Source organism: Manis javanica, chromosome 10 (assembly GCF_040802235.1).
Source record: "Manis javanica isolate MJ-LG chromosome 10, MJ_LKY, whole genome shotgun sequence".
Taxonomy (NCBI): domain Eukaryota; kingdom Metazoa; phylum Chordata; class Mammalia; order Pholidota; family Manidae; genus Manis; species Manis javanica.
In genome coordinates, this window is record NC_133165.1 from 21,977,155 (window position 1) to 22,044,124 (window position 66,970).

At 37.2% G+C, this 66,970-nt stretch overlaps 1 long non-coding RNA gene across 1 annotated transcript; it reads left to right on the top strand.

Moving 5' to 3' along the window:
• Positions 1-34,609: 34,609 nt before the first annotated feature.
• On the top strand, positions 34,610-37,179 carry LOC140843997 (uncharacterized). Its single transcript, XR_012122009.1, has 3 exons — positions 34,610-34,850; positions 36,090-36,292; positions 36,383-37,179. It is a non-coding gene; the product is annotated as an uncharacterized lncRNA (long non-coding RNA).
• The last annotated feature ends 29,791 nt before the right edge of the window (positions 37,180-66,970 follow it).

The window sequence follows — 66,970 nt, forward strand, 5'->3', positions numbered from 1 at the left end:
TTCCTTTGATAAAATAGTACTTAGTCTGATTCTACAATTGGGTAGACAGGAAATGGCTCACCTTTTGGTAATGAATTAATGCTTTCACAGAGGGCTATAGTAATTCCAAAATATAAGCCACAAAAATGTCTAGGATGCCAGGAAATAAAACAGAGTTTTCAGCGGTGGCCAACAATTGCTCTTTTTCTATTACTGACTCACACACCTCCTACTTTTACTTCTTTCTTATCTGTAGATTTTCGTGGACTTATTGCTTGAGAAACTTCTTAGGAATTCTCTCTGCTGATTTGGCTGCATCAAAGTTGGTGAGTGACGGCATGACAGTATCCTTGGTGAAGTTTTCAGCTTGCAGAAGTTACACAAAGTATTTTTCAGTGCTTTGTAATAAGGGGGGACACAGGCAGAGCAAATTCCCACAATTTGTCAAACGTAGTTGTTAAAATTGTAAGAAAATCTTAAGATTTCCTGATTCCCGGAATGCCAAAAACTACTAAGCTGGGTCTCTGTCATCGTACCGTGTGCTTAAATGCTGCTTTTGGACACACATCTCCCCAGTCCACAGCATAATTCCCTATACGCAATGGAGCCAAGCCCAGGCTTCTCCTTCCCTCAGGCATAACTTAAATCCATCTAGAAAATGATGTGATCTGCAGAACGCAGATCACTTTAAGCTGGAAAGAAGAGCAAAGGCCTGGAGACTGCACAGAATGTGGTTATAGTAGTCCAAGTTAAACATGACCAGAGCCTCAACAAGGGATTTGGCTGCTAGACCAGTGCGGTTATTAATGGACAAATGCTCTTTGCCCAACGGGGGAGCTGCTTCGACTCCGTGTGGTTATGGGCATAGGAAATGGAAAGAGACAATACTTTACTGGCAGACACATTACTGACCCTGCAGAGGCAGCAAAAGTAACGAGCAGAGGAGGCTTTAGAGAAGAGTCCTGCCAAGCAGAAATAATTGCTGCAGGAAGCGCAAGATACTTTGGACATGATAGTGACGGGGTTGGATTCCCCTCTATCAGAGCAGGATGCATCAGCCAAATGGGTTTGTGAATCAAATCACCCTAGAATATTGAAATCACTGAGTAAGATGCAAAGGCACCCTGGTTCCTGTCCATTTGTGAGTCATAGATATTTCACTTACGCACATACGGACGGTGCCCTTATATCTGGGATGGTCCTAAGTTCAAATATTCATTCTGCAATCTGAATATGTCTTGGTTTCTTGCTTTAATAAATATGGTGGCCAAAATTATGTACAAAGCAGTTTTTAGGCTAACATAGCTCTCCAGATAAGGCTTAAAATGAATAAACCAAATAGCCAGGGTATTTTTTTAAATAGATTTTTTTTTCAAATATTTTTGGCTAGAAAGCAGCAAATATTAAACATATGCTTTCAGATTTGATATTTTGCTTATCTCACATTTCAAATTTTTGTTGCATATAACAGAAGCAAGTCCTTATGAAAAGTATATTTGGAACTAGAGCCGATATAATATAAAGCACAAAACAGATGAAGGAAGAATAAATAATACAAGGACATAAATAAATAAAATTTATTACCATATTACTGAAGGCTAAGTAATATCTAGACCTGGCGCCTCCTTAGAAGTGGATCTTCTGTTTAGTATTTTTTCTCCCCTCGTTCACTTTGACCTAGGGAGGCCAGAGAATAGCTGTGCCTGGGAACAGAAGCGCCCTTAAAAGGAGTCAGGCAGAGGGACAAACCCGTATTCACCTCTGCTGCTTACAACTCAAGGCGTAAGTGGGTAGGTAATTCCTGAAGCCAGACGGCTTTTACAGAACTATATTTTTGCAAATGCTTAGAATTCTTCCGCTAACAATGTATTCTTCCATTTGTGAGGGATTATTGAATTTTAGAGCAGGAATTTTCCAAAGGTCTTTGAGCCTCCAAAAAAACCCATTTGTTTAAATGAAACTGCCCCTAGAAAGGGTCAGAACATTATCAGCAGACACTGGGGCAATTTTCTTTATAATCATGTTAGAAAATCTTGCTTGCCGGAAAAGGACTGTAAGATGACCCTCTTAAGAGCTATGGGAAAAGGAAAATAGGTGTCTCGACTGGGAAAAAATGGAAGTAGAAAGGTATCAGAAATAAACTTGTGTGGATCTCTCTCTGCCTTTTCTGCAGTTTGCCTCGCTCTGCGTCCAAAGGGGTCCAGTGCTGGCGGCTCGTCCTGATGATATTACTGTCAGTCCGCTGAATAGTCTGCACGGAGCATGCCGCCGTCACGGAAGGATTGTTTCTGTATTGAAAAAGCAGAAACCAGCTTCTTGGCACTCCATCAGAGGGGACGTGATTTCCTAATGGAAGTGGAATGCTCAACCCGAAGAGTTTGGGGAACTTTCCCCTCTGCCATGAAACCTGGTGAATGGTTTGAGTTTTTCCAAAACTACTTAAAATTTAGCTGCTGGGAGGTTGTGCCGACCGTTCCAATTTTCCTTTCAGTTTTGCATTTTATTGGATGCTTCCCTGAAGTCATTCAGTGTAGTTCCGTCATTAGAGCTGGAAGGTTTATTATTTATTTTGACAGTCACCAGCCTGTTTTGTCAAACAGTACACATTACTGCTCCATTTGACAGGTGTTACTCTTAAAATCCTTTGCTTTCTTTTTTTCCCCCTTAGGGTGGCTTCTCTATCTGCTGTCTTGTTTGCCTTCCCAAAGGAAGCTCAGTACATTTTCTGGTGGATAAAAGCTTTGTTTTGTTGCTGCTTTTCACCGACAGATTAAGAAGCCATTGGTCAAAACTTTTTTCTTGACTTAATCTAAATTTTGGTGATGTGCTTAAGGGAGATCCAATGGGAGTTAAAATAGGAGAATAAAAGAATGGATAGTGGATACAGTGTATGGGGCAAGAACATACTGCCGTTTCACATAAATGTATGTATTGCAAGGTTAGGAAAGTCAAGACGAGCTTTAAGTTTAATCATGTGAGGCTTGAGTAAAAAAATAATATAAGCCGCGTGATGTATTCCATACTGTCACACAAGAAAATACAGGTGGTAATGATGACACAGAAGAGAACAATAGCTCAGATTAGAGAAACCAGGGAGGTCTTTCTGGAGAAAATGGCATCTGAACTGATTTTTAAAGATAAATAGTAATATAGACAAAAGAAGAGATGATGGGGAGGGCCTTCTCTATCGATACCAGTATGGGAAGGGTGTTGAATTTAATTTTGGATATGCTGCTTGCAACATATAAAACATTTGGGGGTTATTTTTTTACCTGATGTCCTTGGTCCATCACTATTACCCTTTCAGTTCTCCCACTTCCTTTTCTGCTCAAATGTCACCTCAGCTTGCCTTCTCTGACCACCCAGGGCAAATACTTCTCTACCACCTTCTCCGTAGTCCTCTATCCTGATAAGTCCCGTTATATATTTCTTAAAAGACTGTTTCATTATCTGTCAGGAAGAAAAAGCACATATCTGTGCAATGACTTATGTCAGTCTCTTTCTCTCTCTTAGGAGTGCTGTGCACAATAGTGCTGGAGCACTTTGCGGATAAACTGCAACGAGTTTATTGATCATCGTTCTGATGTTCAGGAATTTAAGAAGGGCTCCTCCAGGATGACTCACTTCTGCTATGTCGTGTCACCAGGACTCTCTCATTCAGGTGGTAGCTGGGCTGGAGGATCAGCAATGGCCTCACCTGCATGCCGAGTGCCTTAGTGCTAAGCTGTTGGCTGGGCCTCCTCCCTCTGCATGTCCTCTTTTTCCAGAAGGACAGCCTGGACTTCTTTACCAGGAACCTCATTGGTAAAATAAAGAAAGCAGCGGCTGCATATCTCATAAAGCCACGGCCTAGTACAGCTTCTACACTATTCTATTGGACAAATCAAGTCCAAAGTCAACCCAGAGTCCAGGGGAGAAGAAACATGAAGAATTGCACGTATGTCCAGGCACAGGAGGAACTGCTACAGCCTTTTTTGCTGACTATTCATCACACCTTCTAGAATTTGAACTTCCCAGTGGCCTCATTTGATTGTGTAGAATCAAAAATATATTCTACACAATTATTATTATTAGTTTTCATTATGCATCTAATGAAATGCGGTAGAGTGCCATACCTCCATCACCAATCCTGATTTCTTTTTTTTTTTTTAACCAGTATCTTTTATCTCCATCTGCTTATTGGACATTTCTTCTTATACAATCTAGCATCACTTCAGAAACATTGTATCACAAGTGAAATCTCTCCTCCCATCCCAGTTTTTTCTCATAATTCTTCTATTCTATAAATGCTATTATCTCAGACTTTTATTATCACCAAGCATTTAAAACATGGAGTTACCTTTCTCTGTTCCTTTTGCAGTCAGATAGAACCAGAACCACATTTGCAAATTGGCTTTACATTATGCTGGCACTATGGAATTGAGTAAATCCCTTAACCTTTCTGATCTCATTTATTCGTTATTTAAAACTGATATGGTACTCTTATCTCAGGGTCATTGTCGAGATTACTTTTGAATAAACCTTGTAGAGGGCCTGAACATGTGAAGTACTCTCTAAATGCAAACTTACAACTTCACAAAGCCTTTCTGTAGCATTATGTGCACCAGGTTTATTGTTAGCATTTTCTGAAATGTCCAACTCCTTGAAGGCAGTGATTCCCCAAATCCTTGGCATAGGGCCATACACATTTAGAATTTGTACTATGATAAAATATGCTGATTGACACATAACCTTTAATTAAAAAGTATAAACACCATTTGGGGGGAGTAAATGTGAACTCACTGGTTTTATTGAAAATAAGGCAATGCATATTAAATTGTTACTGTCATTTTGAATTCTGTGTTATGCTGTCTTCTCTATAAAGCAAATTTGATTGAAAAGAAAAATATATCAGAAAATTAGAGGGCTGGTGTGAGGGAGACTGCTGATTTTTGACAGCCAGAGGAGGGGTTTTAAAACCAATACCAGATGTTGGGCCAATCTTTGGATTCATATTTCTTTCAGTTTTACATTAAGATCTTTATATCTCCTTTCAAGAAGTCCAAAAATATTGCAGAAATTATATTTTCAGGCAAAAGCATTTTAAAGTCCAAATGTTTTTCCTCTCTCTCTCTCTCTGAAATATGATTATTACAATTACTAGAAGCAACAATTAATCACTAACTGCTTCATCAGCATGCAACTGGGATCTAAAGCTGACTTCCTTTATTCTTTTTTTATGTTTGACTGTACTCAGCAGGGATTGCATAATAGCAAACTAATAACCTTTGCCTACGTTTTTCTAATAGCAGCAAAGAAGAAAATTTTGAATATTTTTCCAAGAACATTCCCCCTCCCATCCACGTTTCTGAATGGAACTTTAGAATTACAAATGTTGACCCATTTTGCTGTAAAAATAAGGCATAGAAAGATGTTTCCTTAAGATTTGACCAACCACACTTTGCTATTTTTCATTAAATAACTCTCAAGCCTGAAGAATGGCTATATAACTCACTCCAAATGAATAACGATTTTCTATTTCTCTGCTACCTGATATTTTGAACTTCATGCAAAAGGACCTATGAAATTTTGTGTTAATGTCCATAGAAAAGAACAACTAGTAGCAAATCCGTTAGTCAGATATTGTATACACTTTTAAACTTTGGAATAAGCTTTTTTCGTTTCCTGTTTCTAATGTATGAAGCTAAAATTTATTTCAAAAGTTACCTGAGTCATATGACTCCATATATGTATATAACAGCTTATACCCATCTATTCAGCAGTAGTTCTTCTAGTCTTCTAGTGTTTTGACTATCATTATGTTGCATTGCTTAGACTTCAGGGAGAGGATATTTGGGTCATTCCTACAAGGTGACAGAAGGTTAGCCTGGGAGCAGAATATTCACCTACTCCACAGAAGGAGTACTTTTACTTACAGGAAGGGTTCTCAAACAATCCATAGACTTCAAACTACCTACAAATGTCAAGACACAATTTATGTCATTGGGCATTTTCTATACGTTTCATCAGTTTCTCTAAAATACTAAAATAAATCCCCTTAGTGAAAACCAGAAGTTGTTTTCAGGATAGCACTAAATTACTTTCTGTGTAATCACATTTATTCATTCCTTAGTTATTTTAAAGTCCAATATCCCTTGAAAATTTACCTATAAGATCTATAGACAAGTTTTCTTAAAATTCTCTTAAGGTTCTTTAAGTTTCCTCCTTAATATTAGTGACTTCATAATAAGTATACATTAGTAATGCATATGCCAAGAACTTACAAGGGTCTGAGCTTTTACTCTATAGTTAGTTTACCACAGTTTCATGGGTGCTGGCAGAAGACACAAGACTCCTGAGTCAGAAACAAAGGACTTTATTACTCACAGCAGTAGCAGTAGTCAGAGTATCAGTACTTATGCTGGTGGCCCACTGAGCAATGCTAAGTGGGACCAGTGCCTGCTCACACAGTGCTTTGTGTTACAGGAGTGGAATTCTAAACTTAGGTAAACTGAGCCTTTTACAATGGGCAGTAAACCTGACTGATCTTTGCTCTAAAGGGAAACATTATCTTTGTCATACTGGGCAATAAACATGCAAGACCCATGGAAAATTATTTTCTAATGATATTCATCCCTTGATTCAACACTGTCCTGGTGTCTGGAAAATTTTCTTGAGTACACCACTTTATACGACACACTGATTAATATGATCCCAAGATTAGGACAAAATCTGTTAAATTTGTCTCATACTACATTTAATTAAGGTTACTATCAATAGGACTTTGAGTAGCAGGATGAGGTAATATGCAGTATTAATATCAACTGTCCCAGAGCCAACCAGCTAAGTAAATCTAAAGCATCTGGATCTACCCTAGAAATCCAGGTGTCTTTCTCCTTAAGTTTCCACTAAGGCTGCTACCCAAAGGGTTTACAAATCTAGCTGGCTTGGAGTTGCTATTGGGGAAAAGTAACAAGTATCACACTCAATGATGGTCAGGGCAGAATCCCAAAATTTCAAAAGAGATCTATATGATCTTATCCTTTTTGAAGAAGCAACCAAAAAGAGAAGATCCATTTCTGGGGACTGTGTATTCAGTGGCCAAACTGCCTTATAAGGTGTATAGATGAGGAAGAGTTGAGGGAGGAACAGACACAAATCTTTCTGAGTCAAGTTTTGAGGCTTTTCCAATGTTCCACAATACCAGGTGCCTGGGGATGTTATGTAACACAAGAAGTCCACTGAATAAACTAGCAAAGCCCATTCTTGTCTGAGTTTTTGAAAAAAGATGCACCAACGTTAGGTATGAACGTGTAGGCCATAAAGCTGAACACGTGACATAGACTACTTGAAGAGTGACAGTGGCCTCCCTACTAGGCTGATCAGACCATGGAACAGCAGTGCTATAATCTGAAAAATGCCACAGCTTGTAGGTACTGCCACTCCCCTAAGGGGGCCATAGTCTGATCCAGTCAATGTGCTATGAGAAGGGGAGTGAAACAGCCAGTGTAACTTCCCTTGCAAGAAAACACATTCACTTATGGTCTGATTCATACATCGGACATGCAGTGCGGCAGACTGTGCATCATAAACTTAGGGTCCTTTACTTTGTGTTCAATTTACCTTGATAGATGCATTGCCATGTCTAGTCTGAGGACGAATCTAGGCAGAAACAGTGGTAATCTGGGCAGGACAGTCTCAGTGAGCAGACTGATTCCATTTGGTGTCATTAAAGAGGCCCTCACTGTGGGCATCTCCATGATTAACCCAGATGGTTCAGTAGGCAGCATGATTTGTTTCCATAGTTTGTGGTTCCAGAGAGATGTCTCTAATCTGCCAGTCTGTGGTTTACCAGGTGGCAGAATAAAGATTAAAGTGCTGGCAACAGCTTGAGAGACAGTAAACATAAAACAATGTTCTTCAAGGGGAGTATTGGTCTACTGAGTTGAATAACCATGTCCATGTTCAGTTCTGCATGGTATTCAGCTGTGTTGTTGCATTGAACAGCTGCAGCAGTCCAGTGGACAACATGAGTTTTCGGTTTAGATGAACTATCAGTGAACCAAGTGCAGGCATTTAGGGCAACCTCTGTGACTCGAGCCCTATTACACCAGCAGTTTTGCCTCCGTTGGAAGAGTTGGGGGTAAAGATTTCCCCGAAGAGATGATTATCAACTTCCTTTTCATGTAAAGCAAGGATGCTACAGGGGCCAGGTATGCCGCATTCTTGAATAGAATTTCTTCTTGACAACTGAGGAATGTTTATCCCTGCCTTATTAGCTGCTGTTAGTCTCTGAATCCAAGTCAACCTGACACCAAGTGGTAAAATTAGGCTGGAAATTCAAAGTCTTCACGGGTCAGGGATTCAGTTTAGACTAGTGCCCCATAGCAATCTGATTGCTGTTTTTCAAAAGGGGGTGCCTGGTAAGTGTGTTATGGAGGTAACAAATCCAAGACCCCAAGGGTCATCTCTGAATATAGGGAGCTTTTCTTTGCCAGAGACAGAATCAGCACAATCGTGAGTCACAGAGGCTTGTAGCTCAAAGAGGTCAGAACTACAGAGAACATGCAAAGCTCACTGAATAGCTTTCAACACACACTTTTGGTCTGGGTCCCATTCAAATAATGTTTATTTGTGTAATAGACAATGTTATGTCCCAAGTAAAATGACCATTTGTCTCCAATACTCAAAGAATTCAGTAAATTGTTATATCTCCTTAGGGATGGCAAAGAGAAAATAGTTTTTCCTTGACAGATGGGTTGAAAGTTTTGATGTACACCTGCACAGACTAGCAGGCTTCTAAACTCTGTTGGAGGTTATCAGCCACTTTCACCAGTAGAAAGCACTACAGTCAAGGCCATTGATACTGAGGCTTCCGACTTGACGACACACAGGCCATTATGTATTTAGTGAAAACTTCAGAGTTTAAACAGACTTTAGAAGGCGGAGGCATCAGTGCTATCCTGGCTCACACCATTTGTCAGTAAACGGCAGGGGAGCTTTGGTACTCCTAGGGGAGGTAGGGGCCTCTCTGCATGGAGACACACTGGGCTCAGTCCTTGGGCACCAATGGGGAAGGAAAGAAGGCATTGGCTGTGTTCATAGAGCATACCAAGTGCCAATGGTCTGTGCAATGAATTCATTAATGGGGCTATTGCAGCAACAACTGGATTCCGTTGGCAGTAATCCATTGTAAACCTCCATCTGCCATCTTGTGTTGACATTACAACCTACTCTTGTTATCTTTAAGGTGCAAGGTTGTGATTTCCACTCGTTCTCCTTGGGTCATATTTTGCTTCTCTTGGACCACCCTGGAAGGGACAGGAAGACAAGACGGGAAGTGGATATGTGCCCCACTAACAATTTTCTACATGTAGCACTTGCCGATTGGGACAACCCGCTCTGGATTTTATAAGCATTCACAATACACACATATAAAACATTAATATACCTTCACAGTGGAAATCACAATATTACAATGAACTGGCCCAAAGGACCTCATTCACAAGGATGTATTAGGTCCCCTTCCCCTGCTGGTACCCGGCCCAAATCTTACTACCTGAATCTCGGTACCCCAGAATAGAACCAGGGAGGATTGGGACTTGGGTACATTTCTCCAACAGAATTATGTACGTTTGAGTTTCTTTCTTCCTCCACATTTCCCAGCGCACCTGGATGGGTACATACGGCCTTTGGTTCTTCCTGGGGTCAGGGACACCTACAACTCATTTCGCAAGCAGCTGCATGCTAGGTAGTAAAGAGGAAGAAGTCAGAGGTGAGGCTTATTTATTTTCAGTTGCGAGCAGAATGTCACTGTGTGCAGCTCAACCAAATGAACCTCCAGTGTTTTCAGTCTGACAAAGACCTGCATGAGCAGCAAGATTGCCCTTCCTGACATGCTCTGTTTTACATTTGGGGATTCCCTGACACCGCCACCATAGCCACACTGCTTTCTGCTTGAGGCTATGGGATTTATTCCCTTTGGCTGACTTGGATTTGACATACACTGTAACAATTTCTTTTTAAAGGATTCCACCTTCATCTGGGGCATCTGCAGTTACATTACCAAAATGACGGCTCTTAAGTTCTTGCCTGGTTTCAACATAAAGGCTGTGGGAGTTTTCCAAGGTGGCGTGGCTTACTGCACATATATATCTAGATTTCTCTGGGTCCGTTTCATTTCATTTCTGGGTCATTTTCATCAGTATTGTAAAGCTCAACCAGGAAGAGCCCAAGCACCCGTCAATGTCTGTCTGTGACTTCTCAGAGGAGCTTGTCTTCCTCATGGAAGTGTCCCTGGAAGGGCCAGAGCTCCACTATAGTAATAACAGCCAGGATCTACTGCAAAAACTCAGAGACAATTTACTGTCATCTCTGAAAGGATCAAGTGCTGGCATGCTAGGCTACAGAAGGGCCTAAGCTGTAAGAAAACTCATCTATTTGCCATTGTTCCTTCATAGGCATCATATGCCCCAACTCAAGCATTATATTCCCCGTATCTCATCTCCTGAGTCATCTAACTAGAATTCTAAAGGTTTGCCTGATTTTTGTCCCCAGTGGTCATGAATTTCCCTTTATTATTTTTCCTTAGTACATCTCTTTTGAATGAAAAGCAGTAGGAATTTCTGCTACCAGACCACCAGTTATTGCAGAGCAGCAGACCTGAGAATGCTCACCAGCTAGAGGGCAGCCCAGTTCCCGTTACAAGACAACGGTCACACCTAGGGCGTCATTTGGGTAGTTGTCTTTACATCTACTTTTAGTAATTTTCCAGAAACCATCCCTTCAATTAATTAAGAGGCAACAAAATGGAGGACTCTTTATTACCCACCTGACCCCACATGAACCTTTCCTCTGCTCCTGTTAATCTGCCCATGGGACCCTAATCTTTCCACTTGCCGAAATCGGTGTCTCCTTCAGCATTCTATGCCTCAGAAAAATGGAAAGGTCTGAGATTTTACCTAACAAGTTATTCTGTTTCTATATCACGGATGCTCAGAGAAAACAACCAGCCAATCAATAATAAATTGGATAAAAGATAAAGGAGTTTATTATTTCCAATGACTGTAATAGCCAGAGTATCAGTATTTACACTATTTCTCCAAGTTTCAGATCCCATAGGGCGGCCTAAAGAGCTTCAGGCACCATCCATATATGTAGTCAGGATACAAGAGAAAAAACGTGGAGTTAGAGAAAGCTTGTCTTCCTCATGGAAGACCTTTTACAGTACCTTTTACAGACAAACCTTTTACAGTAGGTAGAAAGCATGCCTGATTTTTACCAAAGGGAAACATGTTTTTATTATACTGGACTGTAGTGACAATGACAGCGACAAGAACAACAGCAACAAAAATAATGAAAACAAAACAAAAAGCAAAAAAAACTTCAGCTCTTAGTTCCAGAGGGAGAGCTAATAGCCAGCTGTTTTCTATACTAACAGCCTTGAAATAATAGTCGAGAAAAAAGGTCTGTGCCTCTGTTTCAAAGATGTAGAGAAATGTGAGAGACCCAGGCAGAATTTCTCCCAACATTACCTTGTAAAAAGGTATTAAAGTGCAGATTCTGTGTCTGTCTTTGACCCTATCTCTGCCTCTGTCTTGCTTCTTGCTCCTACACACACACACACACACACACAGAGCAAATGCTGAACACATGTTTCTGAGATGTCCTACAGCCTTAAAATAATTCCTGGAATTTTTACAATAAAAATGCCAGGATGTTCATTTGATACAAACCTAAGAATTTATTTAATAGTTGCGAGGATTAAAAAAACCTTACTTTTCAGTAATTATTAATGGGAAATAGAACAAATTCTAAGCATAAGAATAAAATAAAAAGAATGACTGTGAAGAGTAAATGGGAGGCTGATATATGGCAACATTGAAAGTCACAAAATTAGTAGCATTATGTGTAGCGAAGCAGACATCAGGCTTAGGAAATAGGCTGGAATGAGAAAGTTTGGCAAATATTTGAAAAGAAAAACAATTTTGAGTTAAATTTATAATTGAAAAGAAATCCAGTCAGTTAAGGTGATGGAGAAGGAGTGAGGGTAAAGCAGTCCCGCTTCACTGAGCAAGATAATAGTCTACTCGGAGTGTTCTGGACCCTGGAATTTTAGAGACTAAAGATTTAAGGTGGCTATAAAAGAATGAATTGTAGTAGTTGACATAAGAAGGATGAATAAGGATACCAATTAAAGCCTACTCAATGTAAGAAAAATCTGGCAATGTTTCAGATATGATGATAGTCAAAAACTATATACGGAGGGAGAAAAGAAGTCTTCTCAGAATTTTTCAGTACAGGAGCCATTAACTAACTTGGAAGCGAAGGTCTTTGGGACAGCCAGCTATTTCACAGGACATAAGGATCTTCTCTAGTGGGAGGTACCAGATACTGCCTCCCAGCTTCTGTCTGAAGATATATGCCACACAAGTTGAGGAAATGCATATTATTATATAATTTTTATTGTACCATAAATATTCATAGCATCATACCACAGAGGAAAATCGTACCGAAGGAGAGAGAGGATTCCAGCATCAAAGAGCTTATGGAGCAATGTAATATGCAGAAGGAACAGAAGGAGAAATGTAATATACTGACTTTTAATCTTTATTTGAGACTGATATTCATAGCTTTCTAAAGCCAGCCTCATTAGCAAAAGAGAAAAATACAAGAGGGAAACACACTACAGATTTCAAGCTCTAGTTTTGACAAACTTACTTATTGCATAAATACGATGAAAATGTAACTATTACCATTGGTGATTATGCTTTGCAGTCAGGCTTTATTTTCCCTTTGTAAAAATGCACACATGTAATGTGCAAAAGATATTGAATAGAGCCAGTTTAATAATTCTCTCAATAAGCTTACCTTTGTAGGGTCAGGTGTCTCACAGGGGTGTACACATAGGTGGGCCTTGTTAATATTCTCATCTGGGGTGGCCCTGAAGCTGAGATCTAAAAGGAGCAAAGGCAGAAGTTGATGCGTCAACACTTAGTCTTCCTAAAATCTCCAGCATAGCCTCATCATGAAATATATTTCATTTGTGCTTAGTTTTCACAGAAGCCAGCTACTGTGATTGCCTCAAACCATACCACCTGTGCAGTCAATCTTGCAACAAAATCCAATCTCTATCTGTATTGCAGCAGCTGAACACATCTGGAAGGTAGGCCCGTGGAAAAGCATTTGTGTATATTTGTGTATATTGTCATGCACAGAACCAAGCAGATCTGTTTTGAATTGCAACTTTGGAATTCACTCTGTCAGTAGCTTTGTGTAGACCTGAGCATATGGTGGAATTGACTTTGAATGCTAGGAGTGTGCATCCAGTTTGATTTTATCTGCAATATCTTTAGGGAAACCACTGAAGGGGGTTGCACTGACAAATATAATAGCTAATATTTACTCAGTCCTCTGTAGGTATCAGGCATGAGATAAACATTTATATGCAATGTCTGATTTAATTCTCACCACAATTATATAAGGTGGATATTACTATCCATTATCTCTATTAATGAGAAAATGTAGGTTTAGAAGGTTATGTAACTTTCCTGAATGCATAAACCTGTTGAATGATATTATCACAACTAAGGTCAAGTTCTCTGTGAACTTAGAGTCCAAGTTCTTCCTCAAGGTGTATGCATGACCTTGAGAAACATTTAAACAAAGTCTAGGATTCTGCAAAGAAATAGATCTAAAATTGATTTTAAAAAAGAAAGATGAGACATGCAATTCAGTTAACTTAATTTGCCAGAATGTATTATTTTAAAAATGTTTTCTGTTGTGCTCTCCCACATTGGAAAGTCATCTTTGGTGAGAATTAAGAATCCTGAGTCACAGAGTGCAAATCCAACCTGGGAAAATGCTCTGCAAATATAAGCTTCTGTTTTCAAATGGGACCTCATCTCACAGTGGGTGGTTCAGCATGAAACATCACATTTTTCAGAATTCTCACACTCAGTCTATTATTAAATAATCCCAATGGTAACTTCAATATCTCAACTCTATAGCTGAGTATCTCAAGAATAGCTTGTTATAAAAAAATTAAAGTTAAAGAAATGCTTTTAAAACATTTCAAGTTAAATATGGAGTCCATGTTTAAGCATGCCACTGAGTATAGTCATACTTAGGAATTCAATATATATTGACTAGAAATATTTTTTTTATATTTGCAAAATGACCTACTCAATAAAATGTTGAAATTATCTAAATAATATGTGCATGTGAAACTATAGGAGAGTATTTATAGTACCTTAATAGAGATGGTATCTTCCACAGGAAGAAAAAATTAGGAAATGATAATAGTTTTATATTTAAAACTTCTGTATAATGCCAAGCTATAAAACAGTAAAAGATAAGTAGCATGCAGAGAAAGAAGGAAATGAACAAACAATTATACCCATAATATTGTTAGAAAAAGCGTAAAACCTAAATGTGATTTATTCCCACCAGGAGGTCTAAACATTGTAACAATAAGGTATTAACAAAGGGCCCTGTGGTGGAAAATATGCCAGGATCCTGTTCAGGCTGAGAGAGGGGTTTGGGGGGGATTGGTAAGGACCTGGCTATACCTGTTTGAGTGTTTTAAACTTATCAATGAAATTAAGACAAATGTAAGAGAAGGCCCAGTGTGGATATAATTGGCTTAGGTGACGTCCGGGAAAGAATGTGAGCTCTGTAGTACTCAGCCAATGAGGACACAGGGGAGGGACTCGCATACTAAGAAATAAATTACTTGGAGCCAGCAGCCTCAGGTGTGCATGCCCACCAGACACCTGATCTTGCAAGACCGTCATTAAAGCCTCGCTCAGCTGTTCTCTTTGTCTCGTGTCCACTTACTGAGTTTGGACCAGTGAGTGCTTCTGTACAATTATAAGAAAAAAAGATTAAGCCCAGATAAAAAAGAAGTAGTGACAGAATCCAATGAAAACAGTTTGGAATCAGTTTGAGAACTTTTTAAAACACACATACACACACACACACACAGTAGGACTTTACTTCAGGTAATATGAAAATCAATTAATCTGCTGTGAAATGATATTTTTACAGTATTGAATTTCCAATCCAATGTATATTTTACTGAAAAATATTTTGTATGCATTAAAATCAACAATTTACATTAGTTGAAGACCAGTTTTGATGATTAAAAATGACCCTTTGATATTTGGTCTCCTGTTTCCCAACCCAGTCCATTTTGTAGTTTTTTAATCCTTTCGTTTTTGAAGTTAATAAATGATCAGTAGACATAGAAAAGGGAGAAAGAAGTGGTCACTTAAAAAATTATAGTTTGAACTTTTAAACTTTTCCTCTCTGGTGGATGGGCTGTTTCCTCTCTGGATCCAATTTCAAAACAGAAATGGCTATTGCAATTCTAAAGTATTAACAAAACAATAAACACTGTGCTTATTTTTTCCCCTGCATTTTTAACACAACAATTTGAGCAGATAGTAGGGAAGTTGCTCTTTCCAGGTCAACTTAGTAAGAGGTCAGGCAGAACTTCTTTATCAAAGCATAAAAGCACAAAGAAAGAAATGAAAATGTGTTTCTTTTATTTTTTATTGTATGTTTTAATACTTTTGCACACACTATGTGTGTGTGTGTGTTTGGTATGAGGTGAGGTGGAACTCTGACTTGATTTTGTTTTTGACACTATTCAGTATATAGTATATCTTTTTTCCCAGTGGTTTTAAAGATCATGCTTATGGTAAGCAAGATTTGTAAATATACATAAAATCTATTTCAAGCTTGGAATGTGGGGGGGGGTATTTTAAGGTGTTACAATGACTGAGGTGTGTGCCATTAGCATTTACTAAGTGAAGGCCAGAGAGGTTAACATATTAACAAAGAATTTTAACCAAAATGTCAGCAATACCTCTATTTGAGAAATACTGCACCAGGAAAATCAAAAATAAAACAAAGCAGAACCCAAAAAAATATCAGGTGAAAAACTTTAGAAAGAGTTGGTCAAATTCAACTTATGGAAAATATATTTGACTTGGAATTCTTTTACACATATATATTAGAGGAATGATTAAGGAGAATTAAGAAATTAAGATTGAAGCTGATAACCCAGAAAAAACAGTTCTCATTTATTTCATATCTTCAGAAAAGTTTTCTTTCTTTCTTCTGCTTATGTTCAATTCATCCTTGCTAGTACATCCTTGCTAGATTATGCATAGGAACTTTACAGGTTTTCCTACCACTGTGTATGGAATTTGTCTTTTATTTTACATGATACTTTCTATTACATATTTCCACTGTATTTTCTAGTAGTTTTATCTTGTGTATATGAATGAGGAAGCCATCAGTTTTTTTATTGTTGTGGATGTATTCAATCATTTTTTTAGGTCTATTTCATTAGGTATAAGTTTAAAATTTTTTGTTTTATTAATTCTCTTACTTTTTGAGATAGACAATCATTTTCTTGTTAGATTCATATTTTTCTGCCACTCAAATATCTTATATGTGTATCACTTCATATGATTACATTACCTGGGAACCCAAGCAATAGCCATAGTGCCATCTTGCTTCTCATTTTAGTGGGAGGGCCACTAATATTTTATTAAGTATTTATTAGCTCAGTTCCTATTAGATATGCTTAACTAAATTTTCTTTCTATTCCCAACATATTAACTATTTATATAAAGAAACTTCAATTCACAAGTGTATCAGCTCAAAAAAAACCCAAAATATTTATTTACTTGTTATGACTTAATTGCTAAATATAAGATGAAAAGTGGGAGGGACTTAATTGTCCACATCATTCCAATGGCATTTTTAAATTAATTACAGTTACAATTTCCCAAATGCTCTTTTCTCTTTGTATTTACATACTAGTATTTTCTTCTTCAAATTCGAAGTGATTCTGATGATGCTCCTACCTCAATACTTCTACTACTACTTAACTAACTACCCATAAGATGCATCCTATGTGTTGGATTCAGCTCTGAGTGTTCCGTGTATATTACTCATTTTTCCCTCGTGGCGTTCTCAGGAGGTAGCCATTACATTTGCCTTCATTATAGAAATAATGAGCAAGTCATAGGAAGGATACATGACTTTCTCAGCATCATACAACTAATTGACCATAATGGAAGATATCGGATGAAGATGGCACATTAATCAATTATCTCTTAATACCACTTTCCACGTAATCGCAAATGAAACCTGCATCACACCCTTGTGTATTACAGACAGAGATGAACTTTTGTTTTTCTTGTATTTGTGTATTTGTTGTGGTTTCTTTCTCATGCTTACCAATGATCTGTATTTAGATTTATGCCCTTTGGATATGTTGACTCATTTTCTGGTGTGTGCGGCCGTGGTAATTTCCAGCAGCAGATCCGTGGTACCTATGGGGCATCCAGACAACTTCATCTATCCAGTATAATTTTGGTTGTCGTTCTTCCTACGAAGCTTCTGTGGTTTTCTGCCCATTTTCCTAGTTGGTCTTCCATCCTGCCAGCTAATTCGGTGAGTTATCCAACATTATTTCAGCAAATATATATTTTTCTTTTATTAGCTTAATCTGTTTTTGCTGCTCACAACTGAGATCCCTATCTGAGAAATTACCAAGGAATGGGGTGCATTAGATACCTGCAAGGGGATGTGGAGACCATCAATTGTTTATCTGGCATAGCTAGGTCAGAAACCAGTCAAAATCTTGCTTAAATGCCAAGATGGGAATTGAGCAGCAGTGAAAAAGCTAATCAAATCATTGCCTGTGGTCACCTGGCATCAAGCGCTTATTGCAGGCTTTACTTTTGGGAATTGAGTTGCTCCTACCACAGAACAGTAGGATGTACATGAGGAATTTATGGACTTAGAAAAGGAGCAGCTGCTTGGAACATCAATGGGCAGCTTAAAGAAAGTGAATGACAAGTTAAAATCCTTGAATTCTAGGCTCATAGCACTCTCTCAAATCCAGGGAGTTTCTAGGATCAAGATAAAAGAATCTCTTATCTTTGTTGCTGCAGGGACTGAGCCGGGTGAAAAACACAATGTGGTTTTAGAAATAGTAAAATTAGACTGTCAGTTGAATTCAGAACTTTTCTTTCTCTCTTATGTGAAAATGAGAGAAACGGGAGGATAAGTGTTTGTTAGCACTCTAAACACTAATTCCCTCTGATAGTCCATTGACACTAAAGAACATGAAGAAACTTCTTCATACCTCTCTCTGGAGACACCTAAAGCCAATTCCCAGGATATGGGATTCCTGGGGAAGTGAGGTGCCCAACTCTTCTGAGAATGCCTATCAGCAGGACTTAGGTGTATACTGATCCATCATGCCTATTGGGAGGATTCTCTTTATGACCTACAAGACCTCTTTTGGAGCACATGGAGCAAAATAATGCCACAGGAAGTACTTTTTTTCTAATGCTAGTATATCCAGTAGAGTTTGACAGTTGTTTCACATTGCTTCAAGAAAAGATCTGCCAGGATTTATGGAGAGTGACTCTTGGTTTTCCTAGAGAATAAGGAATCTGAAAGGAACTGAACTGGGGGATTAATGACAATGATTTTGGGGAAGGCAGAGTCAGGAGAGAATTTCTTGAAACGGGCTCAGAACATAAATAATGTCTATGCTACATTTAACTCAAAGGACATTTTCACTCACAATAATTAGGTGGACCAGAGAAGCTGATCTCTCAATGTTTAGCTCCCTTCCACAGCAAATTCAGAACTTACTTAGGGAACAAAGTAGCTGTGGTGATAAAGTTAGATGCTATGCACGAGTGCAACAACACAGGATGCCCCTTACCAGTGTATGAGAATGTTTTTCATAAAGTTGTAAATCTGTACCCATAATATTGTACCATTCATTTGGGTGTTGGTTGATTTCTTTTTTCTCTTTTTTTAGTACTTTTATCATAGAGAGTACCTGTAATTGTGGATTATATACCTTTTCTGGGTTTGGATTTAGATTTGATTTCTTTCATCCACCATACTTCAATCTTCATTGTCATGAATATCTTAGACAATTGAATGTCTTATTCAACATTGATATCCCTCATAATTTCTTCCATGCAAGGAACTCAATTTCCCATGAAAGAAGCAAAAACGTTGTGATAATGCCCTTAGGTTGCTTTAGTCTTGTCACACACCTTATTGGAGAATCAATTATGGCACCAGATCATAAGGTGCTACCTACGATTCAAAACACTGACCAATATATGTTACTACTCCTTGCATAGCTGATATGCTGGGTCCCAAACCTAAGGAACAAAACTGGAATTAGCACCTCTCCCAGATAGACCAAATCAGTCAGTCACATTTTTTTTTCCTTCCAGCCCTGAAATCATGAGGGTGCTGCTAGTTTAGAAATTAGTAATAACTGAAGGAGAAGTGTTCTACCAGGGAATTCAGCTATGGTTACTTGGAAGTAAACAATGTCATCTAGACAAATTAAAGTCTTATGACAATGAATGAACAGGTAAAAAAAGAGGAGATGTTTACTCTATTGGATGAGGTAATAGATCCTGAAAATCAGGAAAGAAGAGTTAGTGATGTATCAAGGAGAATGGGTACCCAACTGGTCCCTGGAGAATTTTTATGCAATCATGTCTCATTGAGAAAGATGGAGACAGGCCTAGCAAGACTCAGAATTCCTTGGAATGAACAGTTGAGTACCCTACTAGCTAAAGAACTCCATAACAGCTGATACCAAAGGAAATACGGAATGTGTAGAGAAAAAATAGAAGTCATATTTGTCTGTATATATATATATAAAACTCTGTGACCATTGTGAAAATAAAGACTATCACCCCAATGACTATCTTATCTTGATGCACACACATGCACATGTTCGCTGCAAATCGGATTATTTGAAATATGGGCACATAATCTATTTCTCTTTTCATTTCTTTTCCTTTCAGTCACTCCTGTGACAGGAATAAGTGATGGTTCAGTTTGTATTTTCAGATGTGCTGTTGTGAATATCAAGACTGGCTCCAAGAAATCTAGAACCAGAATATATATATTCCTTAAGGATTCTGGCCTTGGAGCTAAATGCAGTGACTGAAGAGACTTAAGAATTTTCCCCTTTTGAGATACTGTTGAAAAATGTTGTTATAAAAGAAAGTTGCATTGTGTTAGACAGGAGGTTTATTTTTTCTTCTGTCATAAAAGATTTTATGTGAATGTTAGATTGCCAAAGGGACAGTTTCCAGTGGATATATGTTGGGATCATGAAACAAATGATTAACTTTTGGGGGAAGAAACTTTCCATTATGGGGATCTTGGAAGGAGCCAGGGTTCAAGATCAAAAAAATAGGGTCAAATACCCTTTTTCTTTCCTTAGGTATCTAGAATAAGGCAACTGACTTAGGTTCCACCAACGGGAGGCTGTATTTTTAATGTTTAATTTTGGAGAAACAATACAAATAAGAAGGATTTGTCAAAAATTGATTAACCAAAGTTCTTTCCATGGCAGCAGTGCCCAGGGACAGCAGGTCTAGTACAGAGGTGTGCAGGGGTAGCAGAGCCTGTGGGACCTGCGTTCGAACCAGCAAACTCCTCTGGTGGAACTTACCTGTGATTCCTGATGCTTGACCTTCCTATTTGCCAAAATATGCTTCTCCAGGTTTGACTGAACACCGATCTCAACATCGCCCCCAATGGGGCGCTCTCTGACCGTACATGGCTAACTTCAATTCCACTCCAAAAGCATCATATTATTAATCTATCATGGTATTTCTTGTATTACATTACAATTGCTTTCTATATCCCATTAACTGCCCTATTAGAAATAGGACGAAAACTTTCCTGTTGTTACGACAGTCTCATTTCTCACAGAGCTGGTATAAAGCTGAGATTCTAAAACCGTGTTTCTAGGAAAGGAATGTAGTTGATTTTTCTGGCCATTTAATAGGCCAGTTACTATATTGTTGCCTCTCAGCTCAAACTCTCTCTTCTAGATTCCATTCCGTGGTGCTAGAGCTGGAAATATGCAAATCATAGTTTTGCTTTGTCAGCTGCCTCTCTGTGAATCTTGGCCAATAGAACGCGGTCGAAGGAGCTGTCAGGGTGGCGCAGGAGGAGGGACCTGCTACATCTTGTCTGCTTGCTCTTGTCCCTATCAGCATCACCCTGGTTTCCTCTGACTTCGTCCTCCTGGCAACAGGAGATTGTTTCAGTAAAATATGATGGAGTTTTCAGTCTTTCAACAATTGCAGAACCAGCCTTGATGCACTCTTGCAGAAACTCAAGCCCCGGCTGCTGTTGCTCAGTATCCCTCTTCAGATGGCTGTATCCCAGTCCCATGAGGTTTCTTCACCAAGCTGAGAGACACTAGCATAGGTCAAGTTATGAGGGGTCAGTTTCCTGGGGATCTAGCAGGCAGACCTCTTTCTCTGAGGTCTAAGTTTCAGCTCCATGCAGCTTCTCCTCCAACTTTGCACCATTGCACCACTAGCCCTATAATAGTAGCTGCAGGCTGCAGAAATTCCTCCCATAATAATTTAACTCTTGCTTTTGCCTTTTTAATTATTCAATATCTAATTAATGATTTTTATGTAACACAGTTTCTATTAAAATGATCCATTTAACTTTGTCTAGTGACAGGACCCTGACTGAAATGAACTCCTTCCCAGGGTAGTAGATGTGAAAGTGTCCCCAGTGGTACCCTGAAGTCCTGTTTGGGACTATTTAAATTCCAACTAGCTCTGAAAAGGGCCTCTTTCTGATTGTGTTTCTGCATATGATGCACTGATTCAGAGAGTAGAGAAATCTGGGTGCTGAAGTCAATTTGAATTGTATTTTCAGCATTCACAATCAACAAATATAATGAAGATGGTCATGTTTACTTTCTTTGTTTTTACATTGTTTGAATAATTTACAAGAAGAATCATGTATCAATCAAGGTCCTGAAGAAAACAGATTCCATATTCAAATTGGGTATTCGAGATGAATTAATAAAAGGACTATTTACAAAAGCTAGGGTTGTGTATGGCGAAGCCAGTAGGGATAATGCAGCTCCCAGACTGAGTTGCATGGAAAGGCCTATTACCATCCTTAGTCCTGAAAGAACTAAAGCCATAGAGAGATCTGTCAGCAAGAGTCGGCTGTTAGGAGCAGTGACCTTTGGCTGAGGTACCAGTCTACCTGCAGAGATGGTGCTAGGGGAGTATATTCCCCTAGCTACCTCTGATCTCCTGCCAGGGATCCCCATTAGCCAGGGATCCCCATCAGCAGAGCTCAACAGGAAACTGGAGGGGTAGGGATTGCTGGAAGTGGTTCAGAGGGGTAAGTTTCCTGGGGATCTAGCAAGCAGAGAAGGGGGATCTGGAGGAGTAACTGGGGCATATCCTGCACAAAAAGGTTAACTGCAAATGTAATTAAAATGTTTTCAATAACAGTAAAACATGTTCAGGAAGTTCTTTTGAATAAATGAAGAAAGTATATTGAGGGCAGAGAGGGGGTGGCGTGGGGAGAGGAGCACAGTCGCAGCGCGGTTCTGGAGGCACAGAAGTGAAATATCAGGGAAACGCTGCCACTTCGCAACATGAGAGGCATTGGAAACATAAGCATTTTAAGTAAGATTTGTATTTTTAACAATGAATACAGATTCTTAACAAACTTCCATTTGATTCTGGAAAGCATTTGGTGCTAAGTAGCATAAAGGAACACTGAAACAGTTTGACAGATACCTACACACTCTTATAACGTGTATATATATATGTATGCTTTAACATTTCAAAATATAATATGTGATAAGTTGTAGAGCGTTTATAATTAATTAAGCTGTTTTCACAGCCCTCTGGAAGAATATTTTTCCAGGATAGCTGACTGCGTAATGCTGTGCATGATTTATTTATAGACTACTAATGAAGACATATCTAATCATCATAATTAATTGGTATTTTTGTGCTTTTGGGCCTCATCACAAAATCTTTCATATGCTGGCTTAAAGTAAACCTGGCTACAGGGCAAACATTTAGGACAAGCCCTGCTTGTTTTTTCTAATACACAACTCTATAGTATTAATTTATTTATTCCGTGTTCCTAACTGTTGCTATTCAATGCCCATTTGGTTAATCCAGCTTTTAAAAAGATTTTCTTGAATAAATCAACAAAAAGAAACCAGAGGAATGATATTTGGCATAGGAAAATGAAAAACTTGAGGTTTTTATATTATTTATTGTCAGGTAGTCATACTGCTTTTAAGAATCTCAATTATCTTGAAGTCTAAGCAGGTTTTGAAGGAGCTTCAGAACAGTAGAATCAAAGAATATTTTTTTCCCTTCAAATTTCCTCTTTACTTTCCATTTTTCTTTTATTGACGTTAAAAATAATTCCAACTCGTGATAAAACAGATTAAGACTGCATTTGTTTTATGTATCTTATTATAGTTACTGGGAGTTTTGGAGGAAGACTATCAGAGTACTTTCTTTCATATTTGCATGCTGAAATAGTAGGAAATTATACAAGATGGATATGGTCAGGTTTAGGATGTGATTATATTTGTAGAATTAGGCTGGTCCTTACTCTCCATTCATAGGCAGACCCCTGTGGAGGGCCTCTCCTGGAAGATCACAACATGATCTATGTTCTCTTTGAGAAGCTTCCCCAGAGGGGGAGAAAAGCAGAGTAGAGCCACATTGGTGTAGCTGTTCTTTCCCAAATTTACAGATTCCTTAAATCACTCCATCTGCCAAGGATTGAATGTATAGAGTTAGAGAGAGGACTGGTGTTATGCTAATTGATGTCCTTCCAAAGGAACGTTGGTGATAAAGATTTGATTCTGTTAAAAAGAAACAAAGAAAAACAGTATTTTGTATTTCTCAAATGCTTTTTAGTTTAAATTATCCTTTGAATACTTTACGATTAAAATATTCTAAGTATTTCATCTTTTATGTCTGCTGGTAATCAAGCAATTCCTAACGTAGTTACTCTTTGCAAAGGAGAGCGTAAAGACTTGGTTATTAAGATTCTTTCCCTGTGCTGCTCACCCCAGGTAAAGTGTGTGGTAGAGGGAATTAACAATATTGTGGGCCTAACCGAGCACACGTTGTGACCAGAGGATGAGCAGGCAAGATATCATGCTAGTGTGGTCTTCCAAGATGAATCAGTTTCCTCTGAAGTAGTCAGGTGGTGACCTTAGAAGGCTGGGTGATTTGGTGTGGACATGGCAGCAAGCAGCCATGGCATCCCAGTGGTTTCCAGAATATCAGTGTATTTTTTCAGGATATTCTGAGACAAGACACCATTCAGGATATTCAGAACTTTCCTTTACCCACTCTGTAATGGCAATGGGTAATGTTAATTATCTAGGTGCTGTGGTAAAAAACTGAGGCCTGAGCTGTGCCAGCCCTATCATGCTCAGCTGTGTGTGTGGGGGTGGGGGTGCTGCAGTCAGCAGACATCCCCAGCAGTCAGCTCTTTCGGATGTGTCTTAATTCCAGAGAGCTACTTTGACCTTCCCAGAGCATCCCCCATCTAGAGGCTAAGTGAGATGAGGGCAAAAGGCTGGGCGATTTGGCCTAAGGCAGGTCAGCCCTGATGCGCAACTTGGGCCCAGACTTGGTGAGCCCTGCATCACAGTCTGACTTTTTTCTTCTCCCCTGTGGTGTCAATTCCTAATAAACATCTTGAATCCCAAACTCGGCTTCAGTGTTTGCTTTAGACAACCAAATCTTTCAGAGGTGTCCATTCTTTTTATTAATATGAGCACGTTTTTTCTCATAGTGAGATAAGGATTAAAATAAATTATAAGGCAAGATCAAATGTAGTGATGATAGTAAACAAAATATTCTATTTTCCTTTTATATATTTAGCTTTTATTTAGGACTTATCTAAGTTTTTTGAACATTTGTGGAGAAAATTGAAGTTCCTAACCCTGATCCTAACCCTTTACCTGAACCTAAACTATTTGATGATGTAACTGGCCTACTGCTAGGCTAATGCTTCTGCACCATTGGCAATGAGCTATTATTGACTCAGTCACTATATAAAGAGCTCTTCCCATTGCTCTGGGTGAAGGCAGAGATGGAGGAGGATTACAGACCTGCAGACTGTTGGATGCAGATGTGATTCTAGTGCTTGTTCTATCACTGGGAGAATAAAGCCTGGTAATAAACACTTTTACACCAAGAATGTTCTATTGTCATTCCTCAGTCTCACTGAATCTATAGTGAACTTGACAAGAGCCAAAATCCTCAGGCAAGACAACTGGCATAGCTGGCAGGACTCATTGTAGACTGAAGAAAAGAACAGGCTGCCCTTGTGGGAGGGGTACTTTGGCAGCTGCCCCTGTGGATAGGGAAACATTTGAGTGACCCCAGGGGGCATGTGGTCTGAGGTGGCTTGTGTTCTAGAGGGCTGGGACCCACCCTAGTCCTGGGCACAGGTAGAGGTGACACCTGAGGCAGTAGAGGTAGCCCATGGCATGATAAGGAGATCCTTTGAGAAACAGAGTGCATGTGAGGCAGTGGGAACCATGGTTGGTTATTGCTCATAGTATTAAAAAAGTCTACAGTGTGCTCCTGCAAGAGACGTGAGAAACGGCAGCACAAGAACATGAGCTGTTATGTACTGTGCATTTGTTGAAGAATGAAATGGCATTGATACAAGAGAAGCCAACACAAGAACACAAACTATGAGGTACTGTGGAGGAAGTAAAAGATTTGTTAGAAAATGAAGTGGTGGTAAAGGCCATGAAGGAGAAGGATGTACCTCTGTGAAGAGCACAAGAGGCTGTGTAAGAATGTGAGCTGCAAGGTACTGTTGTAGATCTTGCTAATGCCTTCTTTCCATTGACATAGAACAGGAAAGTGAGGAACAATTTGCCTTTACATGGGAAGGATGGCAATGGACTCTCACTGTCCTTCCCACAGAGGTACCTCCCTAGTCCCTCCACCTCTCATGGACTTGTAGCCCAGGACTTACCAGCATGGGGGAAAATGCTAGTGCTGTGGTGGTACCATTCTATTGATATCATGCTCACATCTGATTCTCTAGCAGATTTAGAAGGGGCAGCTCCTATACTGCTACAACATCTATAGTAGAAAGGATGGGCTGTGAACAGCACGAAGGTTCAGGGACCGGGTTTGTCAGTCAGATTTTTTGGGGTCGTCTGGTCTGGTAAAAGTAAAGTTAAATAGGAGCAGTGATACATGAAGTCCACGCTTTTTCCTATCCCTACAACTGTGGCATTGTTACAGGAGTTTTTGGGACTTTTAGGCTGCTGGAGAATGTTCATCATGCATTTAGCACAAATTCTGAAGCTCTTATGCCATTTGGTACTAAAGGGTGTCGGGAGGTGGAACTGGGATGAGACATGTACATCTGCCTTTACTACAGCAAAATGGGCAGTCAAGCCCATGTAGGCTTTCAGTGTGATAAACCCATCAAGGCCCTGTGAGCTGGATGTTCATGTAAATAAAGATGGTTATGGCTGAGGTCTCTGGCAGTGGCTTGAATGTATGCACCAACCTATTGGATTCTGGTCACAACTCTGGAAACAAGCAGAAGTATGGTACACATTAGTAGAAAAATAATTGACTGCCAGGTATCACGCCTTTCTGGCTATTTCTGGCTACAGAACCCATCACTAGAATCGATCTGATAAAGTTAATAACCACCTATCCTACTGCAGGTTGGGTACAAGACTGTACCCAAAAGCCATGGAGTGGCATGGCACAGATGCCTATCCTGGCCAAGTGGGGTACATATCTACACTAGCATAGTGCCCTCTCTAGTAGTTCCTTGAGTGAAGAACTCCAATATTTATTAGGACCAATGACATATATTAGTGAAAAGCATGAAGAATTTACTTTAAAGCCATTACTAGCAGAGAGTCCTTATCAGGGGAGAAGAGCCCCTATACCCGAAGATGCGTGGTACACAGATGGCTCCAGCCTTGGGCAGCACCTGAAATGGAGGGCTATAACTTTCTCTCCTAAGACTGAGATAATATAGATGGAAGGTGATGAGGAAGAGCAGTCACTGGGAAAATTTACAGGCAGTGTGGCTTGTGATCGGCCAGGAGCCCTCCCCTGTAGTTGTCTGCACTGACAGCTGGGCCGTCTATGGGGGCTTGACCCTGTGGCTACTGACATGGCACCATGCCAACTGGTTGGTTGGTCACTGACCCCTTTGGAGGCAAGAATTGTGGCAAGACTTATGGGTCTCTGGTCAGAGTGAGACTGTTACCATGTATCATGTGACTGGCCATTTGCCTTTGGTATCCCCAGGGAATGATAAAGCAGACACATTGGCCCAGGTGCACTGGCTAGAAGGAAATCCTGCCTCTCATGTGGTTGAATGGTTACATCATCATTTGTTGCATGGGGGGAGGAAAACAATTTGGGCTGTAGCCAATTGGTGGGGCTTGCTGTTTACCTTTGAAGAAGTCAGCAGAGCCTAGCAAGAGTTCATTGTGTGCTCTAAAGGGGGACTTACACCACATTTCACAGTAACATGGGACTATAGCTAAGGGGCTGATATCCCTCGTCAACTGGCAGTTAGACAATATTGGGCCTCTGCCTGTGTTAGAAGGATACCAGTATGCTAGGACTTGGGTGGACATAGCTACTGGACTTCTGGTTGCTTTTTCTATGTGTTGTACAGGCCAACAGATGACCAAAAGAGGCCTGGAGCATCTCTTTGCAGCCTATGGTTGACCACAGGTAATTGACAGTGATCAAGGTACGTACTTTACTGGACATGCACTACAAGAATGCCTCCTTTTACAACTGCACATACAAACAAGGAGGATTTGTTGAAACTGAGGTTTGGCCACCAGAATAATATCTTGCTGTCTGTACCAACTAAACCCTGGAGACTCCATTGAGTGGGCATGGCCTTGGACATTTTGACACTTGGATCAGAGATAGCTGGCCCTTCTAACAGCTTGGGGACAAGGCCTGGAAGCCGGCCCCTAATGTATTCCTGGAGCAACAGCAGAGTGGCCTCAAAGATCACAGTAGTTTATCCTAAATGGCCAGAATGTAGGAGCATCTTCCAAGGGAGTTTTGTTTTATCATATGGTCAGTGCATGCCCCTCCAGTAGCACTATATATGGACCCCTAAGTGACCCCCACAGGGAGAGGGGTAAAGGTTCAGTATGATAGACCTGAATGGGTTCCCCTTCCTGCCACAGTCCTATCACAGGACCACTCTCTTGCATGCATCCTACCTAATGGACAAGATTTGCCTATATTGGTGTCATTAAAACATGTATCTTATCACCCTTAAGATCTTTGTGGATTGGGCACACACCCTAGCAAAAACTGCTACCTGCTGGGTGCATGGAGCTCCCTATCAGTTCCACTACTAAGGGTGAGTCATGAACTCATCTGAGGAGAACTGGTTCTGAATACAGCTGGAATGACCTCCTCAGGCTTGAGGATTATAATAATTTTTGTTACCTGTATAAAAATTTTATTGTATAATAATTTTTGTTATTATCTCTGTGTTGTTGCTATCCTCTGTTGCTGTGTGGAATCTGGTTACATTGCTCCAGCTTTTTCTCCCAGGGACCTTTGTGGAAGATTGACAGCATGTAGATTGTGAGGCGAGAGTCCTGGGTGGGTGGAGGGTGGGGAAAATGGAAGTTCCCTATGGTCAGTATCCTCACCCAAACCTAAACTACTTGGTGATGTAACTGGCCTGCTGCTGGTTCCTGCTTCCTCACCCATAGGCAATAAGCTATTACTGACTGAGTCACTATGTAAAGAGCTCTGCCCAGTGCTCTGTCCAGAGGTCCAGATGGAGGAGGGTGACAGACCTGCAGAATGTTGGATGCACAAGTGATTCTAGTGCTCAACCTACTGCTGTGAGAATAAAGCCAGAGAATAAAGCCAGGTGATAAACCCTTTTACCCCAAGAATGTTCCATTGTCAGTCCTCAGTCTCAGTGAATCCGTAGTGAACTTGCCCAGGGCCAAAACCCTCAGGTACGACAACATTCTTTTGCTTTTTAACTAAAAACACTGTTTCTTCTTCTGCAAAGTCTAGTGCATCTTCTGCATACTAACTTCTACTGAATTTTCTGGAAAGAATAACTTTCCTAATTAAATGAGAAAATCGACTAATTTTATTTTTATGATTCTTTTGTGTTTGTGTATTTAAGCCAAGCCCTTATTGACTCAATGTTTCTTAGTTACTTCTACAAAAATTTTAATACTTACATCAATCCTATGGAAGGCCTCCTGAGGAACCACTAGAAGGACAAAAGATAAAGTGACTAGTACATCAACAGGAAGAAACCAGACAAAAGGAGAGACAGATCAACATAAGTGGCATGAAATTAATCTCATATAATTGCACAAAAATTCAAGTCTTAGGAAAATTTGGGTAAAAGGGAGCCTATCTCTAAACTAATATATTTGTGAAGATTTGAATTATGTAACTATTTGTATTAGTCTGCTTGGGCTGCTGTAACAAAATACCATAGATTGTATAGATTAAACAACAGACATTTATTTCTCACAGTATTGGAGGCTGGGAAGTCCAAGAGCAGCATGCCGGCACATTTGACTCCCAGCGGGGGCCCTTCTCCTGGTTCATGGATGGCCTCTCTGCATCTTCACATGGCAGAGAGAGAGTGTGATCTCCCTTGCTGCTCTTACAAAGCCACTAATCTCATGTGTGGGCCCACCCTTAGGAGCCCATTTAACCCTAATTCCTTCCTAAAGGTCTCGTTTCCAAAATACTACTACACTGAAGGTGAGGGCTTCAACCTATGAATTTTGTGGGGACACAATTCAGTCCATAGCACTATTCACAAAGAAACATTTTGACATGAGCAGAAAAATTAGTCTTCCAGATTGTGAAGAAACATTTTGATTCTGGCACACATTGTCATGAGAAACCTGAACTGAAATTAAAGAGACCAGGGACTGAGTTCCAATCACAGGGTTGAATGCCTGTGGGACTTGGCACAAGTTAGGAAATGTCTGTGACTTTCATTTTCTTTGGGAGTATGCTGGGTTACCAAAAGATTTTTCCACAGGGTGGTTGTGTATTTCTAAATTAGACAAGGAATATGCTGTGTCAAAGCAAAATGTAAAACTAAAGGTAAGATATCATTAAAATGCTTTCTTCATTTCAGAAATTGACATGATATATGAACTAAGTTTTTTAAAGCAGTTAAGAGAATGAGAAAGTGTTTAGAGAAAATGAGCAACTTGGAGAAAAGAAGAGTTAGTATGTAAGAAAGATGTTTTGGGAACTATATTTGAAGCTCCCAACCACTAACGATCTTAACATTTATATGCTCTTTATTGGATATTATTCTTCCTAGGAAGTTATATTTCCTTTCTTTAAAATAGAATCTGAGATTTTAAACTGTGCTTTTTGCATTCAATTGCTCTAACCACTTAAAGAGTGTTGGATGGTTTCCTAAGAAGTGCTGTCAAACTGATGGGTAATTTGTTAAAGAAAGAAAACAAAACATGAGGAAAAAAAAAAAACTGTGAGTTTGGGAAGAGAGACATGGCACCTTAAGAGACCCTTGTGATGGTCTTAGAGCACTGGGTTAATCATTACTTCTCAGAAGTTAATGGTGAGAGCTATCAGCTCAAACTTGTGAGTGAGTGAGGAAAAGGAACACAAATAAACTCAATAGTAATTTGTTTTACAACTATGAGAAAACACTGTTTCCCTAGAATGTAGCCATTGTTACAAGTAGATAGATAACCTTCAGGGACTGTGCCTAGTCAGCATCAGACATTGATAGTGAGTGTGTCACAACACAGTCTTGATGAGCATTACAAAGCAGATACTTTCTAAATGAACACTTCACCCGATTGTTATTAAATACAGGCACACATTTTCTCTTTCCCTCCACCTTCCTTTACTTGCTAAAGATTTGTCATCCATCTTTAAAAATTATACAGAAGACACAAAAGGCCTTTACAGCTTAAATAATAAAGTGTGCATGGGAGATGCAAGTTTAGCACAGAAGGAAGCCCTGCTGTGTTTTATGCCACATTTATTTATCCCAACTATAAAAGCAGAAATGATCCCCAACGTAGTCTGACAGATAATGGTTGAGATTGCAAAAACTGTGACTAATTGGGTTTACCCAGTTTGGTTAGGCTAATTGAATATCAAGGCAGAATCTCCCCCAGACAGATTTTATAGTTTATTACATTTATAAAATCATAAAATGGTATGTCATCCTCAATTTTCAAAAATAATGATATTGTTTTTGAAACTGTCAGAACATATTTTCTGACTGTGTATTACATAAACAGGTAAGCAATCCAATATGGTGACCTAAATGTTCCCAGTTTAGTCATTACAAGACTTGGGGGTTCTCCTGTTTGCAAACAGTGAATCATGTGCGTCTTATAACATGTATTCTTATGGTGAGGAATCCATTGTGACAGCATGCTAAATGCTGGAGATGTTTGTTCTATAAAAGGTCTCAGGAGCTTAACTTCATCATGAGGGTTATACATTGTACAGACTTTGATGAAAGTAATATGTTTTCTTCCTCCCAAGATATGAGGAATAATTTAAATTTAATTTGAGAATTCCAAACTTTTGTTTTCCAGGTTTTCCAAGTTCTTCTTTTCTTCTCCAAGTTAACAATTAATGAATTTTAAACAAAACTTCAATCTGGTGGATAAACTGGTTTGGGCTTTTGACTTAATGGATTGATCAGTTTGAAAATTGTCAGTTAATTTGTTTGTGTCCACCTCCTCTTTCCCACCCCTGGCCCCTGATTGAGCTGTTTATCTGAGTGACCTATTAGCCTCATTTTGTATTAGCATAGTCCTGGTGAAGAAGTTTATCGAACATATTTGCACTTTGATAAAGCATTTGTTACTAGGAGGGACCATAAGAATACTTATCATAGGTTTGATATGTATTAGTCAATAAAATGAGTTACTCATTGAAATGTAACCGGATGTCATGGTAGATGGAGGGCAAGCTCCAAAGAGAAAGTAGAGATTTTTCTCTGCTGGTGAGAAAAGATGCATCCACATTTAGTGCCATGCACGTTGTAAGATTCTGCGAAGCAGGCAGCTGGGTGAAATCCTGAATCACCTCTCACACAGCTGCTTCACTTGCTGTACGAGCAGGGCTATGCTGATTAAGCCATGAGTTTTTGAAAAGGTTTTCTTTGTTTCTCTTTGCTCTTTTTTGGCCATCTGTAAATCATGGAAGAGCAGGAATGGGTGGCTTTCTACCCTCAGCACCAGGTCACAAATCAAAATATTTCTCCCCCACATATAATTTTTACCCTGGCCCAACTATTATCCATCCTTCAATTGTAGTCTGCATTTATTTTTAAATCTTTCAACATATCTTCTGCCTAAAGTGATTTTATTCCAATATTCATTCATCAAAAATTATCAGTGACCACCTTTTCATTGAAACTTTTGCTTATCACTTGTTCTCATATACTTAGGAATTCTTAGAATGGTTTGCCTATATGACTGTTTATGCAATTTTTCATACATAACCTGCCATTGCTTTTTGTAGTTAAAAATATGTGCATAAATTCTATGATAGTCCCTGATACAACAAGTGCAGCTTAATTCAGCTCCCCATGAGGGGGGGTTGGACTTACTCTCTTCTAGTGAATAGAGTCTGGCAGACATAACAGTGTGTCACTTGCAAGAATAAGTTACAGAGACCTGTGGTTCTCTTCCAGGATGTTATTTCTCATTCTTTCTTGAGTCACTCACTCTGGGGGAAAAGAGTGTCGTGAGAACACCCAGGCAACCTTCTTCAGAGAGGCCCACATAGTGCGGGACTGAGAACTGTCAATATCAGTGAGCTTGGGGAGGAACTCTTCCCACGGAACCCTGAGATGTGACTCCAGCCCCAGCTAATAGCCTGGCTGAAACTTCACGGGAGACCCTGAGGCAGAACCACCCAGCTAAGCCACCTGGATTCCCAACCCTCAGAAACTGTGAGAGAGTAAATAAATGTTTGTTGTTTTATCTGCCAAATCTGAGGTAATTTGCTTTGCATCAGTAGATAGCTAATTCAGTTATATCTCCTTACTTTCTCGTTTACTAAATTATGAACTGTTAGAGACAAGAAAACCTACTATTGATATTCTATTTTTAGTCACTGTAATATATACCTGTGACTATAAAAAGTAAGATCTCAAAAGCTTCACCCAATAAAAGTTTATTTTTTACTGACATCAAATGTAAGAGGGGTATCTTTCCTCCAAGCAGTGACTCGGGTGTTTCGGCTCCTGATACCTTTTGTCTCCACTGTTTCCTAGTCACCTCAGAGATGGCTGTTTCTGTCCCTGCACCCGGACAGCTGAGGAATAGAAAGAGAGCTGGAAGAGGCACCCTGGTCGTTTAATGTTTTGGAATGGAAGAAATCCATTTCACTTTCATTCACACTTCATTCCATTGAGAACTCAATCACATGGATCTATCTAGTGACACAGGAGACCAAAAAAGATAGTGGTTTTTTTTGGTGTTATTCCCAGGAAGAAGAGAACCAATCCTAGAGAAAATGAGTGGTGTCTGTCACAAGTTCCTAAACTTGATAACCTTTAATCCAGTGCTCTGCAAAACAAGTGCTCTAAAGTATCTGTTGAATGAATGGGTGAGTAAATTAATGACTTATCATAGAATAAAATACTATTTTAAAATTAATTGTGTAAATATTACATTCGATATGAATTCAAGCCAAATCATTGTTGAACATTTGCGATGTGACACACACCATTTTATGTGTTACGGGTGCAGCAGTGATCCACACAGAGAAAACCTAATTCTTACATTCTAGTTAGTAGAGATAAAATAAAAAAAATAAGTGAAAAAGAATTTCCAATACTTAAGAGAATGACTGTGGAAGGCGAACCTCAGCAAGGCCTCCAGGAGAGGGTAATATTAGAATAGAAACCTGAACATGACAAACTAGCTCTACAAAGATCCAGGGGAGAGCATTCCAGGTTGAAGAAATAGCAAGAGCAAACGTCTAGAGGAAGGATTTTCTTCCTTAGCTGGCAGACAGGAAAGGATGTCAGATGCTATCCTGCCTGAGGGTTTCAGCCCTGGGCAAGTTCACTATGGATTCAGTGAGACCAAGGAATGACAATGGAATATCCTTGTGGTAAAAGGGCTTATACCCAGCTTTATTCTCCCAGCATGGGTCGAGCATTAGAATCACCTCTGCATCCAATAGTCTGCAGGTCTGTAATCCACCTCCATCTGTGCCTCCGCCCAGAGCCCTGGGCCGAGCGCTTTATTTAGTGACTCAGTCAATAATAGCTTAATCCCTGTGGGTGTGGAAGCAGTAGCCTAGCGGTAGGACAATGACATCGTCAAGTAGTTTTAGGTTCCTGTAAGGATTCTGGCCATAGGAACTTGAGTTTTCCCCAGAGATACATAGGTAGCCACCAGTTAGAGTAGTATTTTGTAGGCAGTAACAAAGAGGTTTGAATTCATTGGAAAGTTTTAAGCGGAAAGAACATAATTTGATAAAGAAAATTGGATTTTTACTGTCTTAGGCTGGGTTTCCAAGAAGCAAAGCATGAGACCCTTAGGAGTCTCAGGAGAATGGTAGTGAGCGAAGTAAGAATGTGGTCTCAGTGGACCCTATAGCTTCAGTGTGACCCCACGGGGGCGCTCTGGGCATACATTGCACGAGAGTTACTTCCTGAGTTCGGGGGCCGGGCTTTCTTATCCTACCTGTCAATCATTGGCCCTTTCCTGTCATGGACTGTAAGAGGGTAGAGCCTCTGGGAAGACAATTCCCCTTTATTGTCCATCAGTTCTCCAGAGGATAATAGGGTCAGCTCATATTGTTATCAGCCAATCTTCACAACAGCTGGAAAAGGAGAAGGACATGTGTCAGCAAGGAAATCTGCAGTGATCACAGTGGCCGAGGGGAGAATTGACGCTGGTGGTGGTGGACTAGGCAGGTGGACAGAAAGAAAACCAGTTAGCCCACTGCTGGATATCACAGGTGACGTGCGAGAGAGGATTAAACTGGCATTGAACTGAGAAAAGCAGAGCTGAAGAAAAGCAGAGATTTAGGATATATTTTGGAAGGAGATTAATGAGATTAACTGTAGGAATTGAGAGAATATGGGGATCAAGGATGATTTATCTTAGGTTTTGTATGTAAGACTAGATACTGCCATTTACAGAGAACATTTATGGAGGAATGTGTAAGAAATATTGTACATCTTTCCAATATACCCCAGGATAATTTCTTTTTCAGAAATGCTTCATTTAAATGGATCAGAGGCAGAGAACCAGGTAGAAAGAGTTCAAGGGAAGGAAGAAAAAGAAAAGAAGGGGTGCGTAGGGCAGAAAGGGAAGGGGCAATTAAATAGGTAATAAGATGGGAAACACTAGATAAGAGAAAGAGAAATGTGTTTGACAGGAAAGGAAATTAGTGTAAAGGGGTTAAGAAAGAGAGAAAAGTGAAGGATAGCTGTGGGGCACTGGTTCTCAGTGTGTGATCTGAGGGCCCCTTTAGAAACCTGAGGCCTTTTCGGGGGTCTTCAGAATTTTTCTTTGTCCCACTCCATATCTATTTAAGGTCAGAGTTTATTCCTAATCTTCAACCAAACAACATATTGCAACAGATTGAACACAGAAGCAGGTATGAGAAGCCAGTTATTTTCTATCCATCAGGCACTTAAAGAGATTTGTGAAAATGAAAAGCAAATGTCATTCATAATTTTTTGGAAAAACATAGTTGTTTTTTTATAAAATGTTTATTTCAATATGTTGTTTGTTTTGGTTATTTTTGAAACAATATTTAAAAACTTTTTCCATTATTATTTTCTATTATGGAAAATATTCATAGATAACAACCCTCCATAACAGAAGCTCTCTGAGGTCCTCACTAATTTTTAAGAAGAAAAAGAGGTCAAGTAACCAAAAAGTTTGAGAACTGCTGCTGTAAATATAACAGGTTTTGTGACAAATAGCAATTAATATGCTCTTCTATGGAGCTGTTGTTCACTTGGAAAAAATATGTTATTATTTGGTTAGATACTAATCGTATTTCAGGGGTTCCATTCTGAAACAAATATCCAAAGTTACCAAATAAAAAATAAAATACTCAAGTTTGAGCAACATGCCCGCAGTTATGTCAAAACAAAGCCTACTTACTAAATGCAATCATGTCAATATAGGAATGCACCCAATATAACATAGCATTCTGTTTCTCCAATTTTCTGTTTCTTTCTAGTCTATTCCAGTGTTCTGTAATTGATAATGGTAAGGATTTTGTAGTGTAAATTTCGTGGAGGATTCAGACATCCAAAATTCATTAGTGATCCAAGGAATGTTCTCAACCAAAGACTTGCTTTTGGAAAGTATTAAACTCATTTAAGACATCCTAAGAAGAGATTTCAACATAATTATACATATGGAAAATATATATGGACAAAGGTAAACATGACTCTCACTCCTGGCCCCTTATCGTTTTCTCTTTATTGCCCTTTATATTTCTTTTCCACTGTATCATCCTCTATTTTCCAGGTCTAATTCTGTAGACATTCTTCTGGCTCCAGTCATCTCAGCCCTCAGGCAAAGCCTTCACTGATATCATTGGCAACCCTGTGCCCACGCTCAGCCCATCTTCGGCTGCCCCTCTCAGAATGCATCTCATCTGTGCAGCCAAGAAAGTTCCAGTGAGAAGGCAGCCCAGGCCATGGAAGACACCATAGTGAATAATTTGGTTTGCACACCTACTTAATAATTTTTTAAGGCAGCTAGAAATTTTCAAAAATCACACAATTGTGAGTTATTTTGAAATCTCCTGTGATTGGAATTCATTTGCAGTATAGTCCTTGTTGCTCTTCATGCCACCTTTTTTTTTTTCCATTTAATGTTTTAATATGGACTTCCATGCTTTGGAATTAGAAGTGGAGAAATTAGAAGTAGATTTCCTCCAGGTCAACTCTTAAATATCTTATAATAGTTCCTTTTTTTTGGTTAAAATATTCTCTATTCATTCTATGAAGGATAATTTTTAAAGAATTAAAGGAAAGAAAGCAAATTCAAAATAAGGTAGAGTCTGAAAAAAAAAAGCATGGGCATAGATGTTGCCATAATGTGATATAGAAACAGTGCATGTAACAGGTTATTGAAAAAAATACCTGCCATTTGGTGCTTTAAAAGGAGGTTCTATGAAGTAAATTCTTTTTTTGTACAACAGATACTGTGGTAAATTTTGACAAGAAATATTCTCATGGATGTGACAGGGAATATTAATTGTGTGACCGTTATCACCATGATCCCTGAAAAATAAAAGCAGTATATAATGCATGAAGATACGTAGTGTCAAAAACATGTCATTGATTCAGATTTGCAAAAGCAGGCAGTTCCTCTTCTATTGTACTAACGGAAGTGTTAGATTTCATCTAGTGCAGATGTGCAATGTAAGTGCATAATTAACTTCTCTGAGATCTGTAATCATGGATTGTTTCTAGTTTTAAACTCAGTCTGTTTATCAGAAGATGCTTTTTTACATACAATTTTAAGCCACGAGAACTGATTTTTTTCCAGATTCCTTGAGATATAATTGACTTATAATATTGAGTAAGTTTAAGGTGTACAATGTGTACACCTTGATACACAAAAAGTGTTGTGAAGTGATTAACTCAAAAATTAATGGCCTCACGTAGTTATTATTATTTTTTCCTGTGATGAGAACATTAAAGTTCTATTCTCACGGCAACTTCAAGTAGAAAATATGGTATTGTTAATTAGATCCCACTTACTCATCTTGTAAATGAAAATTTGAACCTTTGACCAACATCTTCCCATTTCTCTCACCCCTCAACCCCCACCCCAGCTCCCTGCAACCACTAATCTACTCTCTATTTCTATGAGTTCAACTTTTCTGAATATGATTTTTTAATCTGGCAAAAGATTATTTAGAGATTAGAGATAGATTTGTTCGAAAATTTCTTAGACATTTTGATGTTTTAATATGTTGAAATACTTTTGATTTACTTTACTTTAGATAAAAACATTAATTTGGAAAATCAATTATATGGAAGAAATATCAGACTTACTAAAAGTTATTCTTAATACAGGATAGGTACATAAGTTTCCATAATAATATTCAATGTAAAATTGCTAGTTAGAGATTTTTTAAACTATATAACATTATTTTATTATAAATAATGCCTTATCTTAGCAAAATATATTTAAAAATATATTAAATTTCCTCCAGATATCTTCTTTGCTTTATTAGTATTCATAACATATTCTTTTTTCCCCATTTATTTCAGGTCTCATTATATTTAAATCATCATAAATCCTCAATTAGTGAAAAATTTCATTCCAAAGGTTTTACTGAATTTTTGAAAGTATTGGTCTATTTTACTTTAGAAATTAAACTGTAAACTGTTTTACTACACGATAAAGAGAGCTAACAAAGTTAGAACAGTCTACTCAGTAATTTTAAAATAAATTTATATTCATGTCCTGATTCCCACTCTGGAATGTAGTTACATCTCCCTCTTTCTCAGGCACAGCCCCGCTCTGCCCACTGAGGAAATGTAGAAATAGACGCTCAACTAGGTGAAGGAACTTCATGCCAAAAATCACACATGCTCAAAATCACACAGTTATTCTATCTTCAAAATCTGCTTTATGGTGAAACAAATTGGATTTCTTCCTGATTTGGGAAATTTAGTGAGAAAATAGATAATTTATTTCATTGTAGATGTAGGATAGAGACCCTTGGAGCCTAGAGGCCATTCATTTTTCTCTGCCACATGGTCCTCTGCACAGCGTGGGAATTTGATTTCTTCAACCTAAGAGCATCTGTTGCTGCTACTTATCTTTTACCTCTATATCTTCATTTAAATGACCCCCCCTCCCCTGATTAGGTCCGACCCACCCAAGATAAACTTTCTGTTTAAACACAAATTCAACTGAATAGAACCCTTATTTATATCTGAAAATTCCCTTTATCTTTTTCACAGAAAGTAACCTAATTACTAGAGTGATCTTGGTGTATTTGTAGGTCTCACCCATGATTTAAGGGAAGGGTTATAAAATGGAGTCCTGCTACAATTTCATCACAGTTAATATTGTGGGTTGTCTTCTCCTTACCTATCTCAGCTGTTTCCCTGATGTAGCAGTCATACAGTTTAGGGACACTACTTGTCTCCTAGAGTAAGCCCTGATTAGAATAAGCAAATGCCTTTTAAACATTTTTAATGTTATAATAAATGCATAAACATGTTGCACTGCAATCTATTGCAGGTAGAGACACACATATTAAATGTCTAAACCAAAACATTATTATTTTTGTATTATTTTGTATTATTATCACTGTAGTATTTTCTATTCTGTCCTAGTTTAGTCTAGTTTATTCCACTCCACAGTTAAATGTTAGTTGTACTTCAACAAATTGATATCAGAAACTAATTTATGTGTTACCATGTGAAGTGGAAGAACCCTGGAATACGCCAATCATGTGACTCTATTCCCTTTCTAGAGACTGTTGTAACAAAGCTAAACATTTTACCCCTCGAAACAAAAGCAGACTAAAAGTTCAGAGGGAATGAGTCCTCCACTAGGATAATTAGTGCGGAAATTGGGGCATATAAAAGCAAAGAAATCAGCCAGAATCTGAAATACATGAGAAGGTGTGTAAAAACATTTGCAAATATAATGGAACACACATTACAAATTATTTTGTTATCTCACTATAGATGCCCTGATGGTGTCCCTATTCATTCTATACATTGCTCTCGACTGAGTAAAAGGAATATTGTGCCTAAAGCCTCATGTCGTTTCATTTGTTTTATACCACCATGGTTAGGAATACAATGGGAGACTTGGAGGCTGGTGTCATAGTTCTATGTGCACAATGGCAGTACCAGTTGTCTGAATTCAGATTTAGAGTATCAAATTTGTGTGCCATGTGAAGACTAATTGTACAAATGTCAGTCTTTTTTTGGTTCATTAAATTATGATACTTAATTAACATCAATGTCAGTGAAAAAAAAAATCTAAAGCTTTCCTAAAAGCTGTTCATATTCAAATATATGTTGATTGATAGAAGCCTATTGTTTCCTAGTGCCTAGTAATGCTTTTCACTGCATATATTACCTGGAGGCTTCACCAAACATGGAGATAGTTGGAACTCTGATGAAAAAATCAGTCCCCATTTTTAGATGGAAAGCCCAATTTTATGAGCAGAACTAGTGACTCTCCCTATCCATCTATTGAGCATGAATCTACAACTTGATTGATTTTGACACATTCTTTACCAGCCAGTTATTGGTCACAGAATCCCATGAATAAAAATAAGAATCCATTTGTTGGTTGGCATACCAGAACATGTTAGGAAAGCATGTTTTCAATTTATGAAGTATCATATTGACTTCATTGCTAGGTAAAAAGGAATAATAATAAAAACACAACTATATGATTTATTAGTTTAAATAGACTTAGCCGATATAACTTAAATTAACTCTATAAAATACTTAGCAATTGATGACTAAATAATTAAAACAATTAGGCCAGGAATAGGGCTAGACTTTAAGGAAATCTTACTGTTATCAGGTAAGAGTGTTAATGGAAGGATGAATCTAGTCACATCTTTCTTGAGCCTTATTATTGGTTACATAAAATGCATTATTTCTATGACATTTGTAAGTAAAAGTATGATTGTATATTCTTTTGCAGAATAGGAAGAAACATGACATGATGAAATATACTGAACAATGCAGATGGTGGATATCTGTGACAAATATTTCAATGCATATTTGCAGTATTTGAGTTGGACAGGTTAGAGTAACGACAGCGATCTTATAGCAGGGTAGAGTATAAAGGACAGAGAGACAAATTAAATAAAAATCAAATGCACTCATTAGGAATCACAAAATATATGGCATGTTTTTATTTAGCTTATAAATACATTGTTTATCAATGCCTTCAGCATGTGGCAAACATGAATTATTTCTATCCCTTTACCCCTAAATGCCTTTAAAGTCATCAAAAAGAATAATATAGCACTGGAGAATAGGCCTAGAAATAGAAAAAGAAATAGAATCACAAACAACAGAATCTATGAGCAAGCAATCTAAGTCCTAATGAGAGAGGAAAACTATAAGAATGGATTCAAATAAAAGCTACAGTTGTAATATAATATTAACCTCCAAACAAAATGTAATTAAGTATACAGGCAAGATGCAGTTCCACAAATAGCTGCTCATAATCACATACAATTGGTGTGCCATTATTTTCTATTAAAAAAAGAGTAAATGAGAATAAAATGCAATATTAAATGTCTGATAGAATTGTTCTCCTAATTAAATCTTCAACTGAATTAGGTAAGCATCTCCCTTTCACATTTTCTTTATGTGTCATGTATAGGCTGTTAAAAATGCTTGGCATCATTACAGTCAAAATAGATGTATTTTTGCCTGTTCTGAACATGAAGTTTGGCAGGAAATGAAGAACTCAAACCACAGCCAAAGTATTGAATCCTTGAACTGCTCATGCTAGCAAGAAAAACCTATGGCCACTTAAGCGAGAAAAATAATTATACTTTTGTAACCTCTTCCCTGTCCAGCACATAATTTATAACAACAGCATCCTGCCACATCAAAAATAATCCTTTACTGGCACTCGACCATAAGCAGTAGTTTAACCTACTGAATATGTATTGCAGGATCCTCACAGACATCCCTTATATTAGTAAATTTTAAAGACATGGTTAAACCCTTCAGCCTTTGTAAAGGGTGGCTCTTTCCTCCAAATTGGTTACATTTCACTGACTGTTACACTTGGGCCTTTTTAAATAAGCTTGAAATCTCTATATTTCCAATCCTAGAAAGTCTCAGTTTTGTGGCTGAGGAAACATATAAAGGAATATGCAGCAGAGCACCTCTGAGTTTTACATTTAAATCCAGGGTCCATTGTCAGTAGCCAAGTATTATTCCGTCTCATGACTATTCTAGAACTGCTACAAAAGATTTAGTGGCCTCTATTTAATTTCTAGTGAACATGGTGTTTTTATTACTTCAAAGTAAAACTATGTCTGGTTGAAAGGTTAGCTGGGTCTACGAATAAATGGTGAAGAAATGAGGCATACCGAGTCTCAGGTGTATGTGGAAGTCCTGGATCATTTGGGAAGCTATTCCTCTCTTGCATAGTTTCCAAGGATTCTAGAAAGAAACAAATAACATAACTCAAGATTTTCCACTAGTATATTAGAATTATAAAAAAGTTAGAAATTTATTAAGCTATGAAACTTTAAAGAGAACTATGTTTTACTCTTATTAAAAAAAATACTTGGGTCTCCTGGTTCTGGCCATAATGGAGTAGCTGGTACTATCCTTATTACAGGAGCCTCATTTCATTGTCATAAACAACTATAAATACTGGAGAGATATATAAAGCAATATATATATTCATTTATTTAAAACAAAATATATATATTTACGCATTAGTCAGCAAATGACAGAAGGCTACAATTCTTTAGGAAAAGAAAACAGCACAAAAGTAAGCCACACAATTACCTTGACTTCCTCTAAGAAACCATTTCCCAAGTCGGATAGGGAGTTTAAATTGAGAGCAACTGTCTTACTAGATGGGAAAGCAGAGATTACTATTCAGGTTTTCTAAAGGCAGCTAAATTGGGAAGCAGGGAATAGAAAGAAGGGAGGTACAAAGACTGTCTCAAAATTCTGTGTAAGAACTTCCAACAGATCCTTGGCTAACTGATAAGTTGTACGTATACAAGGCAAGTCTCCGGGAGGCTCAGCAGAGCTGAACAGAGCTTTCCAAAGTCGTGAACTGCTATGGAGATAGAGTTCCAGCCCAACCGGAGTGGAATGACCTGGATGAAGGGGTCAAGCTCTTGGAACCAGGGCTACGCCTAAAAGGTAAGGACAAAATTAAAGTATACCTACTCCAGAAGAAGCTTAACACCAAGCCTTGAGGAAATTTAACTGCCTGTTGGAAAACAAAATAATCTTCTTTAGAGGAATATAACATGACCAAGAGCCTTAACAATGGCCATCGTGCAGGAAAACACTACTTACAACACTACAACACTACGCATATGAATGAAAAAGAAACAAGTGATAGATATTCAAGTGAGAAGGCTGTAGTCTCAGATTCAGAAAGGAACTTGACGTCAATGATAACAGAATCAACTTCTGTTTCATATAGGTTTAAGTGTAAATTACATCTTAAGTAGTTTTTAGTATCTATGAATAATAAAATGTAAATTTTATATTAAATAAAACAGAGAAAAAAGATGAACACAATAGACGAGTAGATGGAGTAATTAAAGAGAATTAAATGCATTAAAAACAACTGAAGGACACTTTAGAACTGGAAGCACAGTATCTGCAATGAAGAACTCATTTGATAGGTCTCAGTTTTCATCAGAGGTGTCACTACAGTTCAGTGGGGGAAGGAAAGTATTTTAAATAAATGGCACTATAGCAAGTAAATATTTATATGGTAAAAACATGAACCTTGACTCTTATTTCACTCCATAAACAAAAGCCAATTTGAAATGGATCAAAAACCTAAATGCCAAAGTTAGACCAATAAACTCCTGTAAGCAAACATATGAAAATACCTTTGTACTTTAGAGAATGTAAATATTTTTGAATAATATACAAACAATAGAAAGAAAAAGTATAAATTTGACTATCAAAATAAGAAATTCTGCTCATCCAAAATACCATTAACATAATAAATTCAAGGGAAATACTGTTAAAAATATTTGCAGAACACATATCTAACAAAGACTTTTATCCAAAGTAGATAAACAACACATACCAAATAGTTTGAAAAGACAACTGTTTTTTTTTAAATTTGCATTTCCCTTATGGGTAACATTGAACATATTTTTTTTTTTGAGAGGGCATCTCTCATATTTATTGATCAAATGGTTGTTAACAACAATAAAATTCTGTATAGGGAGTCAATGCTCAATGCACAATCATTAATCCACCCCAAGCCTAATTCTCATCAGTCTCCAATCTTCTGAAGCATAACGAACAAGTTCTTACATGGTGAACAAATTCTTACATAGTGAATAAGTTCTTACATGGTGAACAGTACAAGGGCAGTCATCACAGAAACTTTCAGTTTTGATCACTCATTATGAACTACAAACAATCAGGTCAAATATGAATATTTGTTTGATTTTTATACTTGATTTATATGTGGATCCCACATTTCTTCCTTTATTATTATTATTATTATTTTTTTTAAATAAATTGCTGAAGTGGTAGGTGGATGCAAGATAAAGGTAGAAAACATAGTTTAGTGTTGTAAGAGAGCAAATGTAGATGATCAGGTGTGTGCCTGTAGACTATGTGTTAATCCGAGCTAGACAAGGGCAATAAAACATCCACTGATGCAGAAGATTTCTCTCAAAACAGGGGGGTGTGAGGTTCTAAGCCTCACCACTGTTGATCCCCAGTTTCTCACCTGATGGCCCCCCTGCGACTGTGCCTGTCTTAGGTTGTTCCTCCCTTGAGAAATCTTACCCGTCTCTGGCTAACCAGTCATCTTCCGGGGCCATACAGGGAAATGTTAAGTTGGTGAGTGAGAGAGAAGCCATATTGTTTGAAAAGGTTAGCTTTTTACTTCTTTGCAGATTTATGCCCTGTGGCTTCTATGCCCAGCGTTTGTCTTTAGGAATGTTTACCACTTGGAGGAATCATGATACTCGGTAAATTCGACATGAGGCACGAATTCTATTTAAGGGTTGTAATTAGGAAGGAAGAAGAAAAGCTATAGAGGTAGCATATGGAAGAAAACATGGGACGATTCATGATTTCTTTGACATATCTTCTTGTAGAGTAACTTAAGCATGTATAGGTTTTAAACTACTAATTAAATTGTGCACACACACTAAGGCAACTATTTTTTTAATGCACAGAAGATTTTGAATAGACAGAAAAATAAATAAAAAATAAAAATGAATATCTGAATTGCCAATCAGATTATTTCTCATCATCATTCATCATCAGGGAAATGTAAATTAAATTTATAAATTAGAATTAAAATACAATTTAAAACATATTTTCAGTCTAGGTCAACTAAACAGACTGAAAAATGTCAAAGGTTGGCAATGACGTAGAAACACATAAACTTTCATACATCACTGGTGGAAACTTCAAAAGTATAAGTAATTTGTAAAATATTTGGAAGCTTTTAATAAACTGATACAGCAATTCCATTATTAGTTACATACCTAATAAAAATAAGTGCATTTTTCCAATTCCTGGTCAGTTTATTCACAATAGAGCACTTACTCAAAACAACCAGGTCAAAACTCGAAAACACTAGATTGGATAAATAAGTTGTATATTTATTCGGTGCAATACTCTTCAAAAATAAAAAGGGTTGGAATATTGCTACACATAATAGCTTGGATAATGAAAGCACTATATTTATTGAAATTTGCCAGGTGGTAGGAATACTTTGTGACTCAACTTATTTTAAAGTTTAAGGCAGGGTAGGGAGGCACCAAACTGAATTAAGGAGACAGAAGTCATAAAAATGAGTATCTTTCAAGGGCTAAGAGGAGGAAGGCTGTCTACAATGAGGGGATATTCCAGGGTAATGGAAACATTCCATATTTTGATGTGAAGTATGGTTACATGAATATACACAAAATTCATTAACCTGTATACTTAATATTTATATATTTCAGTGTATGTCAATTATATTTCCATTTTTAAAATCCACTGGATGGCTTCAACTGTTGCCTAGAACCTGAAAGTAATCTGATTTGTGAATTCATGCAGGTGACGAAAAATATCTAATTGAAGCACAGAGGAAGAAAAAGAACAAGAAGAAGAGAAAAATAGAGGGATTTGTAGGACACTCTCAGGTGATGTCATGTATGTTGACCAAGAGAAAAATGGCTGACTTTTCAATGACACTTGACATCTCTAACATGGTAAAGGAAAAAAAAATGCTACCCTATTCTTCTACATATATTTTAAAAATGAAAACAATATATGATGTTTCTAAAAAAGCTAAGTATGTGTCACCAAGAGATGTGTACTACAAAAAACATTCAAGAAAGTTCTCTAGCCTAAAATAACTCTCTAATATAGAAGCATGGACGTGTAAAATGAATTAGCAGCATAGAATGAATGTATGAAAATATGAGAGAAAACTAACTTTAAAACATGAATTTCAATGCTTTATGAGGTTTAAAATACATGAAGAAATAAAATATATGACAATAATAGAATAACAAATGAAATTAAACTCTCCTAAGAGTTTTTGCCTTGTTTGGGACACAGCAAAAGTAGTATTATACAATAGTAAGTTACGAATGTTTGTTGTAATTTCAATGTAATTAAAAAGAGAATAAAACTCAAGTGCCTAACAAAAAAACTTCTAATAGAAAACAAAAAATTAATTAATGTGAAATTCTTGATTAACACAAAAGAAAGCAGTAATGAAGGAATAAAGGAACAAAAATACCATTGACACACAAAAAAGTAAAATAGTGACACTAAACTCATCAGTAAGTTTATTAAGTAAGGAAAATTTGAACTAAGCAGTGCTTATGAACATATGACAGAGGTGCAAAACATACTTACAAAGTGTAGCCTTGTGGTAAGTATTCAAAAGTCCAGCTGCTACAGTTTTTAAAAATTAAAGAAGAAACAAGGATTTCTAGTTTCCCTTCCTGTGTTTATTTGCAATGTCTAAAATTTATTGTGTAAGCATGCTACATATATTATCATGAATAACATGTTAATTTGGAAATAGTAGATGGTATTATGAAATACCATTACTCATAGAGGATTAACATATAAATTACTATCCTTATATTAAGAATACTCTGTATTCATCACCTTTTTCCTTCAACATTTTATCACAGTTTAATAATTTCATTAAGTAAGCATTTGTGTACCAGTAACTATTGTATGTCAGCATATTGCTACTGATTAAGCAACATAAACCACCCTGACTCTGGTGTCCCCTAAAGATGGTGTCTTAGTGGGATACTGATATATATCAGAGTCCATGAATACAAACAATACTGTGTGAAATCAATCAATATGGATTTCCAGTTAATGGCCCTGTTAGATTAAACCTATGAAACATACTTGAAAACCCTCCCGTAGTCCTTCAGCAAAATGATGGTTCAGGTCTCCATCTGCTGACTTGACACCCCTCTAGGGCTCTGTGTATTTTTCTTCCTGATTCTTCCATATTCGAGGGTAGAAATTTTTTTTCAAATCATCCCAGAAGGGCAAATTCACAAATTTTGATAATGGCACTTATAAACTTTTGCTGTGTAACGGACAATACTTAATTATTAAATTGTAAAGACAATGATCTTTTTTTGGTCAAAGGAGAGATATTAAGACAATTAAAAGATGATGCAAGCAAAATTTTTTTTTTATTAAGAGAAAGGAATATTATCAGAAAAGAATACCTCCATAGCTGATCATCTGACACCCTTTAAGTGATCAACATTAAGGATATTTAAAGCATGCATTGATCTTTGATTTACCAATAGTTTTATCCCATCAAGGAGTAATCCCCCTTTTCTTTCTTTCTTTCTTTCTTTTCTTTTTTTTTTTTTTTAATTTTTAATTTACACTTACATGAAGAATACTATGTATACTACGCTCTCCCCTTTATCAAGTCCCCCCTAACAACCACATTATGGTTACTGTCCATCAACTTAGCAAAATGTTGTAGAGTCACTACTTGTCCTCTCTGTGTTGTGCAGCCCACACTCCCCTTTCTCCCTCCCCTCCATGCATGCTAATCTTAATACCCTCCTTCTTCTTCCCCCCCCTTATCCCTCCCTGCCCACCCATCCTCCCCAGTTCCTTTCCCTTTGGTACCTGTTAGTCCATTTTTGGGTTCTGTAATTCCGCTGCTGTTTTGTTCCTTCAGTTTTTCCTTTGTTCCTATACTCCTCAGATGAGTGAAATCATTTGGTATTTCTCTTTCTCCACTTGGCTTATTTCACTGAGCATAATACTCTCCAGCTCCATCCATGTTGCTGCAAATGGTTGGATTTTTCCACTTCTTATGGCTGAGTAGTATTCCATTGTGTATATGTACCACATTTTCTTTATCCATTCATCTACCGATGGACATTTAGGTTGCTTTCAATTCTTGGCTATTGTAAATAGTGCTGCGATAAACATAGGGGTGCATCTGTCTTTCTCAAACTTGATGGCTGCGTTCTTAGGGTAAATTCCTAGGAGTGGAATTCCTGGGTCAAATGGTAGGTCTGTTTTGAGCATTTTGATGAATCTCCATACTGCTTTCCACAATGGTTGAACTAATTTACATTCCCACCAGCAGTGTAGGAGGGTTCCCCTTTCTCCACAGCCTCGCCAACATTTGTTGTTGTTTGTCTTTTGGATGGCAGCTATCCTTACTGGTGTGAGGTGATACCTCATTGTAGTTTTAATTTGCATTTCTCTGATAATTAGTGATGTGGAGCATCTTTTCATGTGTCTCTTGGCCATCTGTATTTCTTTTTTAGAGAACTGTCTGTTCAGTTCCTCTGCCCATTTTTTAATTGGGTTATTTGTTTTTTGTTTGTTGAGGCATGTGAGCTCTTTATATATTCTGGATGTCAAGCCTTTATCAGATGTGTCATTTTCAAATATATTCTCCCATACTGTAGGGTTCCTTTTTGTTCTATTGATGGTGTCTTTCACTGTACAGAAGCTTTTCAGCTTAATGTAGTCCCACTTGCTCATTTTTGCTGTTGTTTTCCTTGCCCGGGGAGATATGTTCAAGAAGAGGTCACTCATGTTTATGTCTAAGAGGTTTTTGCCTATGTTTTTTTCCAAGAGTTTAATGGTTTCATGACTTACATTTAGGTCTTTGATCCATTTTGAGTTTACCTTTGTATATGGGGTTAGACAATGGTCCAGTTTCATTCTCCTACATATAGCTGTCCAGTTTTGCCAGCACCATCTGTTGAAGAGACTGTCATTTTGCCATTGTATGTCCATGGCTCCTTTATCAAATATTAATTGACCATATATGTTTGGGTTAATGTCTGGAGTCTCTAATCTGTTCCACTGGTCTGTGGCTCTGTTCTTGTGCCAGTACCAAATTGTCTTGATTACTATGGCTTTGTAGTAGAGCTTGAAGTTGGGGAGTGAGATCCCCCCTACTTTATTCTTCTTTTTCAGGATTGCTTTGGCTATTCGGGGTCTTTGGTGTTTCCATATGAATTTTTGAATTATTTGTTCCAATTCATTGAAGAATGTTGCTGGTAATTTGAGAGGGATTGCATCAAATCTGTATATTGCTTTGGGCAGGATGGCCATTTTGACGATATTAATTCTTCCTAGCCATGAGCATGGGATGAGTTTCCATTTATTAGTGTCCCCTTTAATTTCTCTTAAGAGTGACTTGTAGTTTTCAGAGTATAAGTCTTTCACTTCTTTGGTTAGGTTTATTCCTAGGTATTTTATTCTTTTTGATGCAATGGTGAATGGAATTGTTTTCCTCATTTCTCTTTCTATTGATTCATTGTTAGTGTATAGGAAAGCTACAGATTTCTGTGTGTTAATTTTGTATCCTGCAACTTTGCTGTATTCTGATATCAGTTCTAGTAGTTTTGGAGTGGAGTCTTTAGGGTTTTTTATGTACAGTATCATATCATCTGCAAATAGTGACAGTTTAACTTCTTTACCAATCTGGATTCCTTGTATTTCTTTGTTTTGTCTGATTGCCTTGGCTAGGACCTCCAGTACTATGTTAAATAACAGTGGGGAGAGTGGGCATCCCTCTCTGGTTCCCGATCTCAGAGGAAATGCTTTCCGCTTCTTGCTGTTCAGTATAATGCTGGCTGTGGGTTTATCATATATGACCTTTATTATGTTGAGGTACTTGCCCTCTATTCCCATTTTGCTAAGAGTTTTTATCATGAATGGATGTTGAATTTTGTCAAATGCTTTTTCAGCATCTATGGAGATGATAATGTGGTTTTTGTCGTTCTTTTTGTTGATGTGGTGGATGATGTTGATGGATTTTCGAATGTTGTACCATCCTTGCATCCCTGGGATGAATCCCACTTGGTCACGGTGTATGATCCTTTTGATATACTGTTGAATTCTGTTTGCTAATATTTTACTGAGTATTTTTGCATCTACATTCATCAGGGATATTGGTCTGTAATTTTCTTTTTTGGTGGGGTCTTTGCCTGGTTTTGGTATTAGGGTGATGTTGGCTTCATAGAATGAGTTTGGGAGTATTCCCTCTTCTTCTATTTTGTGGAACACTTTAAGGAGAATGGGTATTATGTCTTTTCTGTGTGTCTGATAAAATTCCAAGGTAAATCTGTCCGGCCCCGGGGTTTTGTTCTTGGGTAGTTTTTTGATTACCGTTTCAATTTCTTTGCTCGTAATTGGTTTGTTTAACTTTTGTGTTTCTTCCTTGGTCAGTCTTGGGAGTTTGTATTTTTCTAGGAAGTTGTCCATTTCTTCTAGGTTTTCCAGCTTGTTGGCATATAGGTTTTCATAGTAGTCTTTAATAATTCTTTGTTTTTCTGTGGAGTCTGTCGTGATTTTTCCATTCTCATTTCTGATTATGTTGATTTATGTTGATTCTCTTTTTCTCTTAATAAGTTGGGCTAGAGGCTTATCTATTTTGTTTATTTTCTCAAAGAACCAGCTCTTGGTTTCGTTGATTTTTGCTATTGTTTTATTCTTCTTAATTTTGTTTATTTCCTCCCTGATCTTTATTATGTCCCTCCTTCTGCTGACTTTAGGCCTCATTTGTTCTTCTTTTTCCAGTTTTGATAATTGTGATGTTAGACTATTCATTTGGGATTGTTCTTCCTTCTTCAAGTGTGCCTGGATTGCTATATACTTTCCTCTTAAGACTGCTTTCGCTGCGTCCCACAGAAGTTGGGGCTTAGTGTTGTTGTTGTCATTTGTTTCTATATATTCTTTGATCTCTATTTTGATTTGTTCATTGATCCATTGATTATTTAGTAGCATGTTGTTAAGCCTCCATGTGTTTGTGAGCCTTTTTGTTTTCTTTGTAGAATAGAATTTATTTCTACTTTCATACCTTCGTGGTCTGAAAAATTGGTTGGTAGAATTTCAATATTTTGGAGTTCACTGAGGCTCTTTTTGTGAGCTAGTATGTGGTCTATTCTGGAGAATGTTCCATGTGCACTTGAGAAGAATGTATATCCTGTTGCTTTTGGATGTAGAGTTCTATAGATGTCTATTAGGTCCATCTGTTCTAGGGTGTTGTTCAGTGCCTCTGTGTCCTTACTTATTTTCTGCCCGGTGGATCTATCCTTCGGGGTGAGTGGTGTGTTGAAGTCTCCTAAAATGAATGCATTGCAGTCTATTTCCCTCTTTTGTTCTGTTAGTATTTGCTTCACATATGCTGGTGCTCCTGTATTGGGTGCATATATATTTAGAATGGTTATATCCTCTTGTTGAACTGAGCCCTTTATCATTATGTAGTGTCCTTCTTTATCTCTTGTTACTTTCTTTGTTTTGAAGTCTATTTTGTCTGATATTAGTACTGCAACCCCTGCTTTCTTCTCACTGTTGTTTGCCTGAAATATGTTTTTCCATCCCTTGACTTTTAGTCTATGCTTATCTTTGGGTTTAAGGTGAGTTTCTTGTAAGCAGCATATAGATGGGTCTTGCTTTTTTATCCATTCTATTACACTGTGTCTTTTGATTGGTGCACTAAATCCATTTACATTTAGGGTGACTATTGAGAGATATGTACTTATTGCCATTGCAGGCTTTAGATTCGTGGTTACCAAAGGTTCAAGGTTAGCTTCTTTAGTATCTTACTGCCTAACTTAGCTTGCTTATTAAGCTGTTATAAACACTGTCTGGAGATTCTTTTCTTCTCTCCCTTCTTATTCCTCCTCCTCCATTCTTCATATGTTGTGTGTTTTGTTCTGCGCTCTTTTTAGGGGTGCTCCCATTTAGAGCAGTCCCTGTAGGATGCCCTGTAGAGGTGGTTTGTGGGAAGCAAATTCCCTCAGCTTTTGCTTGTCTGGGAATTGTTTAATCCCGCCATCATATTTAAATGATAGTCGTGCTGGATACAGTATCCTTGGTTCAAGTCCCTTCTGTTTCATTGCATTAAGTATATCATGCCATTCTCTTCTGGCCTGTAGGGTTTCTGTCGAGAAGTCTGATGTTAGCCTGATGGGTTTTCCTTTATAGGTGACCTTTTTCTCTCTAGCTGCCTTTAAAACTCTTTCCTTGTCCTTGATCCTTGCCATTTTAATTGCTATGTGTCTTGGTGTTGTTCTCCTTGGATCCTTTCTGTTGGGGGTTCTGTGTAATTCCATGGTCTGTTCGATTATTTCCTCCCCCAGTTTGGGGAAGTTTTCAGCAATTATTTCTTCAAAGAGACTTTCTATCCCTTTTCCTCTTTCTTCTTCTTCTGGTACCCCTATAATACGAATATTATTCCTTTTGGCTTGGTCACATAGTTCTCTTAGTGTTGTTTCATTCCTGGAGATCCTTTTATCTCTCTCTATGTCAGCTTCTATACGTTCCTGTTCTCTGGCTTCTATTCCTTCAATGGCCTCTTGCATCTTATGCATTCTGCTTATAAATCCTTCCAGGGATTGTTTCACTTCTGTGGTCTCCTTCCTGACATCTGTGATCTCCCTCCGGACTTCATCCCACTGCTCTTGCATTTTTCTCTGCATCTCTGTCAGCATGTTCATGATTTTTATTTTGAATTATTTTTCAGGAGGACTGGTTAGGTCTGTCTCCTTCTCAGGTGTTGTCTCTGTGATCTTTGTCTGCCTGTAGTTTTGTCTTTTCATGGTGATAGAGATAGTGTGCAGAGCTGGTACGAGTGACCGCTGGAAGAGCTTCCCTTCTTGTTGGTTTGTGGCCTTCCTCACCCCCTTCGCAAGGCGCTGGGTTCTTGCTGGTGTGGATGTGGTCTGGATGTTGTCCTGTATCCTGTGGTCTCTATTTTAGGAATATTTTTCCTTGTTATATTTTCATAGCTCTATGTGTTTTTGGGAGGATATTTCCACTGCTCTACTCATGCCGCCATCTTGGCTCTGCCCCGCTAGTGGCTTTTGTAAGACTGTTTCAAAGCAATGCTTGCTGGAGACCCGAGCTCTTGTCTCTGTAACTCTGGCTTCCAACCCGGAGAGCTGTCGTTGTCGCCTTCACCCTTCAAGTAGGACCCGCTCTGGACCCTCCACCGTAGATCTGCGGCAGCGGGAGTCACTTCTCGTCCGAGATCTCTTAAGTCAAGCCGGGGCAGCGGCTCCAAGTCCGGAGATCTATCGCCGCCCTCCACCAGCACGGAAGAGATTCGAAGGCGCGAGTGGGACGCTAGGAGCCCAGCGGCCGCAAGGAGGCGATCAGGCTGGGGGCGAGGTCAGTGCCGACAGCGCATGCGCGATGGGAGGAAGGCACAGTGAAGCACAGCATGGGCCCAGAACTTCCTGGGTCCATCAACACCTGGTCTCTGCTGGCCCGCTCGCGGACCGGATGGCGGACCAAAGCACGGAGAGTGCTGCGGAGGTTGGCTCTCCCCGCGGCACTTTAGGTGCTACTCTGCAAGCAAAATTTTAAAAAGTAAATTAAGGGAAGCAGGACTTTGCAATGTTTAGAGACAAATCCTTTCTCAGCTTCTAAAATATGAAGAGTTTAGTAAAACATGAACAGCTTCTATTCTGACAGTATGTTACTTCTCATTGCCTCAGAAAAACTATTTTTGAATCTACAAAGCTTTTGCCACCATCCTATTCATGGGAAATCTATCACAGTTCTGCAAATCACTCAAATTTTGTAGGAAATTATAATGCTGAAAATGATCACACAAGGCTCCATTTTAGCTTCAGCCTAGTTCTGTTCTTGGTTATCAGAATATGTTGCAGGTGTTTAATCCTGGAATAAATCACAAAATTTGGTTCTTATTGCCGATGAAGTAGTCATTCCCTTTCAAAAGTCATCAATCTCATATCAATCATATGATTGTATTTTATATACTCTTTATGGTTACTATATATTAAAAATTCTTATTTCCAATTATTTTAAAAGTCAGTATTTTTAATTTTTTTTGCTGAAATTTTAATAATAAAATATGAGTACATTCTAATTCTTAATCAATCTGCCTTGAGCCTGAACCTCACAATTTATTAGGGGATAAAGTAAAGTAGGCAGTTTGAGAGTAAAGAAAAAAATATACTGAATGAAGTTAGAAATTGCTGCAGAAAAAGGTGAATGATGGACTTTGGAAATAAGGCACACATATTTTGTGTAAGTAACAGCTACTCTTGTTGGCCATTGCTTTACATACATTTTCTTTCCTAGAAAGAAATGTATGCTTTTAAATGTTTTTTTTTTTTTGCTGGTAACTACTTCTATCTAAGTTAAAACTTTTTTAAAGAATCATTTGTGGACAAGTATTTTCAAATTGCTTTTTAGCTAAGGCAAATGCAATTTTTAAAATATTAGAAAAATACTTCTCTAAATACTGCAGCATTATAATAACTTTATAAAATTGCATAAAAATGAGTTAATTGACCTAATGGGGCACTGGTAAAATTAACCCTTAGAAGTCAGTATTTGAGATGCTAGAAGATATTGAACATATATTTATTTCAGAGGGAATGTTTGACTTCTATTCATGTCATGGTCACTATACAAGTTTTGGACTAACTGTATGCATTAGAATTAGATTTAAATTAGGAACATTTCAGTTTGTTATAATTTATGTGTTCTTACATAGACTCTCAGTTATGCACCATAACCAGATTTCTCATTTTACAATCCAGAGACAAAAATTTGCTAAAATTCCCATATGAGATTGGGGTAAAATCAAGCAAATATAGGAGAGTTTTGTTTCTTCTTCTTTCTCACTCTCTCTAAATACAAAATCTAGCCATTTTCTGATAACTCCTGCGGTTGGTCTTATCAGGAACAGGCCTATTTTGAAGTTTCCAACATACTCACTTCTGCTCATAAGACATGTTTTCCTAACTAGTCAAGTAATGTTTTGCAAGAAGAAAATCCTGGTACTGACCTTAGCTCAAAACCACAGAGTCAAGACAATCAAACCTTAGAAGTGAATTCTTGAGATCATGCAGTCAAATAAGAAATATCAGATGTTTTAAAGGATTATATCAGTATAGTACAGTTCTTAACGGGGAGGACTTCATAGACAAACCTCCATTTAGTTCATACTTTTCTATTTGTGACACTTGTGCTAGTTTCACACAGCCTTAATACTTAGATTTTTCAACACTAAAATGAGTTTATTACTTTATGAAGGAATTGAGTGCTTTCAAGGAAAATAAAAACATGCAATGGACAAAAATGAAGTAGGGTGGTGTTGGAATATTAAAATGTATATTTCATAATACCCAAGGATAAGTCAAGCAATAGGCCTCAGGGCTACTGAAAAACAAGGACTTGGAAAGACATTGATGATGAACCAAGGATATGCTCTGTGATAGCTCTAAATCTGCCTCATTATTTATTCTCCTTGCAGATAGTTTTTTCTGCCTCACTTACATAAGGTGGATTCACATCATGCTCTAATTTGACACTTAATAGCTTACTGCTAATAGCCATATTGATCATGTAATTTTGAAACTACTTTTTAAATATATATATATATATATATATATATGGGGGGTGGCTGTATAAGCAGAAAGATATAGATTAGATAGGTAGATGGATAGATTTATTATGAGGAATTAGCTCAAGTGATTATAGAAGCTGAGAATCCCATTGATCTGCCGTCTGCAAACTGAACCCAGGAAAGCTGGTGGCTCAAGTCCAGCCAGAATATGAAAGCCTGAGAACCAGAGGGGCTGATGGTGTAATCCTAGTTGAGGAACCCGTGAAGACTGATGTCCCAACAAAAGCAGACAGGCAGCAAGTAGAAGCATGAATTCCTCCTTCCACCCCATTTTGTTTTATTCAAGACCCTTGGAACCCCTAAGAGAGAGTCAAGTTGACACTTAAAATTAACCGTCAGTGCAATTGTTCTGCCACATGTAGCTTCATAAGGCAAATTAAGTTATACTCAGTTGGTAAATTAGGAAGTAATGTCAATAGAATATAGAAAGTGTGAGGTACATATATGGTTTTTCTTGGCCAAGAAAAACCAGAATAGCAGGACTGGAATTATCACCTTGCACAACATTGCTAGAGAGAACCGTGACTCAGGGAAGACAGGATACACAGTGCTTAAGGCAGAAAGTCCTGAGTGTGTATAGAACCAGTCAGAAATAGGTATAGGGACATTCAGAGGTGGGCTGAGGACTGTGCATGGGACACTATCATAATCTGCTGCAGTCATAAATATATTCTTTCTTGGTTCCTTCTAAAACCTTTATATTATTTTTCACATTTAGTACTGCAGTCCATCTTGAATGAAATTTGCATATGGTCTGATATAAATGTCAAAGTTTGTTATTTTCATATACATGTACAGTTTAGGTAGCATAACTTATTGAAAAGATTGAGTTTTCTCCACGGATCTCAGTATCTCCTTTGTCATAAATTTTCTTTATTTCTATAGGCTTATTTCTAAACCCTCTATTCTATTCCATTGTCTATATGTCAATCCTTGTTCCAATTGTACACTGTTTATTTAGTGAGTTGTTATGTTTTCATTTAAAACATAGTTAAAAATTTCCAATTAGCATTCATTCGGAGGTCCCTTGACTATATTTTCCCCTTTGCATTTCCACATAGCTTCTAGAATTATCTTGTCATTTTCCACCCTCTTTGAAAGACCCAACAAGGATTTTTATTACATCAAATATAAAATCTGAGAATTTCCTAACATCTCTACATAAAGTTTTCTACACAAAGTTTCCCCTAACCTACATTAGACTGACAATATTGTAAATGGTATTATTTTTAAAACTAATTCTTAATTGTCTATACTGGTATATGTGACTCCAATTTTTTTATTAACCTCATGTTCAGTCCAGGGAAGTAACTCAGTCCATTAATTCTAACAGCGTGGAAGTGGATTCTTTTGAATTTTCTATAAGAAAAATCATGTTGTCTACACATAAGGAGATTTTTATTTCTGACATCATCAGTAGCATTATTATCACTTAGATTATTGCCCTGGCTCGGACTTCCCAGAAGATGTATTCCCAGGTCCCAGGACGCATCCTTGTTTCTCTCTGGAACCCAGAATCTTTCTTTTCACCACTAAATTTGTTGCTTTTTTAAGAAATAGAAGCCCTGTACCAAAATAAGAAAGTTTTATTTTATTTCTAGTTTTCTGTTTGTTTTTTTAATTATGAATGGGTGTGGGGATGATTATTATAATTCATTTCATTGTTTTGTGTTAACTTAGAAAACTACATCAATTTATTTTAAAAATTTAATCTACCCTGAAGTCCTGGAATAAATATAATATGATTGTTTTTGACATAATGTCTATTTTATTAATTGTTGAATTCTTTTTGATAATATTTTTTTCAACATTTTTGTATCTATTCATGAGAGATGTTGATCTTTTAGGGTTTTGGTATCAAATTATGTTGGACTCATAAAAAGAGCCAGAACATTCCCACTCAAGTTTATGGAAAAAGTGATTTATGATTGGCATATTTTAATTATTTATTTAAATTTTTTCAGCTGGAGTTATACCTGGAGGGTTATTTTAATTTGATTCAATTACAATAGGACTAAATAGATTTTTTATTCTATGAATTTTGACCAACTGTATTTTTCTAGGAATTTTGCTTAAATTTTCACATTTTTTTGCATAAAAGCTGCTTGCAAATCAAAATTTTTTTGTTAATATATCCCCACAATAGCTCTGTGAAACAAATTACCTTAATTTAAGGCTTATTGGCCTAAGAACAAAAACATTGTGTTTTGTGCAGTGACTTTGTGTTCAGTGAATACATCAATTCATTAATTTTAGTAGTTAAATGTAGATTTGTTTGTATTTTCTGTGTAAAAATGTGTCATCTGCAAATGAGAATTTTGTTTCTGCCTTTCCACTTACCTATTTAATTAATTAATTCACTTATTATATTGGCTTTTCTTTTTCTGCATGTCAACCTGACATATTTTTTATAGTTTAAACTACTTTGGGGGGTCACTCATGCTTCGTGGGCCCAGCTGTATTAGGCTGGGCACCTTTGCTGATCTTAACTGGACTGTCCTTCACATTTTATCTAGCAAATGTAGTTAGTGATATCTTTTTTGTAGGCTGTAGTAAGACTTAAATGAGATATTTGAATAGAATTAAATGTGTGAACCAGAATAGGCAGTTAATACATAGGAGGTGCTATAATAATCTAAATAATTAACAACAAAGTATACACAAAGAGATGAATTTTAACACTGTTAATGCTGTGCCAAAGATAGCATCATACAGTGTCACTGAATTAAAATCATGCCACCCTCGCATATATCTGGGGCCTGGGCTGTGTCTTTAAGCCTTCGGCAGCTTTGGTTCACACTGTCTTTCATCTGTTCAGACCAGCTGGGCTAGTTCATCAGGAAAAAGGTGGTGTCCCACAGAGAGCGTGGAATCAGGGAAGACCTCTTGAGACTGAGGCTTAGAACTCAGATGCTATCATTTTCCACCACATTATGTTAGCTAAGAAAAATACAAGACCAGACCCAATTTAAAGGATGTTCAAATAGACAGTCTTTCTCTAGGGAGAGATGCAATGTTGCATCAAATAAAACAAAGATAGAGGGAAAAATGGAGATAGAAGGCATTTTGCAATCAATCTGCCACACTCTTACCTTCTTTGTTTTGCCTTTACCAAAACTGTAGTGTTCTCATTTTTTTTCATAGACATTATTTGTGCCCTTTTTTCTGTTTCTTGGTCAATTTTTGTGTGGGTTTATCAGTCATAAATTTCCTAAAACAAATAGCAAGAATTTGGCTTTGCTGAATTTTTTCTATTTTTATTTTCCTCTTCATTAATTTCTGCCCTTAGCTTTATTGTTTACTTCTTTTGACTTTTTGGAGATTTTAATTATGTGTTCCAACTTTTTACAGAAACTCTTAAATAATTGACTTTTAAATGCTCTTTATTTCTCCAATACATATGCAAAATATTTTCTGCTTTGCAAAGTTATCTCTTATTTGTCAGATAATGTACTTATGCGAGTCTCTTTGGTTCCAAATGTTTAGAACGGTTATCAATGAATTTTTATTGTTTCTACAAATTTCCATTCTATCAGCAAGAGACTGTACATGTTTTCAGTTCTTTGAAATTTGTTGGGATTTTATTTTAATTTTTATTTTTTTGTGTAACGGATGATCAATTCTTTTCTGTTTTCATGAGTGCTTGAAAAATAGGTAAATTTAATCATTATTGACTGTAGTTTTCTTTGTAGATCATTAAGTCAATTTTGTTGATTATTTTATTCAAATACTTTAAACTCATACTGATTTTTGCTGTTTATTTGTCCCCTAAAAAGTATTTTCAAATTTCTATCATGATGGTGGGTTTGCTTATTTCTATTTTACAATCCTATCCATTTTATTTTAAATGATTAGGCATAAACAATTTTGAATAAGAATTGAATATTAGATGATTTTAGGAAATCGTTACTAATTTTCTTAGGTATGATAATAGGATGTTTATGTAGGCGAATATTCTTACTCTTAGAAGGTGCATGATGAGTGATGTAGGGAAAAAGATATCTGACATCTGAAACCTATTATCAAATGTTTTAGGAAATAAGTTTTGCTTTTTATACACATGTAATTTTGCAGTGAAAAATTAGCTATTACTGAATCTAGATGTTAGGTTTATGGGTGTTACAATATAATTCTTTTAATATTTCTGTATGTTTAAGATTCTCATAAATATTTAAGAATGTTGCCAGACTTTAATTATAATACTTGAAAAACAATGAAGATATAATTTAATAAAACCATTTACTATACTATTCCCAAATGGGAAAACCATAGCTATTGATCAGAGAGGATCATTTAGAAGAAACTGTGGCCTGAAAATAGTGATCAAGATACATTTCGTCAACACAAGCATTGTAAAAGACATTACCAAACTAAGCCCGTTTTTAACAATGGTTCTAACTTAGAAAGGTGTTATGTATGATATAAATTATGTGAAAGAGTAGTTCTGAGCAAGGATTATTAAGGAATTTTTCCAGGCATGGCATGTACTTAACTTGACAAGTGGGTAAGTTTTGGATAAATAGAGAGGAAAAGAGAGGCACAGCAGAATGAAGGAATATTATAAGTAAGTGTGATGAGTTAAAGATTAGGGTATGAAGACCATGAGCTGAAACTGCTTACAATTTTTTATTTATTTATTTATTTATTTTTATTTTTTATTTTTTTAATTTTTATTTTAATTTTAATTTTTTATTTTTATTTATTTATTTTTTGAGAGGGCATCTCTCATATTTATTGATCAAATGGTTGTTAACAACAATAAAATTCAGTATAGGGGGGTCAATGCTCAATGTACAATCATTAATCCATCTCAAGCCTAATTCTCGTCAGTCTCCAATCTTCTGAAGCATAACGAACAAGTTCTTACATGGTGAATGAATTCTTACATAGTGAATAAATTCTTAAATGGTGAACAGTACAAGGGCATTCATCACAGAAACTTTCGGTTTTGATCACGCATTATGAACTATAAACAATCAGGTCAAATATGAATATTTGTTTGATTTTTATACTTGATTTATATGTTGATCCCACATTTCTCCCTTTATTATTATTATTATTTTCATTTTTAATAAAACACTGAAGTGGTAGGTAGATGCAAGATAAAGGTAGAAAACATAGTTTAGTGCTGTAAGAAGGCAAATGTAGATGATCAGATGATCAGGTGTGTGCCTATGGACTAAGTATTAATCCAGGCTAGACAAGGGCAGCAAGACATCCACGGATGCAGAAGATTTCTCTCAAAACAGGGGGGGTGAGGTTCTGAGCCTCACCTCTGTTGATCCCCAAATTCTCACCTGATGGCCCCCTTGCGACTCTGCCTGTCTTAGGTTGTTCCTCCCTTGAGGAATCTTACCCGTCTCTGGCTAACCAGTCATCTTCCGGGGCCATACAGGGAAATGTAAAGTTGGTAAGTGAGAGAGAAGCCATATTGTTTGCAAAGGTTAGCTTTTTACTTCTTTGCAGATTTATGCCCTGTGGCTTCTATGCCCAGCACTTGTCTCGAGGTATCTTTACCACCTGGAGGAATTATGATACTCGGTAAATTCGATATGAGGCACGAATTCTATTTATGGGTTGTAATTAGGAAGGAAGAAGAAAAGCTATAGATGTAGCATATGAAGGAAACCTGGGAGGATTGATTATTTCTTTGACATATATTCTTGTATAGTACCTTAAGTATGTATAGGTTTTAAACTACTAACTAATTTGCACACACATATTAACATAATAGGAATACGGTGACATAAACAAAGCAAATCTATAATTACCATCCATCTCCAGTGAAGGCAAGAAAACCATTTAGGTACCCTAGGCATTTGTGAAAATTTGTCTATGATATAATGGATATTGTCCAACTGTACTTGAACAGTCTGAGAGAAATCAGACAAATTAAAGCAGCCCATTTCTGGGATCTGTTCACATCCCATATGTTCTTTTAACCGTAGATAGTCTATAGTCATAAGATTTTGGAGTGCTACAACTTGCACCCCTACTTATAATTTTATAAGAAATCTTTGGAGAAAGGTGAGGAGAACACATCCCCTACGCCATGGCTTTATGGGGGGTGTTATTGTACTTCACGGAATCTGGGCTGGAAAATTACGCCAAATAAGCCTGACAAACTTGAAAAAGATGTTTCATTTCTTTGTTAATCTAACTGAATATTTAATGACTCAGGCAAGATGAATGTGTCATTTTCATGATTCAATATTATCTCTTTCCACAAATACCATCCAAATACTGAAACAAACACAGACAAAACATGGATTGTTTGCTGCTTCTTGGTAATAGTACAGTAAGTGGTTTTATTAAATTATATGTTCATTGTTTTTCAAGTTTTATAATTAAAGTCTGGCAAAAATCCTTTTAAGTAATGCTTTTTCATTAAAAATATACATTTTACAGGGGTCTTTTAATTTAAAGTACCAAGGACACATTCAACCATTTTTGCTAGGAATCTCTCAAAACCCTGAAAATTCTTTCCATGTGAGATTAAAAGTGCTTATTAAGTAGTAAAATGTATAATTTATAATTACAGTTTATGCATTGAAAACTAATTCTTGCCTCTTTTCCCCACTAGCTCTTTAGAACTTACACAGTTTAAAAAATGATCCTTCACATTTTATCTAGCAAATGTAGTTAGTGATATCTTTTTTGTAGGCTGTAGTAAGACTTAAATGAGATATTTGAATAGAATTAAATGTGTGAACCAGAATAGGCAGTTAATACATAGGAGGTGCTATAATAATCTAAATAATTAACAACAAAGTATACACAAAGAGATGAATTTTAACACTGTTAATGCTGTGCCAAAGATAGCATCATACAGTGTCACTGAATTAAAATCATGCCACCCTCTTATTCCTCTCTTTAGGCATTCTTTCATCTTTATCTTATCAATATTCTTAAGATATCTCTTTTCTCTTCAAATTATTATTCATCAACAAAATTCATTTAGTATTTAGAATGTGAACATTAAAATGCTAAGTTTTATGTGATCCAAAGTGTACTTAAATTCTCTGTTATAACTTGAAGATGTCAATTGGCCTCTAAGAATTCTGAAAGAATTGAAAAATAAATACAGGTTCAGAAATGGCCCAAAATATTAGTTTCTATGGTGATTTGGAGAAGGAGGTAAGTCACTACTGCTACCTTGGGGAGGGGTTAAAGCCTGTAAAAGCTGGGGAAAGGAGGCAATTTTTTATCCAAGGTACCATGGAACAGCAGAGGTTACTGGGAAAGATTCATTTTTCATGGACCAAGGAAAGGATGCAGAAAATAGAAAAGACATGTCCTTCTACATTGTGCTACCTGTTCAAAGTTGAGAGATAAGATATATATGCAGTTTCTTAGTAATCATGAGAATATTTATATCAAAGGGGATGTTAACAGATAATCCTCTGAAGATTGAAAATACATGATTCTTTATACACATGCCTGTGATTCTACTCTGACTTTCTGTCTCATCCCAACATAAATGTTTCAGTAAAATGTCAGTCTCCAAACTATCTTAATAGATTTCTGTTCTTAAAACTCTAAGGGACCACTTTTTTAGAGGAATCTATAAATTTCTTATTTTATTCTAAGAACTGACATTCTTGTCTTTGAGAATAGGCTAAAGATCCCCATTACCACAAAAACTGTTTTGAATGTCCTTAGACCTGACGAATAGTGCTTATATTAGAAGACCTTCACACTAGGTAAAACAAAAGTGTTCTGTTTATTAATTTGGGGGTCCTTTACCAGAGATTTAGCATAGAGATATTATTAAGGAATAGACCCTTATTATTTGGAATCTTTGTGAATACATTAACAAGGCTAATATTTCATAAAATAAATTCCCTCTGTATTCTACCCCCTACTTGACTTTCTAGTAAATGCAATTTAACTTTTTTCCTATTTTTGATATATTTTTACTAGTTTAGGTACCAATACAATGGGTGATGATCCATTTAGGTTTTATTCTTTATACCCTGAAGATAAAGCTATTAGCAACTTAATTGTTGGTGATTGTAAATGATAAAATGGCTTCAGCTGCATATCATGGAAAATCTGACTCATTTGTCAGCTCATAAATGGTTGTCAAAAGAGGAAAAATGGCAGGGTTAGTACATTTCAGTTTCCCGTTTCTGTCTGTGTGTTTGTGTATCTTAATTTTGCATGTTAGCTTAAACCTCAGGCAGCATTCCTCATGGCAGGTAGCTCCAATTTTCACATTGACTTACTTCAGCATGCAAAGAAAGAGATGAATACTTTTGTCTTAGCATTGCCAGGAAAACTCTAAGATTCACTAACTGGAGTGTTTGGGTCATATATGTACCCTAATGGTAGTCATGCAAAGAGAACACAATGATTAATTTAAGCCAAATATTTCCCATTTTAGGAACTGTGTGTATGATTGAGTATAACCGTGGTTTAGCTGTGTGCTAAAACTTGAATATCTTAATCCAATTAAGATTTTTATTAGTAAAGGGGAAGAGGCGGCATGGATGGTCAAACTGTCTGACCCAATGATCCACTTTTGAAAAAATCTTTTGTCCAGTGTTCTTTCTCAGTGATCAATAGCAGTTTTATTCCATGTTGTGTAAAGGAAGTGAGCTGCTGTGTGTTACTGTGGAGAATTATTCCCCTTTACAAATTTTACATGCATATATCTAGTTAAATATCATGATCCTTAGCATCATACTAAAACTCTTGGACTAATTATCTCAAGGGTGATCCATTAGATGATTAAGAACAACAATTAGTTTATTAAGATCTATTGATTATTTGTCTAATTTCTTCACAGTGGTGGTGTTTCTAGTAATTTCATTCATAATGTGGAATCTTACTCATACTTGCTAAAACTGTTTTAAAAGTAATATTTTCTGATCACTCTTCAAATATTCTGAGGTTTGTTTTCCCAGAAAAGTCAGTTAAGTTGAAATTATGAATATGAGATCTGATGTTTCCGCAAAAACAATTTTATGACAAGAAGTTGTGTTGCAAACCAAGGGCTGATGCATTTTTAGTTTCATTTTATTTTAGAAATGGCTACAAATAAACTATGTTAATAACTCTTAAATCAAGTATAAAAAATATATACTTATAAAACAAATATGTTTATTTAATTGGACAACATAGTACCCAAGCACAGAAAATTTTATGAATTCTGTTATAGAATTCTAGAACTTTCTTTTAATTTTACCTTAAGCAATGAGAGGTTTAAAGAAAGTATTAATTAAGAACATAGAGTTTAAATCAATCTTTTGAAGCAATTTTGCAGAAGTTTAAAGCTATTTTTAGAAATTTCAAGGATGACTGATGGATTTTGTTTGAACATATATTAGTTGTTTATTTGCTTATTTATTTGGAAGCTGGTTTATGTATGCCTATTTAGATAGCTTCTAATGATCATTGCAACATTGTGTATAGCAAAAATATGCTGAGATTCCTCTATATTTGACATTGTATCTATTTCTTCAGTCATGACTGGGTAACAACTATATTAAACCTCACCTGTTTCAGAAAATTTATATGCACTTAAAGTACAGTGGTAGAACTGTCATTACCAATATTTAATGACCTATTTTAATATTTATGCTTTTATTTTTAGTTTATTTGGAAGCCATAAATTGCAGAATTTGGAAGGACCACCGCGATATTCTCATCCCGTTGTATATTCACTGGAAATTCCATTTCTTATACCACAGTATGGACAACTCTGTCATGACAGGTATTGGACAGAAACCCAATTCAGCTAACTGAAGCCAGAAAAGGGATTTTGATCCTCTCACAGAGCTAAGAAAGTCAGGAATGGAGCTGGGCAGAGGCAAGAGTGGACATCAGGAGATCTCTCCATTCAGATTCTCTAAGCATGTGTTCCATTCTTTTCTCCTCTAAATATGCTTCCTCCCTATGATGGTGAAATCTCGTTACTGCCAGCGTCAAGGCTTAGGGTTAGTTCCAGATTCCAGGAAAAGAGGGCCTTTCTCTCTGTCTCCATATGTAAAACATCAGACAGTGAAGCCCAAGTAGACAGGGTCATGAGTGCAGAACTTGGACTCATGAAACGGGACCTATCATAAAAATGTGGCATAAACCAAAGTCATGGTATAATCCTGTGCCCAAGAAGCATAGAGCTGTGTTTGGACTCCGTTCATAAAATTTACATTGAGTAGGAGAGAGGAAGTGTAATATGGAATGGGGATGACCATGACAAGGATGACGAGATGATGGGCAAGTAGAAACAGTAGGTACCCAAATGTCTTTTCAGACCTGTGGTGGGCTGCATAATGGCCCTTGACAGGTATCCACACCCTAATCCTTGGAACTGATGAGTGTTACTGATGTCACCACAAAGGACTGCAGATGATGAAGCTGGTAATTTTGACATGGAGAGATCATCCCAGAGGGCCCTAAATGCAACCATAAGAATCTTTATACGAGAGTGGCAGAGAGCAATCTGACACAGAACAGAAGAGGAAAAGGCGCTGCATCAGGGAGACAGAGATGGGGCGATACAACCACAAGCCAAGGAATAACAGCGGCTGTCGGAACCTTACAGTGGCAATGAACGGGTTCTCCTATAGCTTCAAGATGGAGCACCCGCTTGCCCACACCTTCGTTACGGGCCTGGGACTCTGATTCCAGTCTTCAGGGCTCCAAAACAGTGACAGAATAGATTTCTCTTGCTTTAAGCCACCAAATGTGTGGCAATTGTCACAGCAGCCACAGGAAACTAACTAGTATTCATTGTAACTGTTACTCACTGGTGAATCCTATCTAGATGTCTCATAGACAGTAGTTGAATTTGTGTTTCTTTATTCTTGGTTACTGTAGAAGGTTTTCAAAATAATGTTTGTGAATTTTCTTGCTAAGGTTGTATATTCACTGGAAATTGCATTCCTTATACTACAGTATGGACACCTCTGTCCATGTATAGTTTTGTATAATTGTAATCCCTCAGCTTCTTTTCATTATACTGTATTACCTCAAATCCTTTAAGGGAAGAAATATGGATGAAAGGAAAGGCCATGGGTATTTTAATGAAGATAATTAGGTTAAATGCTAGCTTCAGTGTTTTTCATTGTTTGATTTGGTATATAGTAATTGACTTCTTTGATTTCTACATATGTGCACATTAATGGCACAGTTATATAGGAAATCTGTTATACTGTAGGTACTGAAATACTCTTAATTACATTTCTCAATTCACCATCACATTCCCTTCCATACACATGTAGATACACTCCATTTTGTCTACGGTTAATATCTCTTAAATTATTGCACCAAAATAAGTGAATAATATCTAGGCACAATAAACCATATGTGAACTAATTAGCAATTCATTAATTCATTTTTTGCATTATCACACACTTTTTTTATTCCAAATTATTTCAAATGACCATGAAACATTATTTTAATTGTGATACCGTAATTTATAAAATATATGTATGTATTTGGCCACTCAGA